The sequence below is a fragment of the Bidens hawaiensis genome, unplaced genomic scaffold, assembly GCF_021521415.1.
Source record: "Bidens hawaiensis isolate Kalapana, Puna unplaced genomic scaffold, B.hawaiensis_p1.1 tig00021687_1, whole genome shotgun sequence".
Classification (NCBI taxonomy): Eukaryota; Viridiplantae; Streptophyta; class Magnoliopsida; order Asterales; family Asteraceae; genus Bidens; species Bidens hawaiensis.
This window is the reverse complement of record NW_027493371.1, coordinates 92,222-164,310: the sequence shown is the minus strand read 5'-3', so window position 1 is coordinate 164,310 and position 72,089 is coordinate 92,222. Positions and strand designations below refer to the sequence as shown.

The following is a 72,089-nucleotide window of genomic DNA, read 5'->3' as shown; positions in this document are numbered from 1 at the left end:
TTTGATTCTGGTGCGAATAGAAGTTTTGTAGCTACGACATTTAGTAAACTAGCTAAAATGAAATGTTGCCGAGTGTCTGAAACTCTTATAGTAGAAACCGCTAGCGACACTTCGGTTGAAATAATAAAAATGGTGAAGAACGCGAAGATAGAACTAGAGGGACATGAGTTCCCTGTTACCTTGTACGTTATGACCTTGGGAGGGTTCGATGTGGTTTTGGGGATGGATTGGTTGTCTGAGTTTGAGGCTCAGATAGTATGTAAGAGTAGGATAATAAGGTTAAAGTCCTTGGATGGTAGTGCGGTGACGGTTTATGGTGATAAGGAAAGTTATGGGCTTAATGTCATTTCGATGATAAAAGCCGAGGGTTTGTTAAGGCGAGGGTGCGGTGCCTACCTGGCGTATGTTGTCAATGCTACGGCCGAGACGAAAGAAATGAAAGATGTTTCTATTGTGCTCGACTACCCAGAAGTATTCCCTGAGGATCTTCCGGGGTTGCCACCAGAGCGAGAGATAGAATTTCAGATAGATTTAATACCAGGAGCCCAGCCCGTCGCGAAAGCGCCTTACCGTCTAGCACCGTCCGAGATGAAAGAATTGATGTCCCAACTGCAAGAACTCCTCGACAAGGGTTTTATCAGACCGAGTGTTTCTCCGTGGGGCGCACCGGTTTTGTTTGTGAAGAAGAAGGATGGAAGTATGAGAATGTGCATAGACTATCGTGAGTTGAATAAGCTTACGGTAAAGAATAGATATCCTTTGCCAAGGATTGATGATCTGTTTGACCAACTGCAAGGTTCAAGTTGGTTCTCACGAATAGATCTCAGATCAGGCTACCATCAGCTGAAGGTGAAGGAGGCAGACATCCCTAAGACAGCGTTCCGAACGCGGTATGGACACTACGAGTTCCTCGTAATGTCATTCGGTCTAACAAATGCTCCTGCAGCATTTATGGACATAATGAATAGGGTGTGTCGACCGATGTTGGATAAGTCGGTTATCGTCTTCATTGATGATATATTGATTTATTCAAAGAGCGAGTCTGACCATGCTGAGCATCTGAGAGAGGTATTGGAGACTCTGAAGAAAGAGAAGTTGTATGCCAAGTTTTCGAAGTGCGCATTCTGGTTAAGAGAAGTGCAATTTTTAGGTCACGTGATTAATCCGAAAGGGATTACCGTGGACCCAGCTAAGATTGAAGCGATAACGAATTGGAAGACTCCGCAGAATCCGACTGATATACGAAGCTTCCTAGGGTTAGCTGGCTACTATAGGAGATTCATCGAAGGTTTCTCCAAGATAGCCGCACCGCTGACCGGTATGACCCGAAAGTCGATAGTATTCAGTTGGGGAAAGTTTCAAGAAGAAGCCTTTGAAGAATTAAAGAAGAGACTCACGCAAGCTCCAATCCTTGCTCTACCCGATGGTGACGAGGATTTCGTTGTTTGTGCCGATGCCTCGCATCAAGGGTTAGGTTGCGTGTTGATGCAACGAGGGAAGGTGATAGCTTACGCGTCTAGATAGTTGAAGGTCCATGAGAGTACTTATCCGACGCATGATTTGGAGTTAGCAGCTGTAGTGCATGCTCTTAAGATATGGAGGCATTATCTATACGGTACTAAGTGTACTATGTATACAGATCATAAGAGTTTAAAGTACTTCTTCGAGCAGAAAGAATTGAACATGAGGCAGAGAAGATGGTTAGAATTGATAAAGGATTACGACTGTGAGATTAAGTATTACCCCGGTAAAGCTAACGTGGTCGCTGATGCGCTAAGTCGTAAGAATGAGGAAGTCCTTGCAACAGTGAAGTCATACCAGCTGATTATGAACTCAAGTCTTTTTGAAGAAATCATCAAGGTGCAGTCAGAGGTGTTAGTAGATGAAGGGTTAGTAAAGAAAGAAAGGATGTATGGCCAACAAAATGAGTTGATGGAAAACACTCATGGAGTTAAGACTAGGTTCGACCGCATGTGGATCCCACGCCATGGCGATATTAGAAGTCGAATCTTAGATGAAGCTCATAAGTCAAGGTACTCAATCCATCCTGGAGCTACAAAGATGTACCAAGACTTGAAAAGAGATTACTGGTGGCCAGGAATGAAGAATGATGTAGTGGATTATGTTAGTAAGTGCTTAACTTGCTTACAAGTCAAAGCCGAACACCAAAAGCCTTATGGGAAGATGCAACCGCTAGAGATACCTGAGTGGAAATGGGAACACATCACCATGGATTTCATAACTAAGCTACCTCGTACAGCTAAGCAACATGATACCATCTGGGTGATTGTGGACAGTTTGACCAAGAGTGCTCACTTTCTGCCCATACGAGAGGCCATCTCGTCAGAAACGTTAGCAAGCTTGTTCATTAAAGAAGTTGTAACCAAGCATGGAGTACCGTTATCGATCGTGTCTGATAGAGATACACGGTTTACTTCGAGGTTCTGGAAGAAATTCCATAAAGATATGGGGACGAGGTTGAACATCGGTACGGCGTATCATCCTCAAACCGATGGACAGTCTGAAAGGACGATCCAAACCCTTGAGGATATGCTACGTGCTTGTGTTTTAGATTTTGGTGGAAGTTGGGATGATCATTTGCATCTGGTAGAGTTCTCCTATAACAACAGTTACCATTCAAGTATTGGTATGCCGCCGTTTGAGATGCTTTACGGTAGACGATGAAGAACCCCAGTGTGTTGGGGTGAGATTGGTCAGAAAGAAATGGGAAGCCTAGAAGTGGTTCAAGAAACGTCTTCAAAGTTCGATCAGATCAAAGCAAGAATGAAAGCCGCTCAAGACAGACAAAAGTCTTATGCAGATAAGCGGCGACGACCAATTGAGTTTAACGTTGGTGACAATGTGATGCTCAAGGTCTCGCCTTGGAAGGGGATTATCCGTTTTAGGAAAAGAGGAAAGTTGAGTCCGAGGTACATTGGACCGTTCAAGATTGTAGATCGTGTGGGTGAAGTAGCTTATAAACTGGATTTACCCGATGAGTTAGAAGGAATTCATTCAACCTTCCATGTTTCTCATCTGAGGAAGTGTCTAGCTGATGACACGTCTCACGTGCCATTGATGACATTGAGGTTGATGAACAATTGAACTACATCGAGCAACCGATAGAGATCGTTGATCGCAAGGAGAAGCAGCTTCGTCACAAGATTATACCTTTGGTAAAAGTGATATGGAAACACCGCAAGGGATCAGATGCTACTTGGGAGGCCGAGGATGAGATGCGCAAGTTTTACCCTAGTCTGTTTATGTAATAGTTAGGTTTCGGGGACGAAACCTCTTAAAGGAGGGAAGACTTGTAACATCCTAAAATTTATAATTTTGAATAAAGAAAGTTACGTTTAGTGATTTCGCTTTATTAATTAATTAATATCGAGTAAAGAACGGATCATGGACTTAGATTAATTGAGATGGGTTAAATGAGAATGGGCCTTAGGTCCATGGGCTTTAAGGGATATAAATATCCCCTAAACCAAGCTAAAACCCTAAACCCTCATTTCATTTCCATCTTATTCTCTAACACACTCCAAACACACACACACACCATATGTCGGCCGAGAGAGAGAGAGAGACGTCCAAGACCAAAATCGAGCCAACCATTATTAGATCTTCTATATACGAGATAACCAAGCAAACCGCGACCACACCGAACGTATAAAAGTCAGCCGTGCACAATTGAAGAAAGGGATAACTATTAACGAAGAGCGTAACAGGATTCAGGTGAGTTTCTAGCCCCATTTATGTGTTATGTTTTCGGGGCTGTGTGCATACTCAATATGTTTGTTAATACGCTTATCCTAAGAGATAAGTGTATGCCTTATGTGGATAATGTGAAATGTATGAATGATTGCTTGATGGTACGTGAACGATCTTCGGATATTGCACATACTGTCAGGTTGTAACACTATGTATAAGATAAGTATGATATGTATGCTTATGTGTTTGAAAGTGATAAAGTTAATAAAAGAAGGAAATGATGGTTGTATGGTTGTATGGTTACGAAAAGGGTACCGAGCCCTAATAATACTCGAGGTATGATGTATGGTTGTATGGTAACGAAGAGGGAATCGAACCCTACTAATATTCGAGAACTAGGGAACCGAACCCTACTAATATTCGAGGAAAGAGGGTACCGAGCCTTAATAATACTCGAGGAAAGAGGGTACCGAGCCCTAATAATACTCGAGGAAGGAGGGTACCGAGCCCTAATAATACTCGAGGAATGTAGGGCGTAATGTTCTTTATAACGTAAGATATGAAAGTAAGTTAATACAAAAGAAAGTATGAAAGTATGAATGAAAGAATATAAGTTTATGTGTATTGTATAGTGTATGATTAACTAGAACTCACTCAGCGTAGCTGACTTTTAGTATGCACGCAGGTGAGTAGGATGAGGCAGCTCGCTTGAGGAGACACGTGGCACTGAATAAGAGGCTGGCATCGGAAGACTCAAGACGTTTAAGTTTAATGTTTCGTTTATTTTGAAAGACAAAATGATGTTTTAAGACAAGACGTGTTTTGTTATGAAATGTTTTATGAAAGCTTTTATATTCCGCGAAAGTTTTAATTAACTCTGATATTTAGAACTGTGTTTATGAGTAAATCCAACACGAAAGTAGGGCTACCGGTAACGGGGCCTTACATGAAATAAATATTTGTTTTTGATCATGTTTTTGAAAGAATGTGACGACGTCTAAGATTTGGGATGTTATTGAGCGTCGTTAGAGATTGACTTTTAGCCGGGAGTGGTGGTTAAATAAAGAAAAAGGATAACCATTAAAATATAGCATTTGTATCTTCTATATCACGAGATTATACAAGAGTCCATAAAATAACATCGTTGTCATCCTCATTTAAATAAAGAGTGAAAAATTGTAATTTAATTTCGTAGTTGAGGAATCAATTTGCATGTAGGTCCATAATAAACATCAATTTAACCAAATCTTAAAGGTTTACACAGGACCCCATGATAGTGACTACTGGTATTTCTTCAGGGACCACACAATAAATTAGTACCACTCTCCTAAATATAGTAGTGTATCATCATCCCAAATGTTGTTTGATTATTCTATTCTTTTAGGAAATAAAAAAGAATAAGCCTTTTACAAGACCTCATGCGAGTCATCCTTGAGCAGCCGTCTGATGGCGCAAGCAATGAAACTATAAACCGAATACCGTATCAATTTTATCAATTCAACGCCAACTGGTATCGTTGTAATTGAGAACATTGAAGGCTAATCAAGTTTAATGAATAGATTTTGTATTCAACATCATAGTTTAAAGCTCAACTTGATTTAGTCTTTTAGTCAACCTATCCGTGTAGATAATGAGTGGCTGCACTGTTACGGGGTTATTTTATATTATTTGTTTCTAATATTTATTTATTTTTTGAACTTTTATTTTTTTTACTGTATGAAAGGTTAATAATATACTTATGATTTGATGATAAATTGTTTCACAAATAAATGAGATGTCATAACCCGGTTTAAAAGCTATTTGAGTTTGATGAGACCCAAAACCCATTTATGTTTTTTACTATAAAATTGGTTTTTTAATTATAAATAATATATATATTTTTAAATAAATCAGATATTAATTTTTAGCATATCCCTACTTTATTGGATTTTTTATATTAAATATTTGGTGAGATTAGTTTTTAATTTAATGAGATGTTATAATCCGTTTAAGAAAATATATGGGTTTGATAAGACCATACCCGTGAATTCGAGTCAAATGCATGAGAAACTTCCATTTAAAAATCAAGCAAATCTGGTGACTCCAAAAAAAGGGGAAGCGACCACATCACGACACGTAAGATTTTTTATGTTTTCGTTTATATATATTATAGATAAGGTGGAATGTATTTCCTATTTAGGCTTATAAATCATATTATTATTAATTTTAATATCATGCATGTAAATATTTCTTAGCACCTAATCAAAATTAAGGAGTGCTCTGCTCCTCTATGAAGGGCATTAGATGATAAAAAAAACATTAATATAATGACTAATGCAATTGGTTGATATCATTAGGCATGTTGTTTATGAAAATCTCTATATTGGCTTGATAACCTTTAAACACAACTCTAAAAAATATTAATTACTTATAGTGCAAGCATATTCTATTGTTATTGTGAATAAAAATATTTATAATTAATTGTTTCAACATATTTGTCGAGACGATATTCCTTTTTTCAACTTTATATGATATTCAACGTATATACGAGATGCATAAAAAAAACATGGTTTTTCTTAATACTCGGTAGCCTCGACTGTATGCAAGTTGGATGGGATATTTGTCATATGGCCTGGCGAGGTCAGTTCCACCGGGGTGATTACCCCAACCCCAATATAATATTTGAAGCGGTGGCCTCGTAAGATCTTGGGTTTTGGCATGCAGTTTTTTGATGGTGTCTGGTCAAATAATGTGATATTAATTAGTTAACAAATTTAGAAAGAAAAAATAGATTCAATAAAGAAACAAAAAAAAATTGTTGAAGCCCTTGTTGCCTGAACTACAAAGGGGCTTCAACAAATGTATAATCAGCACTGTATGGCAAAATACTATTGGATGAATTCGGGGGATGGCTTTAATGGCAACACACAGTCTTAGCGTTAAAATTTAAACTTTTAATCAACTTACATGTGATTTGAAATTCTTTTTCAGAACTTTATATTTTAAAGTTATCTCTAATTTTATAAGTCATGCTTAGAGGTAGTTGTAAGAACCAAACATAGAGCAAACTGTTCATGAACCATTTGGTGAAAAGGCCATTTACGTTCGTTTGTTAAATTAACGAAAGAACATGAACAAGAAATTTCGTTTGATTAATTAAATGAATGAACATGAACAAATTTCACATTCAACTATTTACATTCGTGAGCGTTCAGAAATTTATCCGCTTGTGTTTGTTCATTTACGTTTATGTTCTTTGTTTATGCTTGTTCACTAATAGCTTATTATTTTTCAAATTTAACTCACTAACCATAATTTAATATAGATGATTTCTTTTGAGAATCACTTTGAGTTTTAAGAACCGAAAGAACTCAACATAACAAAAAAAAATTGAATTTTCTTTTTTTACATATATGTAATATGTATGTTACATGTAGGTAAAAAAATTGCAGTCTTTTTACACAACGAATCAACTTTTTACATACGTGTAACTAACATTTACACTAGTGTAATCGTCACATATCTTTATTATATTTCTTAATTCATTTTTCTAATATCAGCCACATATTTTATACATGTTTAAATGATTGTGTAGTCCATGTTAAGTTTTAAACTTTTTACTACTCATTAAGTTATCAAAATATCATTTCCATATATATATATATATAAACTTGCTTTCTTTTGAGAACCACTTAGACTTTTAAGAATCCGAAAGAACTCAACGTAACAAATTTTTTTTGATTTTTTTACATATATGTAATATTAGGTTACATGTACGGTAAAAAAATTACATAATTTTTTTCACACTAAATCGACTTTTACATTGGTGTAACTAACGTTTACACTAGTGTAATCATGACACATATTTATTCTCTCTCCTAATTCATTTTTAATAATATTTAATATCAGCTACATATTTAATACTCATTTAAATTTTATGTGGTCCATATTGAGTTTTTAAAGCATTCCCAGCTCATTTCCTACCATATATTCATATATCTATCTATTCTAATAAAAGAAAATAATAAGAAACACGTGTCATGTCCATGTTTAATTTTAGTCAAATTTTCCCGCCTAAAATCTTATTCCTCACTCTTATTTATTCTAGCTAATAATAAAATATAAGTTTTGATTTATTTGTTTCCTTAATGATAATTTATTTATATTTATATTTATATAATATCAAATAATTAAAATTATTGGTACTTATATTACGTTAGCATTATTTCCATAGTTATAATACATTAATAATCGGATGATTAATCCAATTATTTTGTATTTTGAAAGTTCAAATTTTAAAGTATATTCGATGACATTAATGTTAATTTTTTTATTAAACAATTTTTTTGTAAATTTGTAAATTTTGTATTCTAAACTTTTTAGATATGTTTGATATGGGTAATGAAATAGACGAGGAAATGAAATAAAAGGGTGAATAAATAAACAAATAAATCATTATTGTTTCAATCTATTGTTTGGTTACCAAGTGGTAACAAGGGTGGTAATGGTGGCGGTCGCTGATGATGGTTGGCAGCGGTGGTGGTGGTGAGCAATAGATGGTAGTGGGAGGTGGCGGGAGCTGATGGTGGTTGGCATTGGTGGGTGGTGATGTTGGTGGTGGTCGGTGATGGTGGTTGCGATGGTAGGTGGTGTGGCGGGTGGTGGGCAGCAGTAGTGGTTGTCAGTATTGAAGTATTGAAGGGGGCGGGAGGTTGTGGCGATGGTGGGTGTAAGCGTCAGAAAGCGATGGTCAGTTGCAGCGGTGATACTATGTAGGGCGAAAGATGGGATGAAATGGAAAAAAAAACATTAGGAGTGGATGTAATGAATTTGAAATATTTTAGAGGTAATGAAATGGATAAGGTAACACTCATAGGTGATTTAATTTCCTTAACTTACCAAGCGCTCTTTTTTTCATTCATTTGTAACGATCCATTTCATTCCGTCTCCCAATGCTACATACCAAACGTTAACTTATTGTTTGTTATCTTATTTCAAATAACTCAATCTTATTTATTTTAACATTTGACAAATCCCGTGTACTACATAATATTTATTATACATTTATATCATTATCCATTCTCTCTCTTTCACTCACAACCACTTTTAGAAAATATTAAAATATTATAAGGTATGAACAGTAAAACCTCAAATTTAACATTCTCATATAACATTTTCTCTCTCATATTACAACTACTCATAACCATACCATATAATTTACAAAACTACCTCACACAAATATAGGGAATAGACTAAGAATGCTCTTAAAGTTCTAATAACTCATCAAGTTCTCAAAATATCACACACACACACACACACACACACACACATATATAGCAAGAGAGAAAGAGAATTGATCCGTTACACTTCTTTTTGGAACCACTTTGAGTTTTAAGAACTCGAAAGAACTTAACGTATTTTTGAATCTTTTTACATATATGTTATATATGTAGGTTACATGTATGTAGAAAAATTACAACATTTTTTACGCACCGAGTCGACTTTTTACATAAGTGTAACGGAACGGACATTTGAATTAGTGTAATCACCATACATCGTTATTCTATCTCCTACTTAATATTTTACTCTGATTTAATCTCAACCACGTAATCTAACTTATTTAATTAAATGTGTGGTTAAGAATGAAGTTCTTAAAACTCAACAAGTTCTCAAATTATCCCCCTTCCCCCCAACACGCACACACTATGATGAATTTATAAAGCCTAATGTTGGTTCATCTAGGAGTAAAAATTTTGAGAGTGGTCCACGTGCGGGTAAAAGTGGTTACGCCTTTCATAACTTCTCGTAAGGACATCAAGACTAGTAGTTCTAAATATGATCAACATACAAAAGTATTGATGTTTAATTGTGTTGGTTTATGTCCGTTTGTGTTCAGTTGTGTTCATGTGTGTTCAACTTAGTATATGCTCGTTTATGTTTGTTAGTGTTCGTTTATGTCCACTTAAGTTTGTTGTATTCGTTTATAAAGTTAATGAACTGACACAAATGAACAAGAACATATTCATTTCCTTAACAAACGAACATGAAACAAGGTCTCGTTTGGTTTGGTTTTGGTTGTTTATGGTTCTATTGTCCATGTTGTAAAACCACTTGAACAAATATAATTCGTTGAAATAATTCGAAAAAACATAAATTGATTTCAAGTTAAACAAATTCGGGGAATAAATTGTAAAATGTTAAAAATACTAATAACAATAGATGGATGTTGTTTCCAAATGGAATTAAAGATTGATGAATATTTTTATCTAATTTTCAGGCACATTTTGGAACTCATTGTTGACCATCTTAGCTATAAGTTGTGTAATTTTTGTTCAGGTGTTAAGAGGCTTCAAAACCCACTACTTTTCATATAATTTTGTTGTTTTCTTACTTGGTGGGCTTTTCTAATCGACAACATTTTAACTTACAAGCACGAGACTTAACCTTCACCCATTGAAAAAACGAAATTTTACCAAGCACATTGATTCTATAATACAACTAGGCTAAACATCCTTTAATATAAATTTTGTTTTATTAAATTTACTAGCTCTAGAACCCGTATGATGCATGAGATGCTTATAAGAAATACAATTAAGCTATAGAAAGTAAGTAAGGTGATTTAAAAGAAAACCAATATTTTATCAAATTAAATGATTTTATAAGTTCATATTATATTTTTAATAGAATATTCATACGAACACATGGTGTATTCTCATACAATTTCTTCATAACCAAGAAAAAAACTGAAGTATAAAACAATATATATATATATAGATAGATAGATAGATTGATAGATAAAGGATCCAATACAATAATGGTTTATCATACAATACGTACGCGACTCGTATACCCGTCGATCTTCACTTTAACGCGATGGCAGTTTTGTAATTTTCATCAAATCTGATCCACTGCTCCCATCGATTCCGTCCACCTTCATCGTCACCATTAAGCAATCTTCATCGTACAACGATTTCGTCCATTGTCGAAGCCACCATCCACAATCATCATACATCGTCGTCTATTATTTGTTCACAGGTTTGTTAATATTTTGATAACATTGAAATTGATGAACCTAATTCATCAATTAACCTTTAAATTGATCTAATTAATCATCAATTTGAAGATTCGGTCGATTAATTTTTTCAATTTTTAGTGGGTTATGCCCGAACGTTTAAACTCTTTTGCCTGAACGTTTAAAATTTTTTGCCTGAACATTTAAAGGTTTAACATTTGAAAAAACACAATATTTAACATTTGTTAGTTTAGAAGTTCTGTTTAGAAGTTCTGAACTTCAGGTGTTTAATTTTTTTTTTTAGTTTAGAAGTTCTGTTTAGAAGTTCAGAACTTCTGAACTTTTTTGAACACCCAGAACTTCTTAGAACGTTTAAAGATGTTCATGATTTTTGAACACCCAGAATTTCATTGAAAGTATTAGAACGTTTAAAGATGTTCATTTTTTTTAACACCCAGAACTTCATTGAACGTATCAGAACGTTTATAGGTCTTCAGTTTTGTTTCAACGTTTAAACATAAAATTTTGAACCCTAATAAGAGCTCGATTGAATGCGTTATTTCTGCAATCCCATAATCGATTGATGATTCTAAATACTTCTACACATCAATTCGATTGATTAAAATCATCATTTTGGTGTTTAATTTGATCAGAACGTATAAACTTTGAGTAGAATGTTTAAACATGAACCCTAATCATAGCTCAATTAAGTGTGTTAATCTGTATCTTTATAATCGATTGATGATTCTAAAGCCTCTTACACATCAATTTGATTGATTAAATCATCAATTTTTGATCAATTTGAAGATTTTAATTTTCAATGTTGTTCTATTTAAATTTTGGTTTTTGACTTTTGAGATTTCATACTATAAACTGTGATTAGAGTTTAGAAATTGGATTAGATTGAGCGACAAGTTCCGAATTTGGATCAGAGTTGATTTGTAATCGACGAATTTTGATCGCGAACTACTGTTGGGTTATTTACGAAATTGCCACCGCGCGTTTTTTAATCAAACGTTCTGGAATGTCACGTACCTAATGTACGATAAGCCATTATTGTACGTTAACCCACCCCTATATATATATATATATATATATATATATATATATATATATTCAGGTGACCTGACTCGCTGTTTGTTCGCAACTTGGACCAATGGTAGACTTGCGTCACCAAAGTTCTCAATTATTATATAGTAACAATGGTAATAACTGTTTTTTTTTTATTTTTATTTTTTTTGTAATATCCATGAGTATTTTAGTCATTTTGTTAGAATTTAACAGAAAAGTTAACAAAAGTTAATGTTAATACCCAAACTCATTACAAAATTGAAAGCTAAAAACCCAAACTTGTTACTTTAAAACTTTAGTACCCAAATGTGTTACTTTACTCGAACTTCAAACACCATATGGCTAATTGTGTCTTACGTGTTTTTTAGTAGAATAACAAATTATAAAAAAGATAATAAGATGTTTCATTATGAATGTCATATAAAGTTAACATGAATAAAACACACTTTTATATTATGGTTTCAAAAGAGTTGAATGAAAAATCCATTGATCCATGAAGGTTGAATGAATATGTGGGAATAAAATTGTTATTCATTCATAATTTCTTCTTTATCATCTTAGACTTATAAATATTATTCATTGAAGTTTACCACATTCATCTCCTATACTCAAAAGTGTATATAAATTGATTTAATACAAAAAGTAGATCTGATTTAATTAAAGATATAAATATTTTGATAATAATGACATAAATACCTGCATATTTTTAATCTCTATAATTTAAGTAATTAGTTATTTAATTAAATGATGGATTATTATGTATTGATTATACTGACATAAATATGTTTTCATTAAATTAAAAAAAGAAGAATAGTTTTCTTACAAGTTACCTTTTTGTGTTTTCCATATTTGCGAGTCAATATATGCAAACATGATGTTATTTTATTTAGTTACTAGCTTTAGAATCGTGTATCGTTATTTTATTTAGTTACTAGCTTTAGAATCCGTGTGATACACGAGATGCTTAAATCAAATACAATGAAGCTATATAAATGAAATGATTAATATAAAAAAACTTGTATTTTATTAAATTAAATGGTTTTATAAGTTCAAATTATATTTTCTAATGGAATATTCATAAGAATACGTGATGTATTCTCAATCAATTTTTCATTATTTTTATTAGAATATGTAGATTATTTTTCAGTATATCAACAATATTTTAAAGACCGGACTTCTCAGCCAAACTGGGTTTGAACCCTCTTCAATGCTTTGGACTATTCCTCTTTGGGTTAGCTGGTTCAGACGAGCAGCTGGGCAGCTGGTTGGACAAGTAACCCGGATAGCAAACTATACCACAAATTGTTTTTCCCCTTATTGCTATGCACATTCCATAATGTGTAAACATAATAAGCTTTTCTCTCCACATGACTTGAAAGCTTAAAAGAAATAGTTAGAATTTAAAAAATTGTAAAAAGTTTTTCAGTTATAACTATAAGATTAGATTAGAAAACATAATCTCTCATTTAAAGACAAACCATTTGAGCTATCAATTTTTATTTAATTATCATAAAAAAAATCTTATCTTATCTTACTATTCTAATAAACAAAAATAATGATGATAATGTGCTATAGCCACATTAAATTCTATATTCTAATCTCTATTATTCTTAACTCATTTTATTCATTGGTGATGAGTTGAAATCATTTTGGCAATTGGGTTATAAAATAGTTAATTTTTTCATTCTAATTTTCTAATATTTAATCTCATTCATACTAGCTACAATGAATCATGGGCCAAAACCATTTTCGCAATCGGGTTATAAAATAGTAACGAAATTAAAATTAAAATATTGATTGAAGATCAAGCAAGTAGAAATATGAAAAACAAGTAGAAAATATTTAAGAACAATCATTTTCTAAGGTTGTTTTGTTTCTTCGATGTCCAGTCTTTCTACATGAATATTATATGTTTCATTATTCAGGGTAACTAGAAGACATTGTCTAAATTTGTTTATATTGGATTACGATTTGAATAATTGTGATTAAACATCAAATGTTGTATATAAAGAGATTTTATCGAATTTATGAATTTGAGATTCCAGACTTCTTGAAGTGTATCTCCACTGTTGCGGTTTGTTTATTCAGTGATTATCGTACGTGTGTTGATCTCCGATTTCGCTTAATCTGATGCTCGGTCGCCTCTGTCGTTTGGGTGGGCCGGCGTCTTCTACCGAATGTTTGCCGGATTTATTCCGCCGTTAATCAGTAGCTCCATCGGTGGTGGAAGTGCCTCCATTTATGTATGAAAAGAAAGAAATTTGATGGAGAGAATAAAGTGATTTAGGTGTGATTTGTTTGTTTGATATTGTAGGGGGTTTGCTTTAAGGATTTAGAGTTAGAGATGAAGATAGGTTAGATATGAAGATACAAAGAGGGGATTTGATTAAAGGAAAAGATAAAATAAAGGATATTACCAATTTAACCCTAACTTAACGAACAAAATAAACAGTGTTAAAAAAAGTATTAAAATTGCAAGTTTTTTGAAACTGAGGTAACAATTTACACAAAAGAAAGATATGTACTAAAGTTACGTAATTGACCAAACTACAGATACTAAAATAACATTTAACTCTATTTTTATCTAGCACAACAAATTTAACAAATTTAACATCTACACCCTCACATAATTGTCATCTTTATTCTCATCCATACTTTTAAGGATATAAATGCTATGAATAAATTTTCTTGTTGTGTATAGGTAAATATATTATATGTAAATGTATATAATAATAATAATAATAATAAGAATAATAATAATAATAATAATAATAATAATAATAATAATAATAATAATAATAATAATAATTGGTGTACATTTAGATTCATGCACGATAAGAACAATTCATAAAAAATAAAGCACCAAAAGCATGAATGACAATGCATATGCAAAGTTGTTTCTTTATAAAATATTTATTTATAAATAATACATGGAAAAAGAAAAGATAATACCTTAAAATAGATTTTTTCCATTTATGTTAGGGCATCTCAACACGTCCCAATAGACAAATATGACGTGGCTAGATGACGTCCTTTGAGTGAGGGAGTCTGAAGAGGTAGGTCCCAGCAGAGACCAGTTGGTCCCGCAAGACTCACCTTGAACAGGGTTGTCTGCGCAAAGACCATCTGCTCCCGCAGGACCCACCATGCTCATAGAATCTTACGCGCAGTACGCAAGCTGTACACGCAGGGAAAGCCTCCCAATGGTGAAGTACCCCGCCTGTTCCCGCAGTTGCGGATACAAGCCATCAGGGAAGGCTACCCGCAGACAGCAAGGCTACACGTACAAGATTAGCTACTTCAGCAGTCACGTGAAGGCATGAGCAAGGCGGGAACAATCCCGCCCAAATGAGCCAGTCTGATTCTGAAAGATCTTTTGTACCATACCTACCAAGGTATGGATAGGACAGACGATCTGACCAGAACAGCCCATGGGCCAATCACAGGGTGACAGCTCACCGACAACAGTGCGAGGAGGAGCACCCTCTAGTACTGTTTGTCACTATTAGCCGCTGCCTACTCACCAACTCTCACTGTGGAGCAGGCACCGCCTACAGTTGGTGGAATAGTATAACTGTTGGCCGTAACCTATTCACCAACCAGCATGGCCTGCGTACAATCCACAGTCAGAAGAAACTGTCGCACGACGTTTCAGAGGTTTGGACTGTTCTTATCTTTTCACCAACTCTTCGAATTTCAAAATTCAAAATTCGAAAATATTAAAAAGTAAGCGGGAAAATATCCCTTACCCCTTGGCAAACAAGTAACCGTAAGACGGCTGCGGGTACAGTGTTAAGGCAGAACCCTTCACATACCTAGCACCCGCAGGGAATTGAAGCCAAGTACCCCGGCAACCAAGTAACTATAAGACGGGTGCGGGTACAGTGTAAAGGCAAAACCCTTCACATACCTAGCACCCGCAGGGAATTGACGCCAGGAATACCTTGGAAGTAAAGTAACCGTAAGACGAGCGCAGGTACAGTGTTTAGGCAAAACCCTTCACATACCTAGCGCTCCGCTGGGAATTGAAACCAAGAAGGATCTTCTGGGCAATGCTTGCGGAAACGGAAGTAACATCCCCGCATAGCGGGAACGTCGAGAACTACGTTGTTTGAAGCTCCAAGATGGAATTGGTGGTCTTAACATAATTGATCACTATGTTCAAAACCACCAAAACCTCATGGAAAATACATACAACTGGGACTCAACGCTCCTGACTTGCGAGGAGGTTACAGACCTACCCGCATCATACCCAGAGACCAAGCAGGAAACTCGGGCATTTCTGCAAGTGACAAGGGCTTCCCATGGAAAACCTTACAAAACCCTTTTCAAAACCCTTTGCTTAAGTCCAAATGTTCACCTCACTTTATTAAACACGCATGAGAAGAACATTGGACTGGGGGGACTTGAAGAGGTAGGTCCCAGCAGAGACCAGTTGGTCCCGCAAGACTCACCTTGAACAGGGTTGTCTGCGCAAAGACCATCTGCTCCCGCAGGACCCACCATGCTCATAGAATCTTACGCGCAGTACGCAAGCTGTACACGCAGGGAAAGCCTCCCAATGGTGAAGTACCCCGCCTGTTCCCGCAGTTGCGGATACAAGCCATCAGGGAAGGCTACCCGCAGACAGCAAGGCTACACGTACAAGATTAGCTACTTCAGCAGTCACGTGAAGGCATGAGCAAGGCGGGAACAATCCCGCCCAAATGAGCCAGTCTGATTCTGAAAGATCTTTTGTACCATACCTACCAAGGTATGGATAGGACAGACGATCTGACCAGAACAGCCCATGGGCCAATCACAGGGTGACAGCTCACCGACAACAGTGCGAGGAGGAGCACCCTCTAGTACTGTTTGTCACTATTAGCCGCTGCCTACTCACCAACTCTCACTGTGGAGCAGGCACCGCCTACAGTTGGTGGAATAGTATAACTGTTGGCCGTAACCTATTCACCAACCAGCATGGCCTGCGTACAATCCACAGTCAGTAGGACGTGCATGGTCTACAGTTGGTGGAATAGTGCAGCCGACTTTATTACTGTTGGCTGTAACCTACCCACCAACCAGTATGGCCTGTGCGTAATCCACTGTTGGTTGAACAGGAATACTATTCAGCCGGCTGTACCTTCTAGAAAACCTACCTTCGGCTATAAATACTCCAATATCTTGGAATGGTAAGATCATCTACTATCTCGTATAACTTACTTGATAACTGCTCTAATAGTATTCACATACTTTTATATTCAAAGAGCAATATAGACTGATTCTCACGCCGGAGGGTGGTCACAAGGAGGAACCCCCCCTTCTCAGTGACGAGCTTACGGTGTCTGTTTTGCAGGTTCCCGGAAGTACAACCTACTCTGCTGGACCTAACCTTCGTGGGAAACATTATCTAGCCCCCAGATTACCCATAATCTGCCCGGGGTCACTTAGTGTTTCTTCAGAGTCGGACTTGACCGTGGAGGGTGGGCGAGTGGTAGCCAGGGTCGAGTAGAAACATCGTCCTACCCTGTCCAAACATCTAATGTCATCATTTAATGGTCTTCTATTCATGATATTCATCCGTATTACAGATTAAAAGATGATTGGTGTTTGTCATGATATTTTTAATTCTTTATATAGTTTTTGTTAATATATTGTTAATACTATAACTTTCAAGTGTAGAATACGCAGATTAGGGCATTTTCATCCCGTCCCTCATACACATCTTTATAATTACACTAAAAATAATTACATTTTATCTATTATTTAATTAAATAATATTTTTTATAACTTTATTATTTCAGTTTTATTTTTCATTTACTCATAACCAATTTTTACAAATACTAAAAATTTTCTTTTTATTGTTTCTGTCAAACTCATTTAGTTATGTAAAAGTTTTAGTTATATTTTCTTTTTTGAATTTGTTTTGTAATTACTTAACCAAACTATGTAAAACTCATATATTATTAAACCAACTAATCTAATTGTTACACATTGATTTTGGAAATGAATGTGTTAACAGTAGATAAATAATTGTGAAGACAAACAAATTTCTTAATATAGTTATGGCATTGACCTTTTGATCCAGTTGTGGTGAGATTTTAAAGTCTTTACATTTAAAATTTGATTAAGGAGGCTTTCTTATCGTGATAATTTCTTTTTTTTGATGATGTTATTGTATGAGTTAAACCTAGAACATCAAAATTAACATAAACTACGGTTCAGAATGACTAACTTGGATATTACGGTCGGTAACGTAAACTTGTTTATATAAATAAGAAAAAAGGAAAAAGGCAAAAATGATATTAGTCTTACCTGGGATCTTTCTCTGTCTCTGAAAAAAACACTGATTCTCTCTCTCTAAAAACACCCATCTTCCTTTTTCAGAAATTGAGAGAGAGAGAGAGAGAGTATATATAGTGGCCCAGCACAGCAGATCGAAAATCTTCATTGTTTTTCTCATAACCATCAACTGATGATCCAATCCAACCTCCTCCCTTTCCTTCATTAATTACCTACTGAAGAAACACTACGTGGCCCCGGGCAGATTACGGATAATCTGGGGGTTAAATAGATGTTTCCCACGAGGGTTAGTTCCGGCAAAGATGGTTATTCTTCAGATGACCTGCAAAACAGACACCGTGAGCTTGTCACTGAGAAGGGGGGGTTCCTCCTTGTGACCACCCTCCGGCGTGAGAATCAGACTAGATTGTTCTGAATATAAGTGTATATTAAGAGAAATAGCTAGTGAAGATAAGATACCAGATAATGATACCGTTCCAAGGTGTTGGAGTATTTATAGCCGAAGGTAGGTTTCCAAGCAGGTACAGCCAGCTGTATAATATTCCTTTTCTACCAACTGTGGGCTACGCACGTGCCATGCTGGTAGTTGGTGGGTAGGCAGCAGCTGATAGTGACATGGCCGGCTGTGTACTATTCCTTTTCCGCTGGCTGTGTACTATTCCTTTTCCGCCGGCTGTGTACTATTCCTTTTCCACCAACTGCAGGCTATGTACGTGCCCCGACAAGGGTTGGTGAGTAGGCAGCGGCTGATAGTGACATTTTGTACTAGAGCGTGCTCCTCGTACTGTTGTCGGTGAGCTGTCACCCTGTGATTGGTTCATGGGCTGCTTTGGTCAGATCTTGTCTATTTTGTCCATACCTTGGCAGGTATAGTACAAAAGATCTTCCAGAAGCGTACGGACTGGCTCATTTGGGCGGGAGTATTCCCGCCTTGCTCATTCCTTCAGGTGACACTGAATTATTGAGTTAGTGCCTTGTGCGTGTAGCCTTGCTATTAGTGCGGGTAGCCTTCCCTGATGGCTTGTATCCGCAACTGCGGGAACAGGCGGGGTACTTCACCATTGGGAGGCTTTTCCTGCGGGAACAGCTGGCGTACTGCGCGTAAGGTCTTCATCTCTGAGCATGGTTGGTCCTGCGGAACCAGTTGGTCCTTGCGCAGACGTCCTTCTTCAAGGTGAGTCTTGCGGGTCCAACTGGGCTCTGCTGGGACCTACCTCTTCAAGTCCCCCCAGTCCAATGTTCTTCTCATGAATTGTTAATAAGTGAGGTGAACTTTTGGACTTAAGCAAGGGGTTTTGGAAAGGCTTTTTAGTTTTAAGGTTTTCCGTGGGGATTCTTCCCGCGGTTTTCCTAATGTCACTCGCAGAAATTCCCGACTTTTCTGCCTGATCTTTGGTTGTGATGCGGGTAGGTGTTTAACCCCTTCGCACATCGGGAGTGTTAAGTTTCACTTGTATAGATTCTTCACGAGGTTTTGGTAGTTTCGGACATAGTGATCGGTTATGTTAAACCACCAACTCCGCCTTGAAGTTTCAAACAAGCTAGTTCTCAACTTTCCCGCTATGCGGAGGTGCTATTTCTCTTTCCGCAAGCACGGTCCAGAAGATCCTTCTTGGTTTCAATTCCCCGCAAGTGCTAAGTATGTGAAGGGTTTCGCCTTGACACTGTACCCGCACTCGTCTTATAGTTTCTTTACTTCCAAGGTATTCTTGGCTTCCATTCCCTGCAGGTGCTAGGTATGTGAAGGGTTTCGCCTTGACACTGTACCCGCACTTGTCTTACGGTTTCTTGGGCACCAAGGTAAGGGGGTATATTCCCTCTTATTTTTGAATATTTGTATCTTTTTGAATTTTTTTTTTTTTTGAAATTCGAAGAGTTGGTGAAAGGATAAGAACAGTCCAAACTGTTGAAGGGACGTTAGTGTCGTCCGACGGTTTCTTCTGACAGTTTCAGAACGTGCAGGAAGTTATGGCGACGTGACAGTATATGGTCGTTCCAGACGCTTTTTCAGGCGCGTGGGCGCGAGTTTTCGGGCGCGTGGGTGCGAAGTTTACGGCGCGCGTCCTGTCAACGGCTGTTGCCAGCTTGCTTTATCCACGTGTCATAGTTTCATTGCACTTGCGATTTCCTCTCTCTTCCGCATTAAATTCATCGCATTCATTGCGATGAGTATATAAAGGGGGAGAGGGTTCATCTTAATCCACACTTTCACTTCTCTCTTCTTCTTCTTCTAAACGATTTCCGGCGAATATTCTAACTTTCCGTCGAGCATTCTCCTGAAATCGTTCTTTACATCTAAAAGATGTCTTCTACTCATGATCGAGAAGTCACCGCCGAAGAGTCCGACGTGTATATCGAGAACCCATCGTCCACTTCTGACAAGGATGATAAGAGTACTGCTGGCGAGTGCCAGTGTGCTTTTCCCGTCGACCTCTATCAGTACATCGTCAGGAAGTTCATGCTCGAGCCTTTCGAGCCTAAGTTTCCTGCGTCTCATCAGACGGTGTACGATGCCCCCAATGGCAAGATAGGGGTATATGTCGCATTCTTCGTCTATGGGAATCTCAGGTTCCCATTGACGAAGTTTGTATACCGTGTTTTGGAGGGACACGGTGTGCACCTGACGGAGGTACACCCAATGGCGATCGCCAAGATCCGCCATTTTGAATGGGTGTGCCTCATTCTTGGTGTGGAGCCCCATGTCGACCGCCTGATGACCTTCTACTCCTGGAGGTGCATCCAAGGCTGGTACACCTTGGTCACCCGGATCAAGGGTTTGAAGATCTGTGCTACCGAGCGCAATCTTCGGTCTTGGAAGCGGGAGTTCTTCTACATCTCTGCCCGTGTCGTCCCTATTGCAATGACATTCAAGAACGGGAGAGCACTCCCCAGCCTTCACGCCTCCAACTACCAGGAGGCGGAATGGTTTTCCAAGATCTCCCGGATCCAAACTCCGGTTTACCGCTTTGCGGAGTCTGGGATGGTGATGCTCGGCATGAGCCGGGTGTGGAAAGATGCTGGGGCAGAGGCGCCACAGATTCCCATCGTCCTCGAATACGGTTTGAACTCTATCCCTTACGGTATGCTTCATATTATCCGCTAATTTAAGGTTTTTGTTCTAACTATTTCTTTCTTTTTATTTTCAGAGGGAAACAACTTGCAGTCTCTTCTCTGTTGGAATTCCTCTAATTTTGTCATCTTCTGATGAGGAATCCGCAGATGGTCCTTTCTTCGCGAGGAAGAAGGCTGCTGGCGGGAAGGACAAGACGAAGGTTGCCTCCACTGCCGATCAGGGGAACCGGTCTGACCGGAGACCGAAAGCGAGGAGGCGGCGGGGAACCCTGGTGGTGGTGAGACCACTGTTCCGGAGGTTGAGATAGCTGTCACCTCCGGGCAGCCTAGTACGACGACGGTGACCGGCGTGAAGAGGCCGGCTTCATCGGGTTTGTCCCTGCCTATCCGATCCTTCAAGCTCAAGAGAACTCGTAAGTATAAATTTCATTTGCTTTAACTGCATATCTTTCGCCATTATACTTATATATCTTGTCTTCGTGCAGGAGTGGATGCTACCGCATTCCAAAGTAGAGCGGGGAGGAGCGTTTCTGGACCCATGACGGTAGGTTTGGTCAACCTACCCGAGGCGATGACCCAGGCGGCTACGCCTGTTTGCAGTATTGGTTCAGTTGCTCATCCCGTTGAGGCAACTGTTCCAACTGTAACATCATCCCCGCCGGCTGTCAGTGCCATCTTCACGGAATCCTTCACTGAGCCGGCGGTGGTTTCTTCTGCGGGTTCTTCCGCGGCGACTGCCACGGTTGTGAGTTCACCTCCGGTGAGTTCACCTCCGTTGGTTTTTACCGCGGCGGCCTCCACCATGCCTCCTCCGGCGCCGGCGACCGCGGCCGGTCCTTCAGGTATGTTCGGGGTTGGGGCGTCTAGCCAATCTTTGCCTCCTTCCCGTCTCCTTGACCTTTTGGATGGATATCTCTTAGGTTCAGGTGATGGGTTTGGTTGCTATCGGCCTGTTGTCGACCCTACAGGTGCGTGGGGTTATCTTGGCCTTATATCCCTTTTATCATTTTTTTCTCTTAACTGTTTTTTGTTTTATTGCAGTTCGTGATTCCAACGAGGTGTACGCTCCTCGGTGGAGTATCCGCCGGGGAACAACCCTCCGGACTGCTGCGGATTGCGTCGAATGGGCGCGCCACGCCGCCCCAAGCGGTGCGTTGGGGGAGGCAATGGCTAGCTACCAGGAGGGTAGGCTAACCAATGAGCTTAGAATTCTCCTTGCCCGGATGCAGCCGCGCGTCGAGCTGCTTTTTCGTGAAAACGACAAGTTAAAGACGGCGCGTAGCCTGGAGGTGGCTCAGGCGCGGGCTATCCGGGAGGAGAATAAGAGGCTCGCCGCCGTTGCTGCGGAAAAGGAGAAGGCCTTCAAGGCCCTCGAGGTTGAAGTTCAGGCCCGGCTGGAGGCCCGTTCCAAGGCTACTCAAGCTGTTAACGAACAGCTTCGGTTGGCTAAGGAAACTGCACGGAACGCAACTGAGAGGGCCACCAAGGCTGAAGCTGCTGCTGAGCCTCTACGCACTGAGAATGAGGAACTTAAAGCCAAACTCGAGAGGCTCCAGCAGGCTCATGATGCCTTGGCCATGGAAGACGCCAAGAAGCTCCAAGAGATCTTGGACGAGAGGGGCATGCTTGACCACACTGAGCGTAAGCTGAAGGACGTTGAAGAGGCTGCAGCTAAAGATGTGTTGCTTGCCAACCTTACTAAAAACGAAGCCGAACGCGCTCGTGATGAAGCTCAAGCTGCCCTCTGGGAGGCTCTGGTTACCAAGGAATGGCTTCTACGAGAAGCGTTGTCGCAGGTATGTGCAGCTTCATAACTTCTTTACGCTTTTCCTTACACTTAGAGTTTTTGATATACTTCTATTTTGTAGGTTGTGCAGCGGGTTCTTACGAACACATCTTATGACGATGCCATGAGCGCAGCCCTCAACGCTTCTCATGAGGATGGGGAAAAGGCTGGCTTCCTGCTTGGTCTAGGGTTTGTTGAGAAGGGCATCCCGCCTTCCAACTTCCCTCTATATGACGTAGATACTGAAGCTGCTTATGACCAAGCAGTGAACCAGTATGCTGCTTTCCCGCATCCGGTGGTGGAGAAGGTGAACGAGATTACTGCTGCTGATGACGGGCTAGCTATTCTCAAGGCTTTCCTTGAACCGCCACACTCAACTGATGGTGCGGGTTCAAGTGGGAGTGGTCCTGAAGCTTGAGCCTTTAGATCCCTCTCCACCGTTGGAATAGATTTTTATTTTTGTTTAGATTTATATTTTTGTATGCGGGTATGTGCCCGACCATTCTTGTAATACTTAAATTTTTATGGAATATAAATCTTTTGTTAATGCATTGCCTTGTAAACCTTATATGTTTTGCTCATGCATATTCTAGTTTAACTTAGCAATTTCTTAAGTACTTTGGATAAGTTAACCTTTCAACGTGGCAGATGATAGGTTAAAGTTTTGCTTCCTCTTTCGTGATTGTGCGGGTAAGACCGTCACTTTCACTTAGTAGGATGGCTAAACTTTACTTATATCTGACCTGCGTGGAGGTTTTCCTCATCTTTTCCATAGAAATTTTCTAAGTGTTTTGAATAAGTTAACCTTTCGACGCGCGGTTGTCAATAGGTTAATGTTCAGTTTCCTCTATCATGATTGTGCGGGTAAGACCGTCACTTTCATTTAGTGGGATGACCAAACTTCACCTATAACTGACCTGCGTGAAGGTTTTCCTCATCTTTTCCGTAGAAATTTTTTCCGTTTTTTGTGTTTATGCGGGCTTTGCCGCCTTCCACACGCAAGGACTTACTTCTTCCCATATTTATGCGGTGAATACCGGCATATCAGTGTGTGGGAAGTTCATAAGTATAAAGGTAAGGCTATCAACACAATGTGATAAAGGAGAATCATTTCCATAAGAAGTGGCTCTAGGCCTTTTCTTTACAAGTTTGGAATTAATCTACATGTAACATTTGCGTAATTGAGCTCCATTCCATGTTCTTGGGATGGGAGTGCCATCGAGCCTTTCGAGCCGGTATGCGCCCTTCCCCAAAACTTCTTTGATAATGTATGGTCCTTCCCAGACCGGGGCCAGCTTTCCTGGGCGCTCTTGGTTCGAAGCCTCGTTGTTACGCAATATGTAGTCTCCTACATTGAAGTTGCAGTTTTTTACCCGCGTGTTGTAGTATTTTTGCATTTGTCGCTTGTAGTTTTCTTCACGCGCTCCGGCTAAGTCTCTGCGTTCCTCGGTTAACATAAGGTCTAACCGTCTTTCCGCATCATTGTCTTCTGGCTGAATCAAGACCCTTGGTGAGGGTAAACCAATTTCGACCGGGACCATGGCTTCAGTACCATAAGTGAGGCTGAACGGGGTTTCTCCCGTACTGGCCTTTTTCAGCGTTCTGTTTGCCCAAAGGACGTGTGGAACTTCGTCCACCCAGCCGGATCTGTGTTCCAAGAGTCTTTTCTTTATGCCGTCGACGATGCTCTTATTTGCTCTTTCCACCTCACCATTACCCTGCGGGTGCGCCACTGAGGTAAAGGTGTGGGTGATTTGAAGTTCTTCCAGCCTCTTTTGTAGCTTCTTGTCAGCAAAGTTGGTGCCGTTATCGCTCACCAAAGTCTGTGGAAGTCCAAAACGACAAATAATAAATTTCCAAATAAATTTTTTAATATGTTTTGCGGTTGTTTGGGCTAAGGGTTTTGCTTCTATCCACTTGGTGAAGTAGTCGATGGCTACCACTAGAAACTGAACGTTTCCTACTGCTGTGGGAAATGGGCCTTTCACATCGATGGCCCACTTCTGAAATGGCCATGAAGAGGTGACTGGAACAAGTTCATTCTTCGGACGATGCGTGTTGGGTGCGTAGAGTTGGCAAGCCCTACACTTTCTGATGTATGCCAGCGCATCCGTATGCATCCCCGGCCAAAAGTATCCCGTGTTGTTTAGCTTAGCTACAACAGCGCGTGGACCTGCGTGTACTCCACAGATGCCCTTGTGCACTTCCCTTAGGAGGTAACCAGCATCTTGGTTGTCTACGCATCTTAGGAGTGGGCCAAGAAAGTTACGTCTGTAAAGGATGTAATCGATGAGTTGATAGTTCAGTGCTTTACAACGTATTTTTCTTGCCTGTGTTTTTGACTCTGGTAGTATACCCGCCGCAAGGTAATTTATTATTGGTGTCATCAATGTTTCTGTGCCAGTTTGGATGACACAGATTTCCTTGTGCGGGACTGATGGTGCTCCAAGGAGTTCAATGCGGATGTCCTTTCCTAAGTGGGTGAAGGCTAATGATGCAAGCTCGCTTAACGCATCCGCAGATTTGTTTTCGCTACGCTTGACGTGTATGACTTTACAATCGTTAAAATCACGCATAAGGGTTTTTGCTTGTGCGAGGTACAGGGCCATTGTGTCGTTCACGGCCGTGTACGTCCCGTTTATTTGGTTGGCTACTAACATGGAATCCACGTGGGCTTCCAAGTTCTTCACTCCCATCTTACGCGCAATTCTCAGCCCGACCAAGAATGCTTCATACTCCGCTTCGTTATTCGTACTTGGAAAATCCAGTCGAATAGCGTAAGTGTATTCTTGGCCTGCTGGGTTGGTTAGTTTCAACCCTGCGCCTGAACCTTCGTTGCTGGCTGCTCCATCAGTGTAGAGTCGCCAGACATCGATGTCCTGTGCTGGGGAGGGTTGAGCCTCCTCCTGGCACTCTTTCTCCCTCGAAGCGAGGACTTCCGCAATAAAGTCGGCCAAGACCTGGCCTTTTATGGCTGGTCTCGGCTTGTACTTTATCGCGTATTCTCCCAATTCTATTGCCCATTTGGCTAGGCGTCCCGACAATTCGGGTTTGCCCAGAACGTTTGCAAGTTTGAAGTTGGTGAGAACGGTGATTGGGTGACCTTGGAAATATCGTCTTAGCCTGCGTGAAGCCTGTACAAGTGCTAGGACTAATTTTTCCAGGGTAGAGTACCGGGTTTCTACGTCTGTTAGGACACGGCTAACATAGTAGATTGGCATCTGGATGCCTTTTCGCTCTACTAGCAGGACTGCCCCGGTTGCTCTATCTGTGGCGGAGAGGTATAAGATTAATTCCTCCCCCGCTTCTGGTGCTGTGAGCGTTGGGAGTTCGATTAAGCGTGACCGAATTTCCTGAAAAGCTGCTTCCGCTTCTGGTGTCCAGCGGAAGTGTGTTTTCTTTAAACAGTTTCTCAATGTGGACACGAATGGGAACGACCTATCCGCATGGTTTGCCAAAAAGCGGTTAAGTGCAACTAGTCGTCCATTCAGTGTCTGAGCTTGCTTGATGGTAGTAGGTGATTCCATTTTGATAATGGCTTCGACCTTTTCAGGGTTCGCTCTGAAGCCATCTTTAGTAACGATGACTCCTAAGAACTTCCCTTCTTCCATCCCAAAGGAACACTTGCTCGGATTGAGCTTCATGTTTATCTTTCTGAGTGTGTTGAAAGTTTCTTCGATGTCTTTCAACATCGCTTCTGGCTCAGGGCTTTTGACGACCAAGTCATCCATGTAAAGTTCCAAGTTCCTCCCAATTAGGGCATGAAACTCTTTGTCCATCAGGCGTTGGTATGTGGACCCTGCATTCTTAAGTCCGAATGGCATCATTTGATAACAAAATGTGCCATCGGGCGTCCGAAATGCGGTTTTGTCCTGGTCGTCTATGGCCATGTGGATTTGATGGTACCCCTTATACGCATCAAGGAAGCATTTAAGGCGAAACGGTGCTAACGAATCTACCTTAAGATCAATTTCGGGTAGCGGATATCAATCTTTGGGGCATGCTTTGTTTAAGTCTTTGAAATCTATGCACATGCGCCATTGTTTGTTAGACTTCGGTACCATAACGGGATTTGCAACCCATGTTTGATATCTGCTTGGGTTCTACACGCGTTAGCTTGTTCTGCCCCCATTACTCTGCGCTTTTGAATGACTGGCGTAAAAGCCGGGTCACAGTTGAGCTTATGCTCTGCCTTACTTCGAGGTACACCAGTCATGTCAGCTGGTGTCCACGCGAAGATGTCAGCGTTTTTCTGTAGTAAGCGTTTGAGTAAGGTGCGCGTAGGATCAGTGATTGTTGGGCCAATGGTAACAGCCTGGTCAGGGTATTTGCCATTGAGGGCCCATTTTTCTGGTTCGGTGATGGTTGGGTTAGCCATCTTTGGTTTGGGTTTAGATGAGACAGATGCGATGCATACCTGGGGAATACCGGTGATCATCGCTACACCCTCAGCTGTTGGCCATCCCATCATGCCGTGGACTGAAGATACCACGGCATTGAATCTTGCCATCCCGTCTCTCCCGAAAAGAATGTCGTATGTGTGGTGTGGCTTCCTCATCACGACGAAGTCCACGTCTTCTGTGCGGGAGTTTTTCCCGTCCGTGAGAATGACGGGGAAAGATAGGATACCCAGGGGGGTGTTCGTGCTGCCGTCGAACCCTTCCATCGAGGCGTAGACCGTTTCCAGGCGTTCCTTGTCTTCGTCGTCTAGCTTGTCGAAGAACCGCCTGTACATAACCGTTGACGAGGCGTCGTTGTCAGCAAGAGTGCGGGAAGTGATGTAGTGCCCCAGCTGGCTTTTGATGACGATTGGGCCTTCTTTGCTGGGTCCTCCTGGCACTCGCGGGAAGCGCACCTCAGCTTCCTTCCACGCGCATGGTTCTGTCGTTCGTCTTTTTCTTCCTTTGATGTTACTATGAACCATGTGGATGCTGATGTCAACGGGTTTTCGTCCGTTGCCTTTCTATCGGTTATCAATCCTCCCTCCATTGTTGATTGATGCCACAAGGTGTGCAAGTCTTCCATCCTTGACGAATGTTTCAACAATATCCTTCAAGGATGTACACTCCTCAGTGTTGTGACCCTTTGTCCCGTGGAAGTCACATGATTTGCTCTGATCCGCATTAGGTTGCTGCTGGATCATTGGAGCTTTTGGCCATGGGAGTTTTCGGTGGCAAATATCTCCGTGACGCTTTTGGTGAGTGGCGTCCACCGGTGTTTTCGGCTTGATGGGTGCGTGTTATCCCTTCCGCCTACTAGAGGGCGAGAGCTGGATGAGGTGTCAAAGTTTACCCTTGACTGCCAAATACCTAGCTTCCTCTTTTTGTTTTGCCGGGCGGTCCGAACGTTGTTTTCTCTAGTCCTCTGCGTGTAGAGGTGTGTATTCTAGGGAAGATCTCTACCCAGTTGCTTCTCCGTTTCGGCAAAGCGCTTGGCCGCCGTCATGATGGCATCCCATGTGGATGGCATGCCGTCCTTACCCGTCAACGTGCGGATAAGCTCTGGGTATTCGGCGCCCTGGATGAAAGCGGCTGCGAACAAGATCTTCGCTTATTGTGCCCAGACTCAGCTTTTTCGAGTTGAAACGAGTGATGAAGTCTAGTAAGGATTCATCCTCCTCTCTAACACAGTTGAGGATCGTCCACTGCTCTTCAGTATATTTCCTCTGTTGACTGAAGTGTTGGCTGAACTTGTGTTGAAAGTCCGCCCAATCATAGATGTGATGGACCGGTAAACGATCAAAACATGCTCTGGCCGCTCCAACCAGCGTCATCTGGAACATATAACACCATGTGGGTTCCGTCCAGTTGCTGACGGTTGCCCCCGCTATGAATCTGTTCAAGTGATCGTCTGGGTCGGATATACCATCATAAGTGCCGATGTTGGACATCTGTTTGGCACTATTCGGGGCGATTGCTTCCGCAATGTCCCTTGCAAATTTGGACGTTCCCGCATTTGCAACAGTTGGTCTAAAGGTTTTGGAGAAGTCACGTGGGTTTCCCCCCGCGTTCCTGTGTTTAAAGGTTTCTCCAAAATTCCTTGGTTGGAAGTCCGTTTCCTTGCGCTTCCCTTTCGCCCTATGGAGAGGGTTTGCGTCACTGTCGGACTCCTCCCAATCATCGTCCACGTACTCGCACTCATTGCTCATGTTGAGCTGTTGTCGAGTGTTTCCAAATTCGTCAGCCTGCTGGAGTGAACGTAAGCGTTCATCCAACTCAGCTTGGAATTCCTTCTGACGTGCTTCCGCCCACGCTTTAACTTGATCAAGTGTTTGGCGGGGGAGCCTCGTCTGTTGTCTTTCCACCAGAGTATCAATGAATCCCAGGGGATGATTATTTACTGCACTTGCCCCGGCTTGGGTAACCGGGGTAGTGTTCGTAAAATTTGTATACTCGCCGGTGTTCCCCCCAGTAGCTGGGGTTGTGGTTACCGGGGTTTCTTGGTCACTCGCTAGCCTTGGCACCGGAGTAACCTTAACCATCTTTCCAGAGGTTTTGAAAAAACTGAGAAAATTAGTTCTAGCTTTTATGCACGGATGGCGCCAATGAAGAAACACTACGTGGCCCCGGCCAGATTACGGATAATCTGGGGGTTAAATAGATGTTTCCCACGAGGGTTAGTTCCGGCAAAGATGGTTATTCTTCAGATGACCTGCAAAGCAGACACCGTAAGCTTGTCACTGAGAAGGAGGGGTTCCTCCTTATTTTCTCCTATTATTATTATTCTTCAATGATTCCACCAATTCCTATTTCTTCACACCTCAAATGGATGATGATGATGATAATGATGATGATGCTCTTCTTCTTCTAAGGTATTATTATTATTTAATTAATTCATGAAGGCTTTGGGGGTCATTGTTAATAATTTACATAAACTACTCACCTCATTATTTGAAGTTTTATAAAATAAAAAAAAAGACTTATAATATTTTAATTGTTTAGGGTTCTTAATTTCTGATAAGTTTGTTTATTGATTTGGGATTTTAATATCTCTTTCTTTATTAATCTATTTAGATTTAGATTCTTATTCACTTCATTAACTTGTAGTTAGGGTTCTTAATATGCTAAATTGTGTGTTAAATAGCTTAGCTGAGTATACTTTTATTCAATGGAAAAAATATATGATCTACTGCTGTTAATTAATTAATTAAGATTCTTGGCAACATTAACATTTTTATTTTTATTTTTATTTTGAATGATTTGTTTACCGATTAACACAGGTATGGGAACAGAAGTGCATTATAAGAACTTGTTCCCAGGATATCACTCCATGAGAAATGTTAATGAAGATTCCAGTAATAACAGCTGGCATCTATTTAACGCGTTGACCAACGACCATTATTATGACGGTTTTACTCAACAAACCGTCACGGATCCGTATTCTGGCCATGATAAAGATGGGCTGAAACAAAGAATGCTGCAGCACGAAGCCGTCTTCAAGAATCAGGTACTTTCTACATAGCTCAAAGTTAGTTTTTGTAGGAGACTGATGTGTTAATCGCATTTGGTTGGTGGGTCGAATTGTTCAATCTGATCATGACCCATATATTTATTCGTGTAAAAACATTAAACCTAACCTGGACGCACTTAAAATCGTGTATAACCCGAGAATGACCATTTAACCCATTTATCTAAACGGGCCAAATGGGTTGGTGGGAAATAATCAAGCTGTAAATTTGATAATCGGGTTGGTGGATTTTAAGTACATGGGTTAGAAATGGGTTCGGGGTAGACATGTCTGTTTAATTATGCCAACCCAAAACATGACCAGTTTAACCCATTTATGTAAACGTGTCAAACGGGTGGACAGCTAATAATTAAGTTTTAGTCTTGCTAATTAGGTTGATAGGTTTTGAAACAATGGGTTAGTGGGTCGACCTGTTTAACTAAACGGGTTAAACAGGTCAACCCAAATACCACCTGTTTAATCAAACACGCCAATCCCAACACCACGTGTTTGATTAAACGGGTCTACCTGAACATGACCCATTTTTTAACCCGGTTGGATATCTAACCCAAAACACGACCCATTTAACCCATTTATTTGAACGGGCCAAATGGGTTGGCGGGTAATAATCAAGTTATAAACTTGTTAATTGGTTGGCGGGTTTTAAAAAAATGGGTTAAACGAGTTAGACAAGTCAATCCAAACACCACCCGTTTAATTAAAGAGGTCAAGCCAAACACCAGCCATATAATTAAAAGGTCAAATCGAACTCGACTCATTTCATTAAACATGTCTAACCAAAACACGAACAACTTTTAAATGAGTTAGATATTCCAACCTGAACCTTTTAACCATTTATCTTAATGGGTCAAACCGGTTGGCGGGTAATACAAGTTGTAAACTTGTTAACCGGATTGGTGGGTTGGGTTAAACAGGCCGTAGATGGTTTAAACAAGTCAAGACGTAGACGGCCCTTTTAATTAAACAGGTCTACCCGAACACGACCCGCTTTTTAAACGGGTCAGATACGCCCACCTTATTTGATTTTGTGTTATTCATACCAGGTTTACGAACTCCACCGTCTATATAAAAGACAACAAGACATAATGGACGAGGTTAAAAGAAAGGAGTTTAACAACTACCCGATTTCTATCGACACATCATCTTCCTCAAGCCCTCAAAAACCATATAAAGATTCTGACAGGTGGCAGAATCCTAGCTTCCCATTGGGTAACAGTAACATTAAATCTAGATCGTCCATTTTTGGAGTCGATATAGGTAATTCTTCAAAACGAGACGGTTCAAAAGATTGTGAGATAGTCGAATGCAGACCTTCAAAAGTGAGGAAAAAGTTATTTGACCTTCAACTTCCAGGTCACGAGTATATTGACTGGGAAGAAAGTAAACATATTTCTGAAGTCTCGAGCTACAAAGAAAACGGGCTTGTAACTCAGAATGGAGTAAAAACGTTTCTTGATGATGGTGGAAAGAAAGACGGATATGCATATGCTGCATCTGGTCAACAGTTTATGCGAGCTAGGGGGTTGGCGGATCTTAATGAGCCCGTTTATGGTCAAGAGGTTGACTTTCTTGGCACGTTTGCTAAACCAGAGAGATTCAGTAATTTACCAGGTGATTCCTTGTTTTAAAGTTGTTATATTTAGGTATTTTGTTATTAACACTAAAGAACTGCAAAATCTTAAAACATGCTAAAAATTTAACTTTGAACTTAAAATCTTGATGTTTGAGTTAAATTAACTTTAGTTAATTGAAGGATGATATTCAATAAAGGTGGCAATTTTGACCCATTTACAAAAAAAGGGTTGATTTGTTATTTATTTTTTATCTCTAACAAGTCAAATGGGTTTTATACTTTTAGCGAAATTAGTTGCCCAAAAGTAAACGGATCAATGTGTTTAAAGTCATCCAAAGAGTATTGAAAAGCATAAAAGCCCTCTAAATCACTTTAGTTATACAGGTTTTGAAACCATATTTAGCACATTATTTATTTTTAAAATTTAAAAAATGTCTTTGCGGGCTGACTTGTTATCGACCACTCATTTGACCCATTTAACTAAACGGCTGTGCATCGTGAACAGGAAATAACGGAGGCAATGCGAACCACACATCTCAATATTTTGAAACCAGTAAACTGGTGACACCTGGCACAATGCAACACTTGCACAATAAAGAATTTCGACATCGAGGAATATATTCAGAAATATCTTCAAATAAACAGGATTATTCCTGTTTTAATCAAACCCCGTTGCTCTTTAACGCGTCTAGTGCATACCCGTTTGCAAGCACCTCAAATATGGGGAATTCCTTGTCTTCATCATGGATAAAGTCAACTGATAGTTTGACTCACAATTTAACCTCATTACCACCCCACACATCATTTTTATCATCTCATAAAAACCATGAGGTTTTTAGAGCTAGAAATGGGAATGGGTTTTACAACGGGTCTTCATCCAAGCCGAAAGAACTCCCTTCAAGATTGCGTTCAGCTGGTTTCGGCTTTCAAAAACCTTTTAAAGGTTCAAACTTTATTGATTTAACAGATACCACCAATGATATGGACTTGAATACCGCTCAAAATTTGTCAAAAGAAGACGATAATTCAAGAAAATGCGACCAGTCAGTGTTACCATGGCTTAGAGATGCTGATCTGATAGAGAAGAAAGATAATTCTTTGTGTGCTAATACAAAGTTATTAGGGTTTCCGATTTTTGAAAACAAGAAAAAAGATGATTCATCTGCTGTTTCAACCTCAACTGAACACAGAGGAATTGACATTAATGTGCCGTTAGACGATAATGCAGATGATGATGATGACGATGATACAGAAATCAAGAATTTCAAGAATCATTTTGACTTGAATTCTTGTGTTACTGAAGATGAAGAAAGTTTGTTAGTAATGGAGTCTGATAAACACTCAACGAAGACAACACTGGAGATAGATTTAGAAGCACCTGTTGTATCGGATATCATTGAAGACGACGAAAAGATTGCAGCTGAAGCAATCATTGCAATATCTAGTCAGCAAAAACACGTGGGGCCCATGTCTGACAACGACAATGACAGCAGCGATGATCGACTTTTATGGTTCGCGGAGGTGGTCAACTCACGTGAGACGGATGAGTACGAGATGTTGACTTTACAGTTAGAGGAAGTCAAAGAACAAGATTACATGCCGACACCACTGGCCCCTGATTTGCAGGAGCCAGAAGAAGTGGTGCCTGCTTGTAGGCCCCGGAGAGGGCACACAAGGAGAGGTAGGCCCCGCAGGGATTTCCAAAGGGATATTCTTCCGGGTATTACTTCTTTATCAAGACATGAAATAACTGAAGATCTTCAAATATTTGGAGGGTTGATGAAAGCGACGGGGCATTCTTGGAATTTAGGGTCAAGGAGGAGCGGGAAACGGGTGGGAATTCAGGGTAGGAGGAAGGCAAAGGCGGTGGAGGCTCCGACAGCCAGATCACCACCGCTACCGCCAGTGTTAGAGGTGGTGGGATTGGATGAAAGAAGGTTGACGGGGTGGGGTAAGATAACGAGGCGGCCTCGGAGGCAAAGATGCGCGGCTGGTAATTCGGTTGCGGTTCAGTTAACGTGATGTTTGTGTGAATTGATGAATTGTTGGTTGAGTTTATAAACAGATGTGTTTTTTTTTTCAATATATACTATGATTAAAATGATAACATTTGGTTTATAGGGTTGGTGTGTGAAATGGAGTTTTTAGGCATTGTCATGGTGAAGCTGCGGATGAGGTGAAACTGTGAAAGTGTTACTGGAATGTATTCGTTGCGTCCTCTAGGTGTTTGATAAAATGCCTAACCGAGAATTTGTTTACGGGTCCGGATGAGGGTTGATGGACCAATCGTCAAGTCATCTAAAAACCTAATTAACATGAATAGATAGGGTAAGTGTGATATTGTATCTAGAAGGAGGATGTAGTTAGTTTTACATGTTATGTTTGATTACAAAAGTAAACACAGGCAATATGATTTAATTACTATACTATTTAGCTACATAAACTATAAAAAAAGTAACACAGGCAATTTGATTACAAAAGTAACAGTATTTTTATTTTATTACTTTTGGATAAAAAAAAGAATCAAAGTAACCTTGCGAAGTGATGAAGTCCTCCTCGATGTTTGGATGTCCCAAATGTTCTGGTTGCGGATATGAAGTGGCACAGTTGTAGTTTCGCCCACATGGGCTAACATAAAATGGACATATCAAGTTCCTAAGTGTCAAATCATGAAACAAATTGCTCACAGGCTCGTAAGGAAAGCAACAATTTAACTCCTAAAGTTAATCAACCCCATTGCCTCGAGAATGATTTCAGTCGTAACAACAATCAAAAACAGGAACACCATTTCTAACAAAATGCAAGAACATTGCATTACAAAAGTTTAACCGCTAACAAGCTTTTTACATACACCAAAAACAAGACAAAATGTTTGTCTAAGTACTTTTTGACAATTTAGTCTCATATATAAATGCCATTTGAATAAGAAAAGCAAAAAGCCAAACTTAGTCTCGCGATTTGATAAAATGAAGTCTTTTAGGTAAGCTTTGTATAAAGCTAACCAGCATATGCTATAAGCACAACTTAGCATGCAAAAGGATCATTCTTTTACTTCATTTGCTTTTGCTTGTTTGGCTTCATTACCTGTATTACACAAAGAAGTTTATAAAGATACTAAGAAAAACCAAAGAATTGAAACTGGATAGATGAGTTGTTTCATCCAATGGATGGAATCTAGGAGCCTATTGTCACGACCCTCCTAATTTCTGATCAGGATGGTTCGTTTCTCCGGAGTATTCCAATAGATTCAAGGGCATTATCTTGGATATTTTCTAAGGAAATCCCTAAATTTTTTCTTAGAAAAATCTGGTCATAAGCTGCTAGAAAGCTCCATGTAAATGTCTTAGATATTTTGTAATTATGTAATATTAGAAGGACCTAGAATAGAAGAGTCTAGAAGTAGGAGGGAGTAGTATAAATAGATGTAAATCTGCTAATTTGTAATCACCTTTCAAAGTTGCAATACAAGTTTCCCTTGTAAAACAATCTTGTGCTATCTAAGTTCCTTTAAACAATCTTTTTTCCCTTTTCAAGTCTTAGAATCGTTGCTGCGTTTTGGTGATCAAGGCTGATCTTAGAAGGTCTCTAAAGAGCCGCACGTGAGTCTAAGGGTTAACTCTGTAACAAGTGGTATCAGAGCACGTCGATTTGATTGGGAAATGGATGATTCAGGAAAGGTTATAGGCTTGGGAATTGCTGCCGGTAAAGGAGAGCGTGGGCGAGACGAGTCTTCGCACCACGGAAGCAAGAAAGGTCGTGGGTCATCCAAGGATAAGTCCTTTGTTAAACGGGTGACTGAAATGGAGAATTCAGCATCCGAGTTGGAGGCTAGGCTAGATGACGTTGTCCAACGAGTGGAAGTGTTGGAGACCGATCTTAGTGACCTTCGTGTGGACATGAAGGCTACTTTTGATGCCATGAAGGAGGAGATGCAGCTGATGATCAAGGATGCTATCATTTAGGTGCGTCAAGACATGGATAGGCAATCCATGAACATTCATCGAACTATACTTGGGCTGGAGACCAAGACCAACAACTGCACCAATGCCATGGTGAACACTGTTGCTGGTGGAAATGTCTTAACCTTAGCACCAAAGGTTGACATTCCTAAACCATCTTCATTTATGGATAAAGGAAGCAAAGGTTGTGGAGAACTTCTTGTGGGAAATGGAGAAATACTTCAAAGGGATCAGTGTCATAGACGATCAAAGGAAGATCAATACGGCGTAGGTCTACTTGAAGGATACAACGGAGTTATGGTGGAGACGTAAGACGGTGCAGATCGAAGAAGGTATGTGTCTTATGAATACTTAGGCTGACTTCGTTAGAGAAATCAAGAAGCAATTCTATCCGGAGAATGCTGAAGATGAAGAAAGGCTTCGTCTTCGGAATATAAGACACTCCGGTTCCCTCAAGGATTACATTAATGAATACACTTCGATTATCCTTGAGATACCGGATCTTACTAAGAAAGACCATCTCTTTAACTTTCTCGCTGGCTTACAAGCTTGGGCTAGAGTTGAGATCAAATGAAGGGGTGTCCAAGATTTCTTTTCAGCCATTTTTATAGCTGATTGGATTCCAAACATTCATGATCTAGATGTGAATAAGTCAAATGACTTCTCCCTAGGCCTATTAGTGAACCTTATCTCCAGGGATTATGAAACTAGAAATATTCTTGTTATTGATTCGACTCATATTCCCCAAACAGTAGACCCCGCTCTAATAGCTCCGAATAAATTAATACGTGCATTAAGATACAAAGGCTTCTTCTTCCACAACAATGAAAGCACTTTTTCACTCTTTCATATACTAGGGGATTGGGCTCAACGACTACCCCCGAAGAGAGGTGGAGAATAAGAAGCCCAAGGATCGGAAGCCTAGCCACGAGAAAGGTGGGGGAGCTAAACCACATCAGCCCAACGAACATAAGAGTACGCCGCAATGGAAGTCCCGTGATAAGAGACCCATGAAGAGAGATGACCATTGCTTTATTTATGATGGACTTGGACATCAAGCTAGGGAATTTCCAAAGAAGGCAAGCCTTCATGCCATGATCGCTTGTGAGGAATGTTGTAAGGAAGATAATGATGCTTGCATGGGGTCAATGAAAATACTTAATGCGATCAAGGCACAAGTTGAATGCCGATCCACACCGAACAAAGGGCAGCAATTTTTTCGTGCAAGTGTAAGGGGAAATCAGATCCGTGTCATGGTTGACACAGGTGCCACTCACAATTTCATGGCTGTTGAAGAGGTTAAACGACTTGGTGTTAACATCGTTCAAGGGAATGGTTCCATCAATACCGTTAACACCAACGCTAAGCCAATAGGTGGGGAAGCCAAGAACTTTCATGTTCATATTGGATATTGGGCTGGGCAACTTAACTTCACCATCTTTGAAATGGATGACTTCAAGGTGGTGCTTGGCATGGAATTCTTTGATCAAGTGCGAGCCATTCTCTTGCCATATGACAACTCTATTTGCATTCCTTGTGAGGGGAAGACTTGTATAGTGAACATGGAGCGTGGGTTGAAGGAAGGGCCGAAAACCATTTCAGCCATACAATTCAGAAAAGGATTCAACAAGAAGGAGCCACGCTACTTGGCTGTAGCAAAGGTGGAGGGTCAAGTAGACAAGCGGGTTGGCGTGCCAACCGAGATCAAAGAAGTCCTAGAGGAGTTCAAGGACGTTATGCCCGCTGAGTTTCCCAAGAGGCTTCCTCCACGAAGGGAAGTCGATCATGAGATTGAGCTAGAACCAGGTTCTAAGCCCCCCGTCCAAGGCTCCTTATCGCATGCCACCGCCCAAGTTGGAAGAGTTAGGTAAACAACTTAAGGAGTTGTTGGATCCTGGGTATATTCGTCCTTCAAAAGCCCCGTATGGTGCCCTGGTGCTGTTCCAAATAAAGAAGAACAGGTCTCGTCGAATGTGTATCGATTACCGGGTGCTCAACAAGATTACGGTGAAAAACAAGTACCCTATACCGCTCATCGCTGATTTGTTCGATCAACTTGGAAATGCTAAGTACTTTTTGAAGCTAGACTTGCGGTCGGGGTATTCCAAGTAAGGATTGCTGAAGGGGACGAAGCCAAGACAACATGCATCACAAGGTATGGCTTGTATGAATTTCTAGTGATGCCCTTTGGTGTCATGAATGCACCAGCCACGTTTTGCACCCTCATGAACAAGCTCTTCCACCCGTTTTTGGATTAGTTTGTGTTGGTGTACTTGGACGAAATCGTAGTATAAGCCGCACCATGGAGGATCATGTGGCGCACTTGCGGAAAGTGTTTCAAGTACTACGAGAGAACGAGCTGTATGTCAAGTTGGAAAAATGCTCGTTTGTCCAAGAAGAGGTGGAATTCTTGGGCCATAAGATAAAGGAAGGTAGACTTGCACTCGCCACCGTCTATCCTTCAGCAGGTCTTACACGACCTCTTCTCCCAACTCTCGGCTGTTTGCTCTTGGGGTTCCACAACTGAGTACCAGGTCTTTTAGCAGGAGGGGCCCACTTCTTATCCTTCTTCTCTTCCACCACCACATCATCCGTTGACAAGTCGTCGTAAACCATTTCTGCGAGCCCTACAGCGGAATCAAAAGTACCTGGTCTACCAGCCTTGACTAAGACGCGAACCTATTGCGGCAACCCCCTAAGGTAGCAATTGATCCGCTTGGCCTCAGTGTTCACAAGTCCGGCACCAACCTTGACATACGGTTGAATTCAGTGGTGTATTCGAGGTGTGTCATCTTACCCGCCTTCAGACTCAAAAACTTCATTTCAACCCTCTCACCCTCCGCATCAGCACAAAACCTCTTCATTACCAACTCCTTCAAATCATCCCACCGCATAGCTTTGATCTCCTCCCGGGTCTTCCTTTGTTCAACAGTTTCCCACCAATACATTGCCTCCTCACCGAACGATTGGGTAGCATACCCTACAGCTTGATCGGGACGACATTCGCTAATTCGAATAATTTTATCCATGGCGGTTATCCATTGAAGAATAGTGATTGCGTCTCCCAAGCCAGTTTGCTTCGGCGGATCACAGCCCTTGAAGGACTTATAGTTGCATCCACCTCGACCCCTTTTCCTGTCATCGACCTTTACCGACTTAACCACACTTGATTCCTCCTTCTCTTCCTCATCATCCTTCTTACTCCTTTCCCCCGATTCTCAGCAGACTTTTCAGGATTCCAGTTCTTCGCAGCTGTTGCTACCGCTTGAGCAATGGCAGCTTGAACGACATGGTCAAGTTGATACCCTTCGTTGTTACTCGGATTTCCACTGGCTGCACTTCCTTCTCCCTCAGCGTTAGTAGCTGCTTCTACTGACGGTTCTCGGGCAACACGTGGCTTACCACGACGTCCCGTACGTCCTCCTCTTCCAGCAACTTTCTTAGCTCCAGCCATTCATATTCTATAAGGAAACACAAACATCATCACTTAAGGAACCATTTAGACAAGGATAGTAAGGCTAACAGGTAATAACAGTGGCCAGCTGTGATTAGCTGATCACGTTATTCTCCATGTCCTATACACTTCCCTTGTGAGTCCACTTGTGCTAGTTCTACTTCGAACAGTTAAACAATCAAACCATACATATCATCACATACTCCTATCCCTAGAAATTTAAGCTAGCATTCATACGTTCTTTATTTAGAAATCATGCAAACATTCGTTCATTATTCTACTTTACATGTGAACTTAATCACATTCTTTACCTTTACTTAGCTTTCTTGAGTGACACATGGCATTCTCGTACTGACATCTTCTTTCTTTTCTTACTTTAATCCCATTCTCTGTTCGAGTGTAAGCATGTAGGATGCTTAAATCTCTCGAACTTTGCTTTGATACCAACTTGTAAGGCCCCGTTACCGGTGCCCTACTTTGGACGTTAGATTTACTCATAAACACAGTTCTAAATATCAGAGTTAATAAAAAATTTTGCGGAATAATATAAAAGTCAACCATTCATTACAAACATCCATAACTTGTCTTTCAAAAACGTAACATAAAACATAGTATTTCAAACATCACGACAAATCTCCAGATGCCAGCCTCTTCGGATCCTGCCATGTGTCTTCCTCAAGCCAACTGTCTCAGTCGATTAGCCTGCGTGCATACTAAAAGTCAGCCACGCCGAGTGAGTTCTAGTTAATCATACAATATTCAATACATTCATAACTACGTACTTCATACTTTCATAATTCGTTCATAATATATATACTTACCTTCACACTTTATTCTAAGTTCTACTTTACATTATTCTATTATGCCTCAGATATTATTAGGGTCCGGTCCCTTTTCTGCCTTGAGTATTATTAGGGCTCAGTCCCTTTCTGCCTCGAGATTTATAAAGGGCTCGGTCCCTTTTCTACCTTGAGTATTATTAAGGCTCAGTCCCTTTCTTCTGTACCTGGCTATCTCTTACATTCCTTCATAGCATACATACGTACCATTCGTACATTATACATAACATTTTAACTTGACAGTACGTGCAGTATTCAAAGATCGTTCGCGTACCAACAAGCAATCATTCATACTTTATATACGTATCGCTCATATCTCCAACTATCACCCGACGGTACATGCAATATCTGAAGATCGTTTACGCACCGTCAAGCATTCATCTATACATAATCATATAAGGCATACTCTTACCACTTAAGGTAAGTGTATTAACTAATCACATCGAGTATGCACACAGCACCGAAAACATAACAAGGAGAAGGGCTAGAAACGCACCTGAACTATATTACGTTCATCGTTAATTGTTGTTCCTTTCCTTTGCTGTGCTCGACTAACTGTATAACAATTACACATATCAATTTAACTATCACTACTCACATCGCGTTTCTAGTCTAGTTATAACCCTCAACGAACGGGGGTCCGGGGGTAGCGCCCCTGGAAGCGGGGTCTAGGGGCGGCAGCCCCTAACAGGGTTCAAGAGGCAGAGCCCCTGGCTGGGGTCGAGCTAGCAGGTCAGCTTGGAAAAAGTTTATTTCCCATTAACTGTCTTAACACATTTTCCATTAGAATTTTGAATCATTAATTAATTTACTAACTTAAAAGTTCAAGGGCTTCTTTGTATTTAAATCACTCTTTTTTTAAGTCCAGGGACCATTATGTCATTTTGTTAAACTTCTAGTTCGTTACATTTCTCTTAACGAATTGGGTCATCATAACGAACTGGTCCTTGTAACGAACTGGACCCTTTAACGAACTGGTTATTTAAATGAATTGGACCTTATAATGAACTGGTCCTTTGACGAATCAGTTCATGTAGCGAATCAGTCCATGTAACGAACTGGACCTTCCAATTCGTTATCTCCTTTAACGAATGACTATAACGAATCAAGAGTAATTCGTTATCTTTTCCCTTAACGAATTGAACACGAACTGAAGCTAGTTCGTTATGCTTTCTTTAACGAATTACTAGCGAATCACCTCTAGTTCGTTAACTCCCCGTTAACGAACTAGGGTTAGGTCAGAGAATGTCAGAACATTCTCTGACATTCCATCTTAACCTCGTACCACTTTCCGGCGCCGTGGCCGGAAAAACGCGGTTGCGCTGGAAAAACAAGTTTTAATTCGTTTTTTCAACATTTTTCGCCCCGTTCGATCCAGATCTGAGCTAGGGTGATCCCTAAGCTCATCTTAGGTTCGGTTTATACCCGATTCTACTCGGATCTCGTGAGTTTAACGGTTTAACGGTGTCGGCTCGTCATTTCGTGATCATAATTAACGGGTTTAAGCTCATACAACATCATACTATCATTACCTTGGATCGGTGCTCGATTTACCCTTGGGTTCGGCTAGAGAGAAAAGAAGAAACAAGAGAGAAAGCTTAAGTGTGTGTTTTGGTGGTGTATGGAATATGTGTGAAATGAATTATTTATGGGTGATTAAAGGTTTATATATTTATGGATCATGGGCTTAAGCCCATGGTCTTTTCCTCTTTCTTTCATAAACCAAGTCCATAACCCATATCCATTTAACCCAACACTAGCCCGACTCATAATAACTCGCATTTTCATTTGTTCCCTTAAACTATCTTTGTTCCCTTTTCAAGTCTTTGAATCGTTGTTGCGTTTTGGTGATCAAGGCAAATCTTAGAAGGTGTCTAAGAGCCGCACGTGAGTGTAAGGGTTATCTCCATGACATTATGCTTAACAAAAGGCTAATAGCTAAAACAATGCTCCCAAGCATCAATCAGACACATAACCAAACCAGTGTGATGCCTCTGTTGATCTAGCTTAACATAAACCTAAATAAGATGGCTATTAAACTAAGCCTTATAAAGAAAAGGCACGTGGTGACCTGCTAAAACCCATAGAGACATATAAATCTAAGATAAACTTTTTAATATTCAAATTTATAAAAATATATCGGCTCATCCTTTGATGATACTTGGTTACTTCGTTGATGAGCACACAAATTAAAATTACCCTAAGTATTTAGTTAATAAACTTTTATCCCGGGATTTTCACCCAAAACAAAGATATTACCAGCAATGTATTGCCAAGCAACACCTATATTGAATAAAGGCTACTAGAATCATTCGACTCCAAGCCACCTTCACAATACAATCTAGTAAACTAAAGCTCAAAAAGCTGAACCTTAATCGGGTTATCCTTGATGTATTGACGAGAATGCATGATACTTCATCATATATTCATATATCTAGGATCTAGTCTTTGATTATAAAGAAATAGATCAATTAGGGCTAGTGTGTGTATTCTGAGAGCAAATTGATGGAGTTTGGGAAACAATTAGATAATAATATGATCGATTCGTTATAGAAATCATAACTTACAAGGTATTTATACTACCACATCCATTCTCTAACATGCCTGAGAATGGACTATCATTCGCTAACATACTAGAGAATGGCCTAGACTAAATAAAACTCAAATGCTAGATAGTCCCGCTTAAGGACCTATTCGACCAAAACCGCATTCGCCAAACATGCCTGGCGAATGGGTAAACCATAACTACATAACAAGTCCCTAGACTATTATAATAAGACCAAATACAGATCACAAAGACCGAGACAACAAAACGTATATCAATAAACTCCCCCTCATCTCATGCTTGTCTTTATCTCTTTAAGAATCGCTTGGTCTTTCAGCCAGCTCCACAATTGATCCCAAAGGCAAAACAAGTTCAAACATCCCTCTAAAACTGCATCGTAAGCTTGTTGTCTTTGTTATATGCCCACCTTATCTGATTCTTGAGTAACACATGAATGTCTTCTTCAAAGAGGTTCACAAGCCACATCGAATCAAAAACTCTTATGAATCTCACAGTATCTCCCATACTAGCACAATCACAGCCTCACCAGTCTTATCATAATAATACCACCTATTAAAATCCTTATAAAAGTTACGTGGCATCACTTTCAAAGGTATCTTCTTCATACTCCGAGGCGGCTTCACTTTCAACACAAGCTTTCTCCACCTAGTTCTCGGATCAATTTCATAAATTCTTTGTCTTTTAGGAACCTGTTGATGGAAAAACTTAAACCCATGATTGACCTTATATATATTAAGTGGCTATGAAACTACCTAAGCAACTCGACTTTCCCACGATTAATAAATGGACAGCTGACCAATTTACGAACATCCCATCGAGGCATAAAGAGAATGTCAGTGAATCTTTCAAAATACTGCATACCATTCTCCCACTTTACAATACAGACTTTCATTTTGGGCTCGTACATCCAGGAAATAGTATCAGCCTTTACCATCTTCAAACTAATCAGATAATAAATGAGGTCAAAACTAAGCGGGTCTCATTCGTTATTAGTTATAACAAATGAGCCTTACGTTAAAAAGACTAATATACCCCTATTAGTTATCTATTACATTATAACAAAGATCGAGACGTAAAACGATGCACTAACAAACTCCCCCTCATCTCGATTTCTTTGTTGTCTTCATTTCTTGAATTTGCTAGTCTTCCAGTAAGCACAACTATGAATCCCAAAAGTGGAACATACTCGAACAACCCTTTGGAATTGCATAGATTGCTCATTGTCTTTAATGTTCGCCCATCTAATCCTAACACTTCGTTGTCAGACTCAGACAGGTTGACTGGCCACATAGGGTCAATAACTCTTATAAACTCGGACTTGAACCCCGATCTTAATACAATTATGCCATCTCCGGTCTTGTCATCATAGTACCATCGATTAAATATCCAATAAAAACTTTGGGGAAAAGTCTAGCGTACTTTCTTTAAAATGTGCGACGGATTTACATTAAGCACAAGTTTCCTCTAGCCTGTAAGGGGATCGATCTCATCAATATACTTTCTTGTCCGCACAGCCACAAGAAAGTGTATCAAGAAACTTGAGTCCATATTTTTATCTAGTGTATCAAGTGACGGTAAAACCAATCGGCTAACTGATAGCCACCTCGGTTCATAAATGGCTTTATCGCTAATGTGCGAACGTCCCAACGTGCCATGGTAAGCACGTCAGTAATATGTTTGTAATATTGAACCCATGCTCCCACTTCACAATACATACCTTTAACTCTAGTTGCATATCCACGAGATAATATTACCCTTCACCATCTTTACTGCAACAAACTTCTTCATCTGGTATGCAGATTCTCGAGCCTTTGATTGCAGATAATCTTCTTTCTCAGCATATCTCATTGCCTCGATAATCTTTTCATCTTTGACTGTTATGCTTAAACATATTATCAGAAGTTTGTGACTCAGGTTCTTTAATCTTTTCTTTTCTTTTCGTTTCTCTTTCTCCTTCTCTTTCCACAAACGCTCTTCACTTCTTCAAAGTGTTTGTTGTAAGGAACGGAACCCCTTCATCAGAGTTAAGTTGAGTATACAATTCTGTGTATTCCTCAGCAGTCACGTCCTCCATCTCAACCTCATCATAATCAAGAGTAGTATTCCCAGATGGAACACTTTTATCAAATCTCACTTCTTCACTATCTTCCACCTCCACATCCTCTCTTTTCTCCATCCTCCTTGTTTAAATTAAGAAGCAAAGAGATTTGTTCTTTAGTCAACGAATGGTCAACAAACTCGCCTTCTTCAATCCCGTCTACATCCACCATACTCATAACCACCCCTCGTTCGTACATAAATACCACCATTTTTACTTTAAGAGTATTAATGTGCTGCACATTGGTGGAATCATGATACACCATAAACTGCTTTCCCAAATTCCCTTCAGCAGCAACATTACCAGATGATGAGGCACCACCACCTGGTTGCTGATCAAATCTGCCAGCTTCAGGATCTTTATCATCATCATGATCCTTTAATTTCTTCAGCATATCTTCTTTACATGTAAGCTGAAGGATTAACTGATCCGGATTATTCAATCTCTCCCCCCTGAGCAGTAACCAGGGCTTTCAACTACTGGTTCTCTCTTTGTACAAACTGCAAATGCCTCATCATTTGCTTATGATTAGCCCTCATTTTTTCTTGAAACTATCTATCAGCAGCCATTTGATTCTCCTGCATGTGGATCAGATTCATTAGTTGGAACATATAATGTTGTACCAGCAGATTGTAAAAATTAGGATGAATCAACTGCATCGGGCCGGTAGGTCTATTAAATGAGATGAATGAATAGTCTGGTATGTGCATTGGTCATGCAGGTACTTATGAACTTATCGTAGCCAGAACTTATTGAGGGAGGTCATTGTAGATAGTACCGATTGAGGTATCAACATGAAGTGTGGATATTGAAGTTGTAGTCATAAGTGTAACCACCGGTATACTCTGTATGGGTGTGTTTTTTAACTGTACCCTTATAACGAACCCAACTCGAAGCGACCCGAGACCCGAATAACCCGACTCGAATTCACCTGAACCGATTAAACTCCTAACCCAAGATAAAGCATTCGAGTCGGTATTTGGGTTGAAAAACCCAATTCAGGTTGAACCGAATAACCCGAAGTATAATACATCGATGCATGTATCCCTAATTTTTATAGGGTGGTTTAGCGGTGAAGTAACATAGTGACCTTATGAATTCTTGTTCGGATGTTCTCAAGAATCCAATTAATATTAAATCTATCACAACCCAATGTATTAATCACCTTAAAGCATGTTGAGAATGTATCTTCAATTCAAAAATCAAATAGTATATTATTTAAACCAATATGTATTGAGCATGTTTCTTCAATCTACACAAGTATTGATCCACAAGTTACAACACTCCTTCATGCCATCTAATGCATGTTTGTATTATAAATTTCATATATTGCTAAATAATATATGTTATTGTTGAATATGGCTATACATTATTGTTTTATAATGGCTTGGATATTGGTTTTATAATTTTTGATATTGTTAAAGGTAGATAATTATATTTTTTAATTTGTTCAACCTGAAACCCGACCCGATACCCGACCTGTTCAACCCAAAACCCGAACAAACCGAACTTATTTGAATCGATTCTTTGGTCAATTTGTTTTGAGCTCAAACACGAACAACCCAACCCGAACAACCTGAAAAATACCCCTAGAACTCGATGAAGTAGTATCAGCTATCTGTGGAGTAGATACATTAATAAGAGTAGTCACCACAACCCTTGGACCACGTGGTTGTGGCTCCTGAATCTCAACACCATAACCCCTTCTGGTTGTTTTCTTCTCAGGCTTTTCAATTGGAACATCCTTTCCTTTCACCTTATGTTTATGAGCTGCCACTACAACACCCTCATCACCACCTGGACCACCATCACCTCTGGGACTACCATTATTACCATTACCATCACCACCTTCACGTCCATAATCTGAATCGTCATTGATCCGATGATCATTAGGTTGAGAAACATAATCATCACGAGCCAAATGACCAATCAAACGCTTATATCTTGGCTTTGTTTGTGCAGTCTGATCAAAGTATACTTGTACACATCGCATAGTATCATCATTCATATGCTCTAACTCAATTTGATCAGCTCTAATCTCTGGGTATTTGACAAGATTCGGCTCTTATTGATTAATGATCATCTGCAGGAAGTAAGGATACATTAAGAACTTGTTCTTTCGTGTAGGGAAGTTCTCCTTAAGGTGATGGAACACCATCTCCGAAAAGTTAATGGCTATTCAATATTGAAGCAAAAAAAGGTGATTGAAGCATAAATAAACACTCATCATACCCTCCTTTGCGTGTCACACCCCGAATTAGGGCCTAGGCATGTGATCACAAGTTGGTACCTGTTTTGTAAATATATCAGAGTTATGGGTAAATTTTATCGGAAGACTTTAGGTTTGAATATATATTAATTTACATTGAAAATTTACTTGGGATATATGTTACATTTACAAGGATTTAGTTATAAAATATGGAGCCATCTCGTACGCACTTCAATCTTCATTAAGACTCCAATCCTTTCTAATGCTACTTATGCTTAATTACCTGCAATGGGTTGGAAAAATATGTTATCTATATGCTGGTGAACACGTATGACTCTATAAAACATTTGAATGACATTAAAATACAAATATAGTTTTCTCGACAATCTCAGCGGAAGCATTTCTACTTCTGGTATATGTATCACTACCCTACACACACAATTATTCCCGAGCCACGTAGCCCTTAATGGAAACTAGTTATAACCGTTAGCCCGCGGCCACGTAGCCTTTGACTGTTTAGGCTGAACGCATAGTTTGGATCCAGACACATGTGTATTCGGTCTGAGTTGATTTTATTTTCTACTTTGTATTATAACGTTTTAGAGATCACGTAATCTCATGTAAATATTGACTGACTCCTTAAGACAAATACTCGTCCATCTTATCGAGTATAAATATGTTTTGACTGATTGTAAAAGGTTAACGTATTCACCTGTACCGTCGGTGTTGGAAACCTTGATTGATCGATCGAGAATGATATTTAACCTATACATAATAGGTTCCTATAAATATCTGAATGGTGTTTTGATTAAGCTATATCTCTTATGCTTAACCTTGAAATTGTTTATCTTTGATTGTGAATGAAAGCACTTAGTTTTTATGTGACGTTTGATGTAGCATGCTTTGGCTTAATAGGTTATAACACATTGGTAAGTTTCTCCAGTAAGTAAACGGGTCCCTCGGTTGATTGGGATTTGTATGAATTACTTTTCCTTAGGCAAGAAACTTACTACTAGTGATATCACCCTTACAGTTTACTAAATTCACGTCAAAATATATCTCTGTTTAACATTACTTTGCAATGAAGTAACGTTTATGAAAACACGTTTATGAATGTGAATGTTTAAAAAATACTTTCAAGGTTAAAGGCCATAGCCTTGATTGATTGTCTAAGCTATAATTCAAATAACTTAAACATAACTCCTACATTGAATCAGATACTTAGAATGATAATAAGAAAAATGCAGGATCTTGATCTACTCGTTTATATGATTGCTACTTGATTATAACCTCGTTACTTGCACAAACTTCACGAAAATGGCACGTCGGTTCGTCTCGGTTTTTGGGCACAATCCCCTATGCTTAAGTGTGTGAAATTGAGTTTGTTTTGGGATAAAAAAGGGTTATGCCCGTCACCCCCTTTATAGGTGAATTTTGGTACCCATCGCGATACGCGATGGGTTTTCTCACACCCGTCGCGTATCGCGACGCCGCAATTTGACGCCGCCATACCAGCTTGTGACACGTGGCCTGTCATATCGTGCCACGTGTTGACACGTGGTTGGATATGTGTCTAGTGACTCAGCATGGTCATCGCGATACGCGATGACCGTTGTGTTTGGGCCGTAGCGTATCGCTACGCCGCCCATTTCTGGGTTTGTATGCAAGGCCATCGCGCTACGCGATGGGCTTATGTTTGCCCCGTCGCGTATCGCGATGGGTGAAGTTTTCTGAATATTCAAGTTTGGTCCCTATACTTTATAAGTTAACTAATTTAGCTAAAATTTTATAGGGTTATAGACGTGGTGTTACATCCTCCCCACCTTTTAAATGATCTCGTCCTCGAGATTTATTGGAATAGATAGGATATTTCTTCTTCATTTCTAACTCGAGCTCCCATGTATACTCGGGTCCTCGTCTTGAATCCCATTTGATTTTTACGTGCTTGAGATGCTTATGCTTAAGGAACTTGATCATGCTATCTTCTATTTGAATTGGTTGTTCTACAAACTTAAGCTTCTCATTGATCTTAACATCTTTTAATGGCATGGCAAGAGTTTCGTTAGCTAAACACTTGCTTAGATTGGATACGTGAAACACGTCATGAATGCCTTTCATTTCATCATGCAACTCTAGACGGTAAGCAACTGGTCCTATTCTATCAAGTATTTTAAATGGTCCAACGAATTGTGGACTCAATTTTCCTTTATTCCCAAACCTTACTACACCTTTCCAAGGCGATACTTTCAATAATACTCTATCGCCTTCTTTGAACTCTAATGGCTTGCGGCGAATGTCCACATAACTCTTTTGTCTATCTCTTGCTGCCTTCAATCGTTCTCGGATTTGTGTAACTTGATCAGTGGTTCTTTGAACAATTTCGGGTCCTGACAACTGACTATCACCTGTTTCAGACCAACATACAGGTGTCCTAGACTTTCTTCCATACAAAGCTTCAAATGGTGCCATTTAGATACTCGTATGATAACTATTGTTGTACGGGAATTCCATTAAAGAGAGATGAGTGTCCCAACTTCCTCCTAAGTCGATGACACATGCACGAAGCATATCTTCTAAGGTTTGAATCATACGTTCACTTTGGCCATCAGTTTGGGGATGGTATGCAGTACTTAAGTTTAGTCGTGTCCCCATGGCTTTTTAAAAACTTGACCAAAAATTTGAATTGAAACGACTATCTCTATCGAAAATGATGGATAGTGGCACACCATGCAAAGATACTATGTTTTCAACGTATAATTGTGCTAACTTATCCATGCTAAATGTTTCTTGTATCAGAATAAAATGGGCAGATTTGGTAAGTCTATCTACAATAACCCAGATTGCATCATTCTGACGAGAAGTCTTAGGGGTTGTTTGGTTCATTAGATCTGAATGAATCAGATCTGAATGAGCATCTGTCCCATTCAGCAACAACAGTAAGTCTGAAGGATTCAAACTTAATTTTAACCATTCAGATGTTTTTCTGTTTGGAACCAAACAATCTGAAGTCTGAATGAATCAGATGTTTACATCTGAATGGTTCCATTCAGATGTAAACAAACAGCCCCTTAGGTAACTTCATGATGAAATCCATGGTTATTATATCCCATTTCCATATTGGTATTTCAGGTTTTCGTAGTAATCCTAACGGCTTTTGATGTTCAGCTTTTACTTGAGAAGACGCCAGGCATTTGGCTACATAATACATATAGAACAATATCTTTCTTCATACCGATCCACCAATAATCATCTTTTAAATTGTGATACATCTTGTCGCATCTTGGATGCATCATATACTTAGACTTATGAGCTTCTTCTAGAATCTTGTCCCTTAAATTTCTGACCATTGGTACCCAAATCCTTGTACCAAGTCTAAGTATCTCATCACTTCCTTTGACCAGTTGATCGATTGTACCATCCTCTTTTTCGGCTTTAATGTATCCTTCTTCCAGTGCTAACTTCTGAGCTTCTTTTATTTGACTAGCTAAATTTACTTTAAGTTCCAATCTTAGAGCTCGGACTCTCTTTGGTTTCTCATGTTCATTCCTACTTAAGGCGTCAGCTACAACATTCTCCTTTCCTTCATGGTATATGATCTCACAATCATAGTCATTAAGCGTTTCCATCCAACGCCTTTGCCTCATGTTCAATTCCTTTTGATCGAATATATGATTCAAGATTTTATGATCGGTGTATACTATGAACTTTACACCATACAAGTAATGTCGCCATAACTTCAACGCGAATATTATAGCGCCTAATTCAAGGTCGTGTGTGGTGTAATTATTTTCATGAACTTTTAACTGTATCGAAGTATAAGCAATTACTTTCTTTCCTTGCATCAAAACACATCCCATTCCCATGTGCGAATGTAACATCCTAAATATTATAATGTTAAATAAAGAAAGTTACATTTAGTGATTTCGCGTTATTAATTAATTAATATCGACTAAAGAACGGATCATGGACTTAGATTAATTAAGGTGGGTTAAATGGGAATGGGCCTTAGGTCCATGGGCTTTAAGGGATATAAATATCCCCTAAACCAACCTAAAACCCTAAACCCTCATTCATTCCCATCTTAATCTCTACACACTCAAAACACACATATACACTTACACCTATATACGGCCGAGAGCAAGAGTGGGATCCAAGACCAAGTAAACGAGATTCTTGATAGATCCTTCAATACGCAAGATAAATACAAGATCTATGGTCCGTGACTAAGCCAAACAAACACGAAAAAGTACGTTTTGATCTTAAAGTTTACGTTTTTATAAACGTTTATCCTTGAAACATTAGAACGAGAATGGATCGGGTATGAGTGAAACGTAAAGTTCTAAACTTGATGATAAAACCGCCTAATGGACCCGTAAACATAAACGGCTCGCTAAACCGTAGTTATGTTATTAAACGTTTTAAGCCGAAAGGTCCAAACTTTATGTCTTTCCGGGCTAAGTTTTACCCGAACTAGGCCATGGGAATGATCGCGGAGTTAGTTAACGTAATATCCAAGAAATTCTCAATGAAATAAGGGTGATTTTGATGATTAAGATTGAACAGAGGCGAATGCTGAATAACTTTGCCTGCAAGCCAACTTCACCTTCATGCAATTTCGCTTGCAAGCAAGTTCGCCAGCCAAGTTCGCCCCTGACAATTTCGCCACAATAAGTTCGCTGTCAAGGTTAACTTCGCCTAAGGCCAAGTTCGCCAAACTGTAACTTCGCCTGGTGATAAGTTCGCCCATGATAACTTCGCCTAAGGCTAAGTTCGCTAATGCTCAACTTCGCCTGGCATATGTTCGCCTAGGGTTAACTTCGCCGAACACTAACTTCGCCTATGCTTAAGTTCGCTAACGATAAGTTCGCTTAATGTTAAGTTCTCTTATTGTTAAGTTCGCTTAATGATAAGTTCGCTGGAGTTAGCAAATAACTCACTCAGCGTAGCTGACTTTTAGTATGCACGCAGGTGAGTAGGATGAGGCAGCTCGCTTGAGGAGACACGTGGCATTGAATAAGAGGCTGGCATCAGAAGGCTCAAGACGTGATATGTTTTAATTACTTTGTTTTTGAAAGACAAGTTGTTGTTTAAGACAAGTTTTGAATTGTTACGAAATGTTTTATGAAAGTTTTTAATGTTCCGCGAATGTTTTAATTAACTCTGATATTAGAACTGCGTTTATGAGTAAATCCAACACGAAAGTAGGGCTACCGGTAACGGTGCCTTACAGCGAAGCATCACAGTAAATGGTAAAGTTCTTTAGTCCTTCTGGCAAGGCCAGGATAGGTGCATTGGTTAACTTTTGTTTGAGTTTTTCAAATGCTTCTTCTTGCTTCGGTCCCCATTCAAACTTAATTGTCTTTCTTGTGAGTGAAGTTAATGAAACGGCTATTCCGGAGAAGTCTTGAATAAATCTTCGGTAATATCCGGCTAAGCATGGAAAAATTCGGACTTGAGTCGGTGTCTTGGGTTTCTCCCATTTAGTTATAGCTTCTATTTTTGCTGGGTCTACTTGAATACCCTTCTTATTTATAACATGACCAAGAAATTGAACTTCGGACAACCAGAATTCACATTTGGAGAATTTGGCGTGCAATTTCTCGTTTCTTAGGGTTTCAAGTATGATCTTGAGGTGATCTTGATGATCGTCCTTGGATTTTGAGTAAACAAGAATGTCATCAATGAAGAAGATAACAAACTTGTCGAGATATGGCTTGCAAATTCGATTCATCATGTCCATAAAAGCTGTCGGAGCATTAGTAAGTCCAAATGGCATAAAAATGAACTCATAATGTCTGTATCAGGTTCTGAAGGCTGGCTTCGGTATATCTTCTTCTTGTACTTTCAACTGATGGTAACCCGATATAAGATCAATCTTTGTAAAACAACTTGCTCCTTGGAGCTGATCAAACAAATCATCTATTTTTGGAACTGGATACTTGTTCTTAATTGTGACCTTATTTAGCTCTTTATAATCTATACACATCCTCATTGATCCGTCCTTCTTCTTTACAAACAGAATTGGAGCTCCCCATGGTGACGAACTCGGTCGTATGAATCCTTTTTCTAATAACTCATCTTGTTGTTTCTTCAATTCTTTCATTTCCGTAGGTGCTAGACGATAAGGAGATTTAGCTATTGGTGAAGTTCCTGGCATGAGGTCGATCTTAAACTCTACTTCTCTATCTGGCGGGGCTCCTGGTAACTCGTCAGGAAACACATCTTGGAATTCAGATAATATTGGCACTTCTTCCATTTTCTTGGGTTTAGGGTATTTAGTTACATAGGCCATGAATGCAAGGCATCCCTTACCTAAGCAACTACTTGCTTTTATCTTAGAAATGACTCCTACCTTTCCTGTTTCTTTGTCTTCGGTGATACGAATGGTATTATTTTTAGACGTTCGAATGTCAATGGCTTTATAATTACATAAGATACGAGCTTGATTAGACGATAACCAGTCCATACCTAGAACTACATCAAAACCTGCCAATGTCTTAGGTAACAATTGTACAGGTATGACGTGATCAGCCAAAGAAATAGTCGCTTTGTTTAAAGCTTCAATTATTCTACTTACATTTCCATCAGCAGTTTCGACTTCATAATGCTTATCTAGTTTAACTAAGGGTTCACTCAATAGACAACAGAATTTATAATCTATAAAACTTTGGTTCGCACCTAAGTAAAAAAAACCCTAGCATAAACATTATTAATAGGAAACGTACTGGTGATCATGTCCGGTATATCAGCTGCCTTCTGGGTGTCTAGCATAAAGACACGAGCGTTTCCTTTCTTGGCATCTGTCTTGGCACCGCCGCCACTGTCGACTTCTTCTTTGGACACTCATTGCTAAAATGCCCCTTTTCACGACAATCAAAACATACCACTGCTTTCCTCTTGCAGTCGGCTTCCACATGTCCCGGTCTCTAACAGAAATTACATGTGATGGTATTAGTTGGTCGAAGACATCTAGCGAAATGTCTCCTTCCGCAAGATTTGCGTACAGGGTGACTGTACACAAACGCCCCTTCCCTCTTCTTCTCAACTTTTCTCACTTTACCTCCAACTGGCGTCTTGCCATCATCTCTCCTTTTCTCATCTCGATTTCTAATCATCCCGTCCATCAAATACCCGGCCAACTCCATAGCAGTTTCCGTCGTGGACGGCATATATGATCGAACTAAGTCACGGATTTCGATTGGTAACCCGTAAATGTATCGCGTCGCTTTGTTAATTTCTGGAGTGACCAAGTGAGGTACAATTCTGCAGTATTCAAGAAACTTGATGTTATATTCCTTGAGGTTTGTTCCCACAACCATATGGTTCCACAACTTAGTTTGTATTTGATCCATTTCATTAATCGGGCAGAACTTCTTTAATATTATGGCATTAAATGTTGCCCAATCCAATATATACAGGTTCTCTCTACCCTTGATTCCGATTAGTGTATTCCACCATTCGAGTGCTCCCCCCTTGAACATCTGGGAGGTATATTGAACTTTCTCCCTTTCCGTGCACTTACTAATCATTAATATCGACTCCATTTTCTCCAACCATCGGAGGGTAACTATTGATCCTTTATCTCCATAGAGTTCTTTGGGATTATAAACTTTAAAAATCTTGAAATCACAACCTTCGTGTATTTTAAGTTTCTTTGTTTTGTCACAGAGGTCGTTTTCATCTGTTGAGCTTTCATCACTTGCTTCTTTCTCTGTTTTTTTTACCTTTCTTACTTTCTTTCTTCTTTGATTCTCTTTTAGATTCTTTCTTTGAATTAACATTTTCACTTTTGCTTTGACTCACCCTTTTATTAGAATGAGAGGCGGTCCGACTTGGGTCGTTTTTCATTTAATCATAGAGTAGTATTATAGCTTCTTTTATTAGATCGCGAATACTGAGCACGTAATCCTTCGGTATCGCTTGAATGTTCTCTTCAACAGTCTTTTCTTTATTGTTGTTTATTTGCATATCGAGATTACTGTTAACTTTATCTTGTCTTGACATGCTGTTACATGAATAAGACAAGATTTAGGAAAAGACAAACTTTTTTTCATAATACATTATTTATTTACAAGAAAGAGTACATAATAGTCACAAAATAACTATTCCTAGTACTTAATCCACTTTTTTAACAAGATTTTTCATCTTGTCACATTTCTTAACTATTTTCTTTCCTATCCTTTTCTTGTCCACTTTCTCGTTCCTCAGCTCGTCCATCACCGAGTTAGGCGGGTTAGGATATCCCGTAGGTGCAGATGCAGCTGGGAAGAGATAAGTGTTCTCTAGTGGATAGAGGTGGATTTGCAACATATCATTTCTTCATCCGGGATATTAGTTGTGTAAAATTCCCAGATCAAGTTTGTCTCTATATGGATTTCATTGGCTTGTTGGGAAATTGATGGTCTTGGTCCAACATATGTTGGAAAATAAGGATTTTCGTTTTCCTCATTTTCTTCCACGGGATCCTCCTCTGATTCATAAGGATTTCTGATTAGTGATTGAACTAATCTCTTTTTGTATGGCAAGATAACCCTCATCCTTGGTTTACAGCTTGGTTCGGCATTAGTTTGTGGAACTTGGTATGTGTAATCCGGTGGTGGCAATCCAAAATGCCATTTGCTTTGGTCAAATTAACAGTCCATCCAGCTTGATGAATCAGTTTCTTGTTTGATCTTACTCTGCACTTCAGGCTCCTCGGAAGGATGGTAAGTTGGAACTTCAGATGAATAGTATTGGGGAATGTTGTCGGTAGTGTTGTCGGAGATTTCGAATTGGGCATTGTTGACTTCCTAGGAGATACGCGGGTTGGCTCCCATAGGGTAATATCAGAATGATCGGTTGATTGTGACTGAAAAATCTAGTGTAATAACTACTGCTACTCTTCATATCGGATGGTTCATAATTGAATGTCGGTTTTGATCGAATGGCAACTCGGCGTCTGTGACCAAGATAGTTAATGTAAGACATATGCACTTTAAGGTTAAAGCTTAGGTAGTAATGTTTAAATAGGAAGTTTACCAATATAGGAAGTTTACCAATCCTATCTTATCCATACGAATTATAATAAAAATAATAACTTTAAGGTTAAATCTTAGGTACTAATGTTTAAATACCTAATTCGCTGAAACCGATGGCTCTGATACCAACCTGTCACGCCCTGACTTAGGGCCTAGGCATGTGACCACAAGTTGGTACCTGTTTTGTAAATATATCAGAGTTATAGGTAATTTTAGCGGAAGACTTTAGGTTTGAATATAATATTAATTTACATTGAAAATTTACTTGGGAATTAAATACCAACGTATTAGATTACAAAATATATGTTTCATATTACAAGGATTTAGTTATCAAAAACGGAGCCATCTCGTACGTGCTGCTATCTTCATTAAGACTCCAATCCTTGCTAATTACCTACAATGGGTTGGAAAATACGTCAGCTATATGCTGGTGAACACGTATGACTCTATAAAACATTTGAATGACATTAAAATACAAATATAGTTTTCTCGACAATCTTAGCGGAAGCATTTCTACTTCTGGTATATGTACCACTGCCCTATACACACAATTATTCCTGAGCCACGTAGCCCTTAATGGAAACTAGTTATGACCGTTAGCCCGCGGCCATGTATCCTTTGACTGTTTAGGCTGAACAGTTATGTTTGGATTCAGAGACATGTGTATTCGGTCTGAGTTGATTTTATTTTCTACTTTGTATTATAACATTTTAGAGATCACGTAATCTCATGTAAATATTGACCGACTCGTTAAGACAAACACCCGTTAATCTTATCGAGTATAAATATGTTTTGACTGATTGTAAAAGGTTAACATATTCACCTGTACCGTCGGTGTTGGAAACCTTGACTGATCGATTGAGAATGATATTTAACCTATACATAGTAGGTTCGTATAAATATCTGAATGATGTTTTGATTAAGATATATCTCTTATGCTTAACCTTGAAATCGTTTATCTTTGATTGTGAATGAAAACACTTAGTTTTTATGTGACGTTTGATGTAGCATGCTTTGGCTTAATAGGTTATAACACATTGGTAAGTTTCTCTAGGTAAGTAAACGGGTCCCTCGGTTGATTGGGATTTGTAAGAATTACTTTTCCTTAGGCAAGAAACTTACTACTAGTGATATCACCCTTACAGTTTACTACATGCCCATCAAAATATATCTTTGTTTAAATTACTTTGCTATGAAGTAACCTTTTTGAAAACTCGTTTATGAATGTGAATGTTTACAAAATACTTTCAAGGTTCAAGGCCATAGCCTTGATTGGTTGTCCAAGATATAATTCAAATAACTTAAACATAACTCATACCTTAAATCGGATACTTAGAATGATAATAAGAAAAAAGCAGGCTCTTGATATTTTTTTTATATGATTGCTACTTGATTATGACCTCGTTACTTGCACAAACTTCAGGAAAATGGCATGTCGGCTCGTCTCGGTGTATGGGCACAATTCCTATGCTTGAGTGTGTGAAATTGAGTGTGTTTTGGGATGAAAAAGGGTTATGCCCGTCACCCCCTATTATAGGCGAATTTTGGTACCTATCGCGATACGCGATGGGTTTTCTCACACTCGTCGCGTATCTTGACGCCGCAATTTGACGCCGCCATACCAGCTCGTGATACGTGTCCTGTCATATCGTGCCACCTGTTGACACGTGGTTGGACACGTGTCAAGTGACTCAGCATGGTCATCGCAATACGCGATGACCGTTGTGGTTGGGCCGTAGCGTATCGCTACGCCTCCCATTTCTGGTCTGTGTGCAAAGCCATCGCGCTACGCGATGGGCTTATGTTTGCCCCGTCGCGCATCGCGACGGGTGAAGTTTTCAGAATATTCAAGTTTGGTCCCTATACTTTATAAGTTAACTAATTTAGCTAAAATTTTATAGGGTTATAGACGTGGTATTATATTGCTTCCTCCAAGGAAATGAATAAGTACATGTAACAAGTACTTATATTGTTGACACAAGTTCGCCTTGTTGTACATGGACTTGTTCAAATCTGCCTTATACCTTAACCTCCTGAACAATCCCTTTATCAAATCTCGATTAAATTCACATCTATCATCCACCGTGTCGGTGAAGCCCAATAGTTTACGTATCACATCAATATCAAGGGTAAACTTCTTCTATTGTACTTCAGCAGCGATGTGATTATCTCCAAAAACATACTTAGTAGTCTCCCAAAAAGGTCTGATTATGCTATAATGCACTGGAAGATCGGTAGATAGCAAGATAAATTCTTGATCTTCTTAAAAATGCAATTACACCTCCAAACATAGCACTGCCAAAGAAGTTCTCTTCCAAGAACGCACAGATGTTGTGCTTCTTATCAGATACTAACAGATTAGCAGCATGCTCTTCTTCTTGTTGAGCTTCGGTATTATCAACAGGTTGTTCAATCTGTTGTGCTTGTGCCATCGGAGCTTTTTGAACAACAGGTTGTTCTTATTCGCCCTCGAGAACATTAACCTGTGAAATTTTAGCCATTTCTACAAAGAAACGATTGCATTAATACTTGAAATATAAGTTAAAATAACTAAACTGCCCTCATGCGTTATACATTAAATTGTAACGAATGAAAACACTTCTCATTCATTTTGAATAATTAGCGAATAAGCACATTCGTTAAGAAATTTTAACGAATAGACTCAATCGCTAAAGTATACACATTCGTTATGTAAGACAGACACTCATTCGTTAGAAATAATAACAAATGAGGTCATTCGTTAAAACTATTAACGAATGTGGTCATTCGTCATCTTGAGTAAACGAATAAGACTCATCTGTTACAAGGAATACGAAGGAACTTTAAACAAATGATTTCATTTGACTATAGAAGTCAAAGTCAAAATTTAAGATGAACCCAGAAAGTCAAAATAACCAGTTTGAATTCTTAAATCATTCAATATATGACCGATTACATTAAAATTTGTCTCATTATCACCGTGACGTATTGATAACCTAATTTTATTTGTTATACTCATTTTAGATGTCAATTAATCCAGTTTTAGTCCATTAAGGTTTTATGTTAAATCCCTTTATATTTAGATTAATTCGCCAATTAAATGAAACCAGACCCTCATCTATACCTTCTGAACATGAAATGATGATTAAACAAACTGATTATGAACACGAATTGAGATAGGAAAACAAACTGATAACGAATAACCCTTTATTCGTTCTTTCATTCGTTATATTGGAGCGAAGTGAATGTAACTTGACAATTAATGTAACACACTCATTATATATATATATATATATATATATTTAACGGATGAACACTTCATTCGTTGTACTGTAGTAACGAATGAACATTAATCTTAACGAATGGAGGTTTGGCCATTCCAAACTCTTGTAAAATTCTTAAATTAACCACCAAAACCAACTTTTGATGTCATTTTCATAAATAATACTTTAAAAATTACTTTAAAACTCTTAATTTAACCTTTTTAACTTAAAATCATGGGTAAAATCTTATCATTTATAATATTTCAATTCACCTAGCTCGGTAATAGAAACTATAGCAGATTAAAATCTTTTTGGATTTTTCTAAGTTTATATCAAAACACACCAAAAATCTTTTTGAAACTTTTCAAATGTTCAAAAAAAAAAAAAAAAAAACTAAAAGTAGACTACAAAAGCTATACATATTTTTTGTGAGTTTGATCAGGGAATCATACTGACTTAGAATTCCGTCCATCACAATTTCGTATTTTGGCTTAACTGTGACTGGTGTTAAGTCAGTCATTAATATTTTTGTCCACCTAAGCCTTACAACAAATTTTTCAGAAATTAATGTGATACGCATTAAGTTTCAATTAGGTCACAGAATATCAGAAACCATCAGCCTCTAATCTCTATTCAGGCTTATTTTGATTTTTACTATGTCATCCCAACTTGACTTAAACCTTAGAATCAGCTTATCAAAATATTTTGACTTCAAGTTTTAATAATAGCTAACTAGCAAATAATCCACACTATGTGGCATACCCCCATTATCAAGCAATACCCCGAGTTCCTTTCAGATGGATGAGTATGCACGATTTCATCTATATGACTTACATGCATTGTGCCACTTGTGGTCCGTTTCTTATTTGTAATAAGGCGCAAGCAAGGGGACAATGTATGACTCACAACATGGTTTGATCAAGTCAGTAGTGAATTTGTACAATGAAGTGTATTTTTGATCAAGTTTAATGACTTATATTGGTAGATAAACTGCGGGTTCACCTTTTGAGCATAATAATATTCACCGAAATGAATATCCATTTGAGAAACCGCATAAAGACCCAACAGAGTCCAGAACTTCGAAGCATCCCATCAATACAGGATTAAAGGCCATAAGACCATACATCATTGAAGTGTTAACCATTAACTAGAAGCTTAAACTATATAATTTGTAAAAATTTTGGTGATCAACCTGACTTAAGACTTGAGTATGAGAGGCTATTACATTTCTGTCTACATCACTAAGACTTTGCAAGAGACTAACACCTCTTTCAATTTGGTAATTTTAAGTTTGTATTACATACTCTTCCTTAATTTTTTTTAAGACCTACCAATGCACTAATAGAATTAAGCACACAGACTTTTATCCTATTTATTACTAGATATAGGACATTATTAATCAATGTACTATCATTTTCCCCTTTTGCTTCGAAAACTCATTTTGAGGAGCATTTTTCATTGATTTTTAATTTTTCACATTTATGAATGTTTTTGGATTTCATCTATGCAAACATAAATCACAATATTTTTGTAATTTTCCAATTTTCCCACCCTAAAAATAAAAACATTAAGAAAGAAAATAAACGAAAAAGTGTACAAAAATAAAAATGATTAATTGGGCAATTTGATTTCTTTTAAAGTATTCAAACCATTTAAACCAAGCAGACAAGTAAATCTCATTTTCTCAAATGCTTTGGTAAAAATGCAGCTTTCTGAAAATCCGTTTGAATCTTTTCAAGATTTATTAGTTTCTTTTCATAGCAATCATGGATAAAACGGCATCTAATTTCTATATGTTTTGTTTTCGAGTGTTGAACATGATTCTTAGTTATACTTATCAAAACCGAATTATCAATAAATATGGGAGTAGTAAGAAACTTCAAACCATAATACTGTAAATGTTGTTGGGTCCATAAAACCTATGAACAGCAACACGAGGCTGCCACGTATTAGGCTTCGTCAGTTGAAGTAGAAGCTGTTGTCTACTTCTTACAATGCCAAGAAAGAAGCCGGTTTCCTAAGAATTGACATCTAGCTGTGGTAAAATTAAAGTTGATCTTGCATCCTCCATAGTCAGAATCTGTGTAAGCAGTAAGATTGAAACTATCATCCTTGGGATACCACAATCTGATGTCAAGATTACCTTTAAGATTATGGAAAATACGCTTAACACTTGCCACATGAGTCACTCGGGGACTCGATTGATACCTGCCACATAAACAAACAACAAACATGGTATCATGACGAGACGCAATTAAGTACATTAAAGAACCAATCATAGCTCGATAAAGGGTAGAGTCAATGGTATCATTTAATTCGTCCGGTGACAAATTGTGACCCACGGGAAGAGGCGTCGATGGGACTTTTTCGGCGGTAATCTTGATACGAATCAAGACATTGTTCACATACTTTCATTGATGATGAAAATACCCAAATTAGATTGGTGAATGTACAATCCTAAGAAAGGTTATCTCTTCCATCGAACTCATCTCGAACTTGGTCTGCATTGTCTTCTCGAAGTCCTTACACAACTTGTCATTTGTCGAGCCAATGATGATACATCCACATAGATCTGGACAAGAAGGAGATCATCTTCCACAGTCTTGTAAAAGAGAGTGCAATCTACAGTCCCTCGTTTGAAGCCACTGTCGATCAGATGGTCAGCCAACGTGTTGTACTAAGCTCTCGGGGCTTGGTGAAGACCATATAGAGCTTTGTTTAATCGATATACACGTTCGGGATAATCAAGATCTTCAAAATCAAATTATGATTAACTTTATCACAATAATTAACCTTCTCGAATGTAATTCAGCCATTCGAGACTTCTCCTTCCTTTGTAATCAAACCTCCTTAATTACTCGCAAACGTCACATAACCCCCTTGAATATCCTTGACATTATAAAGGAGATTAAGATTGCCAGTAATATGCCGAGAACATCCACTATCAATGATCCATTTGTCTCCTGAAATAGTCTTGGATGAACTCTTCACAATCAAGTAAGTAATTAGTTCAAAAAGACAGCCCAAGCCTCAGTCTTTTTCGAGTTTTGTTGGTGTAAGTGATGTACCTTGATCTCATTTGATTTCTTTTAGAATAACTCAATATTAGGTTTCCATGTTGGAATAACATCCACATGAACCTTGATCTCACTTGATTTATTTTCCAAGTTTTGCTGGTGTAAGTGATGAACATGACTATAAGTCAAAAGTGCCTTTGACTTTCGTTTAAGATATTCATGAATCAAACCAGTGTCAACATTTTTACTAATAGGTTTTACAAGCCCAACCTTTTTGTTACTTACTTTAGGAACTTGAAAATTAACCCTCACAACCTTCCTAGGGTTTACTTCACTAAATGTTATATGAATTTCATTAACCTTGACTTGAGGAGGTTGGCTTTTCAAAATGCTTTTAATCATAGGAACTTATTCCTTTTATTTTCCATTAAGCTTCACCTTAGATTCACATTTCTTAGCAACATGACCACGTTCACCATATGAAAAAAAGTTCTCATATCCACAAACATTTATGGTGAATCATCAGTGACATGTGAATCATCAGGTTGAAAAGTTACAGCCTTTACATTAGAAATTTCCATGGTGTTTGCATATTTATTTTTGTAAAAATAAATATAAGAACAATTTGAAAAATTTTGTGTGAACCGTATGATTTCAAAAACTTGATTGGTTTTAGAAAACTTGGTTTTTCTTTCACTTGATACTTATTAATCAATTCCGATTTCTCAAAATCCTTTTCAAGTTTAGTTTTAGCTTGATGTCTCATTTTAAAAAACGGCTTCAATCAACTCAGGTTTAATCAAACTTAAAGGAGTGTCTTTCTTATGAAATTCTTTATGGAAACCTTTCAGTTTGTAAACCCGACCACTTTTACTTTATCATTCTTAATCGGAATGATTAACTTCATTATATCCCCATCATAATTCACAACTTTTTCAAATGATACATCATTCACAGAATCACATGGTTAACAAAGAATATGATTAGCAAACGGTATGTTCTTGTCTTTGTGAATCACACGGGTTTCAAACACATCTTCAACTATCGCATGATGACCAGTTTCAGTAAAGACCACATTGCTATGAATTTGAGATTTTGGAGTTGACTTGGCTCAACAAAATTAACTTTCTCCTCATGATTAACCTTATTCACAGTCATAGATGGATCAATAGTTAAAGGATCATCAATATCCACTTTTGTATTTTTATAGTGTTTAAGATATTGGTATAATCATTATGAACTGGAGGAGGGATTTCAACATAACCTAAACCAGCTTTGCCACTTTTTTTATGAATATTATTAACTTCAATGATTTCATTTAACAAGAAAGAAGAATTTCAAAATTTCCTTACATGTTATTCAACTCCATGACCTCATTTTCAAGCTCGGTGATCTTAGTTCTTAATTTCAAGGTTTCTTGTAACTGGCCATCAATGACGTTTACTTTAACAGACATCTCAGCTTACATGTCAAGATTACTAACTGACAAGGCATCAATTTTATCTTTCGATTTTTTATCGATCTCAACCACTTGTCGATAGCTATCACGAATGATAGTTATATCACAAACTAGTTGATCATTCTGTTGACTAAGTGATTCAAGTTTAGACTTGTATTCACCGCAAAGATGACATTCTATTTCATCAACAACAGAAACATATTTAGAAAAGTTATATCCGACCTCTTTAATTTTAGCTATGCAAGCAAAAGTTCTGTGCCGATCAACTCTTGAATTATCTGATTCTGCATCTGATTCATCACTCTTCTCTATAAGCTTATCATCCTTTGCGTCTTCAAACTTTTCAGCATGACCAATCACAGCCAAATTAGCTTGATTTCATTCAAAATATATATTACCTAACATCCTTTGAGACCAGTCAATGCCTTCTTGTGTGATTATTGCCTGTGACCCTCCCAGTTTTGCATACTCAGCACCTTTTGGTTTCTTCTTAGACTCTTAGTTGTTATACTTCTTGTTGGTGTTGAAGTTTCTATCTCTTGATCCAGAAGAATTGTTTGAACCCACCACGGACTAGCCGCGTTGATACATCGATAAACACAATACGAGATGAATACTTTAAATACGTAATCTATTGATAAATATGGAGGAATACATTATGGTGTAATAATAAGTTATGAAGAGAATTATAACTATAACTTAGATCTCTCTATATGTACATACATTAATTATGAGCATGACTAGCATATATATAGGCCATATGCTCTAGTTCGTTAAGTTAGTCTACTTTGTTATATATTCATAACGAGTTAGACACCATTCATTATGATTCCATAACTAATGTTAATAACTTAACAAACTGTCCCTCATTTGTTATGCTTCCATAACGAATGGGCTTATATCTTAACGAACTTGTCTAGTTAACTAACGAATGGGCCTCATTCTCTATTCAATCCATAGAGAATGGGCCATGTTACAATAAATATACATTAAATACAACCTATACTATCTATATATTATTCAATTGCTACGGACACCAAAACCGTGCACTAACAAGAATATTCCTTTCTTGGCTTGTCACATTCTTTGGAAAATGACCAAATTCTTGGAAATTATAACACTTGACCTTCAGTTTATCAATACCAATCCTCTTGCACATGGCAGGAAAATCCTTCCCAGTCTGTTGCATAAACTTCTTAATCTTCCTCACTTTCAAGTCTATCAGCTGAAGATCACCGGGATCAACCTGATCATAATCCTCATATGTCATATCATTGTTTGCTATTTGACCACCACCGGTTGTTCATAGGAAGCCATAAAAGCTCTCATGAAAGCAAAATGCATTTTCGCATCCTTTATGTTTACATTAGGTGGTGTTTTGACAGAGGAACTGAACCAACACTACAACCAGCTGAACTTGGAAATACATTAGGTTCAACAACAGCTTCTTGAGGAATGTCTTGAGTTTGAGAATAAAAGGCAGTAATTGGTGTAGTTGCACTTTTGCTAACTGGATTTGTTCCACCATATAAAGTAGGATCTTGATTACCATTGGTTGAATTTTGACAATTTAATTCAAATTCCCTTTCTTCCAACTTTTGTACAAAATCCATTACATATAGTTCTTCATTCTTGAAATACCCAATCTCAGTGGAAACCATCAAATAAGTTGAATAAGGAGGGAATTCTTCAATGTGTCAATTAGATCACTGCCAACTGGAAACATAGTAAACATGTTAATCTCAGCAGTTAAATGACAGAATCTTGTTATGATCACTGCCAACTGAATTGATACTTTAACATTGACTTCTTACTCTCTTTTGTATTTTCCATGCTTCTTGATTTTAGGGCTTGATACAAAAGAGCACTGATTTTTGATATGCTTGAACTGGTGAAAAATATTCTTGGGTAATGCCATGGTCAATGTGGAATAATCCTATCTCAATTTCGTAGGCTTTCTTTTCCTCAACATACATTTGAGTGAACAACTTCTCTGTATTACCAAGTGTAACAAAATTAACCATCAACGGTACATAGTCATTATCTAGACTTTGCATACACTCAGGATGAACTGCTTCCAAATGAGCTTTAAACCTTGTTCCCATTTAGAAAAATCACAGGGTTTATTGAGCCTCGGGCATATAGTGTGAGGCCCGATCTCAACATCAGAATCTAACATTTGCTGCATGATTACGTTTTGCGAGGCCAAAGCATAAAAGTTTTCCATGATGTTATTATTTTGAAAGTTTAAGGATCTAAAGTGTCAATATAAGAACATAGGTAATGAATGTGATATATGATTAACGAATGAGCACACGAATGAAGAACATGAATGTCACTGTTCAAATGTAAGAACAATGACGAATGAGAATGTATAGAATGAGGTGTAGCAATGAAAGAATAGGGTAACAAATGTGGAACTTTAAAGTATGAGTGAACAGTGTAACCAATGGGTGAACAGTTGAACGAATGGGTTGTTAGAAGCGTGAAATTCCCATGTCCAAATCAGGATCAATAATGGATGTAAGTCATTCAATTGATAAATTATTCTCCGAACAATTCGAATATCAAATCATTATTAATTTGACACAATTAACACTAAAAAATGAGATCAATTGGAACGAATGTGAATGATGTGCAAAAATGTATCTATGAATATTATGACGCGCAACTAAGCTTTAAATTAAGGTGGATTAACTTAACAAAACATCACACAACTGGCAAGTGTACCGATCGTAAGTAGTAAAGATTAAGGAAGTTCGAGTATCGAACACAAAGACACGTGAGAACGATATTGTAACTAAACCCTAACTAAGACTTACCTAAGAATAATAATTATTTTATTTTATTATTTTTATTTATTTTAGACTAATTTAATTAGTTATATTACTAAAAACTAACTTATGTTAATGAAACTAACTGGAAAACTTAACGAGATTTAACGATAATGGGAAAACGAATCACCTAGGTAGGAAAATTTAACGACTGTAAGATGACTATAGTGCTAACTCGTGGTTGAAACCAGGTTCCTAAAGATGAGCTAACATAGGTGAGGTCAAGGCAGTGGTTCCCTACGATTAGTTTTATCAATAAACCCTAACAACGTCTAGATAGTTTATAATTCTGGGTTGTTTTATCTACGTACCCTAATGACTCATCACTTGGTCCTTGTCTAAGTCACAGATCTCACTAAGGACGAAATAACTCAACTCACAAGTCACCTAGTCGATAGATGGAAAACCTCACGTGGTCTCGCAACGAATAACCAAATCAACTAAACTAGCAAGATAAGCCGACACATAAGGTCTTGTTCCAACTCAAGGGTGGTGAACCTACTGGTTTTAATGATCTAAGCAACACAAACCCTAATGATACGTCTACCACAATCAATTAACACACAAAGTATTAACCAAACTATGCAATTAACGATGACACGAAACTAATTCATGCTATAATCAAACACACGTTAAGCACCCTAAACTAGTGAATTTAAACCATTAAACGTCAAACCTAGATGATTCAAACAAGTTTAGCCAAGCATCTGTATCACATATAAAGCATTTTAAATGGACATAGTGGTCATTTTGCACTTTTAAGACACTACTAAAATGCTCCACCTTGTTAATATACTCCACCTTCTGTATGTTTCTACATGTTCCGTCAGTGATATGAAATTGGGATTTTGGAACGTGTAAATTCTACACTGTTAACCTAATTTCCCCTTTTTTGAGTGGTTATTTTTTTTTGATTGAATTTCTACGTTGCGTTTATGCTTTAGGGTTAAGGGTATTACAACGGTTTCATAGGTTCCACTTTTAGTTTTTTTTTGTATGATATGACAGCAAAACTAGATTTAGCTGATTTGAAATGTAAACCAAGTATGAATTAGGAGTTGCAAAATAAACAGCCGGTGTACGGGCTCTAAGAAATTTATATTCTTTATCCATCTGAAGGCTTCTTTCAGATCGTGAAATATACCATGACAATGATACTCACGGTGAAACTTTTGTTTACAATAGAAACTAATCTATTTTGTTGACCAAATAAATCAACTAGTAATTGTCTTACTTTTTTTCAGGTTGTTCTTCACACCCTACATCAGAAGTGAATATGAAGTGAATCTGCCCACAAATTCTCAAGTGATGCATTCAGGCATTAAGGTGATTTTATTTGATAGTTTTTGTCGGGAAATTTGCAAAAACTTTCAATTTTGGGATTAATGGAATAATTTAAAGTTTGGTTTTGTTTTCCAGTTTGACCATTGTCGTAAATTGTTACACCCCAAACCGCGGCCTAGGCGTATGACACATATGTTGATACCACATTTGTAAATATATCAGAGTTACGTGTTAATAGCGGAAGTCTTAAAAACATGTGGATAATATTTACCATAAAAAGACGGGATTATAAAATACCCGTTTTAAGTTTAACAAAAGATTACTTGTTTAATTACAAACCACCATTTTAATATTTAAGTTTATACAAAAAGACCCGAGCCATCGGATATCTTGAACACTTCATCTCCCCAAGCTCTAACTTTGGTCACCTGCAAAATGTTAAGAAGTCAGCAACGAATGCTGGTGAATATGCTGACGCTAAAATATTACCTTTTACTTGATTACCCCTCGAGACATAACTTAGGTCCGGCCCATCGTGGCTTAGGAATAATCAAGCTTTAAAACCATACAATTTATAAACTCAAGTCTCTAAACATAGCACCCCAGCAAACACTGTAGCGTTCGACATTACATAGGTACCATACGTATACACATGGTCATTACTCCCCGCAGGCGAGTGTGACTATAACCAAGTGTGGTGCGATGTGCTCACCGCATTTTACTACATATGTAAGGATCCAGACAAACGTATACTACGGTCCGAGGGCAAGGTTTATACTCTTGTTTATAAATGTTTTTAGAGACACGTAGTCTCATGTAAACCTTTTCATCTAACACATTGGACTTATTTAAAAACAAGTTTGTAAAGTTTGGGGCGTATTCACCTTTTTTGATTTGGATCGGCTTCAATACACCATCCGAGGGTCTTTATTGTTGCTATCTCGCACCTATAGTACGAGTATAACCTTTTTTTAGTCAGATATACAATCCGGCTTAAGACCTTTAGTCTTATAATCTTTACCTCGATGAACCTTTAGTTCAAATCGCATTTTCTTTACTTTAAAACCTTTAGTTCAAATCTCATTTTTTTTACTTTAAAACCTTTAGTTAAAAAGTATTTTTTCTTTTATAAATTAAAATGTTTCTTTTAACTTATAATATAAACCTTTAGTTTATTTCTTTTATACCCTATGTTTCTTCTTCTAATTTAAGAAACGTATTCTTTCATTTTCTTTATTATTTAATTATAGTTATTATTACTTAAATAATATCTTATATCAAAGAATTATGTATATAATCACACATATATATTTATATACATATCTACGTCTTTTCTTTTCTTTGTTACATATTTCTTTTATTTATCGAGGTATCGAGTATAACCTCGACTTAGGGTTTTAAGCCTTTATAATATTTTATTATTATTTTTTTTTGGAATCATGCATACCTTTGTCGGCTTATGAACACCCTAGACGATCGAGCAACACCTCCACGTCTTTTACCCTTCTTTTTCTTCTTGATCAAACGCCTTTCTGTTGGTGCAAGATGTCAGTAGTTCAGTGTCAAGTGTCTGTAATCGTGTTAGTTAGATTTATGTTTTGTATGTAAGCGAAGTTGCTAACAAGTTCGCTGATATGGGCTAACTTGTTAGACAAGCGAAGTTAGGGACAACTTCGCCTGAACATGCCAGGCGAAGTTGTCGTGTCTATATAAGCTGTTTAGGTTACGGATTATAAAAAAAACTAACGAATTCAGTTCATGATTCAGAGAACGAGTTAGAGAGAGTCTGTATTTGGTGATCTTTGTATCACGTGTTTACGGTTGCAATATAACGTGTTTGTGTTTATTGTAACGTGTTTAATCGTTTTGTCTTCTACGCTCGTAACGTCTTACGTAGGGATTCTGCACCTACGTAGAACGCGATATCTCGTGTAGATCCGGCTGGGAACCTACACTTTCTTTCGACACACTTTCCTTGGCACGCAAAACAATGCATACCAATACTTCTCCAACTTTGGCACGCTTCACGAGATGAGTTGTCGGGACATCGAGATGGTAACACCTTCTTGATTGAAATGTCGATGGTTAATGGGACGAATATCGAGGAATCGGGAATGGAGATTGAGTATAATGGACACGCTTTTCGAGGTGAATCGAAGGTATGATTCTTAGGTTCCAGAGAGATGTAAAAGAGAGATAAGTGTGAGATTTGAGGTGTGAGAAGCATGAATCCACAACTTGCTATTTATAGGAAATTTCAGGGGGCCATCCCGATACGCGATGGCCTCTTAGAGCAGCCCGTCATGTATCGCGACGAAGGCTTGCGTCGTCACCCCGTAGATCTGCCACGTGGCAACACGTGGCAGGCGATGTGCCACTTGATGACACGTGGCGGACGTGCTGCCACGTGGTGACACGTGGCGGACGTTATGCCACGTGTGGACACGTGGCACGCCACGTGCTCTGTGTCAAACAACCCATCGCGATACGCGATGGGTTTCCCTTCTGATCCATCGCGTATCGCCATGGGTCAGGAAACCAGATTTTTCATTTTAAACCCCAAGGTTTAGATTATGACATTTTTGATCCCTAGAATTTGGAAACCTGATAATTTGAACTCGAATTTTTCACGGTGTTACATCCTCCCCACCTCGAAATAAATATCATCCTCGAGATTGCCTCTTTAGAATAGATGGGGGTATTTCTTTCTCATTTTGGATTCGAGTTCCCATGTATACGCAGGGCTTCTTCTTGAGTCCCATTTTACCTTCACAATTTTCAAGGTTTGTTTTTTTAGTTTCTTTGTTTTTGTGTCTTCAATTTGAATTTGTCTTTCAACAAATTTTGAGTTCTCATTTATTTCTACATCTTTTAAGGGCATCGTTAGAGATTCGTCGGCTAAACATTTACTTAGAATCGAGATATGGAATACATCGTGTATCCCATGCATTTCCTCGGGTAGTCGCAATCGGTATGCAACATTACTAATTCGTTCAAGTACCTCAAAGGGTCCAACGAATCAAGGACTTAACTTTCCTTTCTTTCCGAAGCGAACTACGCCTTTCCATGGCGAAACTTTCAAAAGAACTTTGTCACCAACATTGAATTCTAACGGCTTACGACGGACATTGGCGTAACACTTTTGGCGATCACGTGCCGTCTTAAGTCGTTCGCGGATTTGTTGAACCTTGTCGGTGGTTTCTTGGACTATCTCGGGTCCAGATAATTGATTGTCTCTGGTCTCAGACCAGCACACGGGCGTTCTACATTTACGACTATATAAGCCTCGAATGGTCCGGCTTGAATACTCGTGTGATTGCTATTGTTGTACGAGAATTCCATTAGGGGCAAGTGGTTATCCCAACTTCCACCTAACTCTATCACATAAGCGTGGAGCATGTTTCCAACATTTGAATTGTCCTTTCGCTTTGCCCATCAGTTTGCGGATGGTAGGCTGTGCTAAGGTTTAACTTAGTGCCTAGGGCTTGTTGGAAGCTTTTCCAGAAGTGAGACGTGAAACGACTGTCTCGATCAGAAATTATACACAACGGTACTCCATGCAAAGCAACGATGTTGTTTACATAGATACGTGATAATCTATCCATTGAGTATGATTCATTGATAGGTATGAAGTGTGCGGATTTTGTTAGCCTATCCACGATAACCCAAATGGCATTATGTTGTCGAGTAGTTTTCGGGTGTTTAGTGATGAAATCCATGGTTATTAACTCCCATTTCCAAACAGGATGTTCGGGTTATTGAAGCAATCCCGACGGATTTTGGTGTTCAGCGTTGACTTTTAAACATGTTAGACATTTCGCAATATGCGAAGCGATGTCCTTTTTCATCCCGTTCCACCAGTAGTTCGGTTAGAGATTTTGATACATTTTGTCACTACCGGGGTGCATCATGTATTTGGACTTATGAGCTTCATTCATTATTTTCTCACGCAAGTCCCCAACGATTGGTACCCAAATTCGGTTACCCATTCTAAGGATACCATCGTCACCTTTAACTAACGAGTCAAGGGTGCCGTTACGTTTTTCATTGGAGATCTTGTTTTCGTTGATCGCTTGGAGTTGAGCGGTTTTGATTTGTTCAATAAGATCAATTTGGAGTTCAAACCTTAACTCTTAGACTCTTTTCGGCTTTTCA

The 72,089-nt window shown here is 38.8% G+C and overlaps 2 protein-coding genes across 2 annotated transcripts; one reads left to right on the top strand and one right to left on the bottom strand.

Moving 5' to 3' along the window:
- The first annotated feature begins 30,115 nt into the window (after nucleotides 1-30,115).
- LOC143564003 (uncharacterized) lies at nucleotides 30,116-34,020 on the top strand. Its single transcript, XM_077051407.1, has 3 exons — nucleotides 30,116-30,362; nucleotides 31,427-31,994; nucleotides 32,462-34,020. Exons 1-3 carry the CDS (start codon nucleotides 30,138-30,140, stop codon nucleotides 33,976-33,978), a joined length of 2,310 nt encoding a protein of 769 aa, XP_076907522.1. The 5' UTR covers nucleotides 30,116-30,137; the 3' UTR covers nucleotides 33,979-34,020.
- A 19,825-nt stretch (nucleotides 34,021-53,845) lies between these two features.
- LOC143564002 (uncharacterized) lies at nucleotides 53,846-54,625 on the bottom strand. Its single transcript, XM_077051406.1, has 2 exons — nucleotides 54,086-54,625; nucleotides 53,846-54,007 (listed from the first exon to the last, which is right to left on the bottom strand). Exons 1-2 carry the CDS (start codon nucleotides 54,623-54,625, stop codon nucleotides 53,846-53,848), a joined length of 702 nt encoding a protein of 233 aa, XP_076907521.1.
- Between the last annotated feature and the right edge of the window lie 17,464 nt (nucleotides 54,626-72,089).

Bases quoted from the DNA above. Each gene is read 5' to 3' on its own strand.
- LOC143564003 (XM_077051407.1), top strand. From the start codon at position 30,138: ATGGGAACAGAAGTGCATTATAAGAACTTGTTCCCAGGATATCACTCC. The intron at 30,363-31,426 runs GTACTTTCTACA...TATTCATACCAG, and splicing joins AAGCCGTCTTCAAGAATCAG to GTTTACGAACTCCACCGTCT. The intron at 31,995-32,461 runs GTGATTCCTTGT...CATCGTGAACAG, and splicing joins GAGATTCAGTAATTTACCAG to GAAATAACGGAGGCAATGCG.
- LOC143564002 (XM_077051406.1), bottom strand. From the start codon at position 54,625: ATGGAGTCGATATTAATGATTAGTAAGTGCACGGAAAGGGAGAAAGTT. The intron at 54,008-54,085 runs GTACGCAAATCT...AATTTCTGTTAG, and splicing joins CGTTTGTGTACAGTCACCCT to AGACCGGGACATGTGGAAGC.